Source organism: Macaca nemestrina, unplaced genomic scaffold (assembly GCF_043159975.1).
Source record: "Macaca nemestrina isolate mMacNem1 unplaced genomic scaffold, mMacNem.hap1 Scaffold_51, whole genome shotgun sequence".
Taxonomy (NCBI): domain Eukaryota; kingdom Metazoa; phylum Chordata; class Mammalia; order Primates; family Cercopithecidae; genus Macaca; species Macaca nemestrina.
The window spans coordinates 341,462-413,550 of NW_027257691.1; the positions used below are offsets into that span (position 1 = coordinate 341,462).

At 49.7% G+C, this 72,089-nt stretch overlaps 1 long non-coding RNA gene across 1 annotated transcript; it reads left to right on the plus strand.

Annotated features, from left to right (window-relative positions):
• The first annotated feature begins 35,322 nt into the window (after nt 1-35,322).
• Nucleotides 35,323-44,066, plus strand: LOC139361466 (uncharacterized). Its single transcript, XR_011619024.1, has 3 exons — nt 35,323-35,544; nt 38,245-38,440; nt 43,966-44,066. It is a non-coding gene; the product is annotated as an uncharacterized lncRNA (long non-coding RNA).
• Nucleotides 44,067-72,089: the final 28,023 nt, after the last annotated feature.

Sequence of the window (72,089 nt, forward strand, 5' to 3'; positions counted from 1 at the left end):
TCTCTACTAAAAAATATAAAAAACTAGCCGGGCGAGGCGGCGGTCGCCTGTAGTCCCAGCTACTCGGGAGGCTGAGGCAGGAGAATGGCGTGAACCCGGGAGGCGGAGCTTGCAGTGAGCTGAGATCCCACTGCACTCCAGCCTGGGCGACAGACCTAGACTCCATCTCAAAAAAAAAACAAAACAAACAAACAAAAAAACGTATAAACTCTCTTACAATTTCCCCATTTTACCTGTCCGAAAACCAGACAAGTCTTACAGATTAGTTCAAGATCTGCACCTTATCAACCAAATTGTCTTGCCTATCCACCCCGTGGTGCCAAACCCATATACTCTCCTATCCTCAATACCTCCCTCCACAACCCATTATTCTGTTCTGGATCTCAAACATACTTTTCCTTTACACCCTTCATCCCAGCTTCTCTTCGCTTTCACTTGGACTGACCCTGACACCCATCAGGCTCAGCAAATTACCTAGTCTGTACTGCTGCAAGGCCTCACGGACAGCCCCCATTACTTCAGTGAAGCCCAAATTTCTTCCTCATCTGTTACCTATCTCGACATAATTATCATAAATACACACTTACTCTCCCTGCTGATCGTGTCCGGCTAATCTTCCAAATCCCCCTTCTACAAAATAACAACTCCTTTCCTTCCTAGGCATGGTTAGTGCAGACAGAATTCTTACCCAAGAGCCGGGACCGCATCCTGTAGCCTTTCTGTCCAAACGACCTTACTGTTTTAGCCTAGCCTTCATGTCTGCATGCAGCGGCTGCCACCGCTTTAATACTGTTAGAGGCCCCAAAAATCACAAACTATGTTCAACTCTCTACAGTTCCCATAACTTCCAAAATCTATTTTCCTCCCCCAACCTTTGCTCAAGACAATGCTTATGCTGATAAGGTAGCTAAAAAAGCAGCCATCAAAAAGCATCAGATCCCATCGCTCAGGACAATGCTTATGCTGATAAGTTAGATTAAAAAGGAGCTAGCTTCCAACTTCTATCCCTCAGGGCAGTTTTCCTCCTTCACATCGGCCACTCCCACCTACTCCCCCTCTGAAACTTCCACCTATCAATCTCTTCACACACAAGGCAAATGGTTCTTAGACCAAGGAAAATTATCTCCTTCCAGCCTCACAGGCCCATTCTATTCTGTCATCATTTCATAACCTCTTCCATGTAGGTTACAACCCGCTAGCCTGTCTCTTAGAACCTCTCATTTCCTTTCCATCATGGAAATCTATCCTCAAGGAGATCACGTCTCAGTGTTCCATCTGCTATTCTACTACCCCTCAGGGATTGTTCAGGCCCCCTCCCTTTCCTACACATCAAGCTCGGGGATTTGTCCCTGGCCAGGACTGGCAAATTAACTTTACTCACATGTCAGAAAACTAAAATATCTCTTAGTCTGGGTAGACACTTTCACTGGATGGGTAGAGGCCTTTCCCACAGGGTCTGAGAAGGCCACCACAGTCATTTCCTCCCTTCTATCAGACATAATTCCTTGGTTTGGCCTTCCTATATCTCTACAGTCTGATAACGGACCAGCTTTTAATAGTCAAATCACCCAAGCAGTTTCTCAGGCTCCTGGTATTCAGTGAAACCTTTATATCCTTTACCGTCCTCAATCTTCAGAAAAGGTAGAACAGACTAATAGTCTTTTAAAAACACACCTCACCAAGCTCAGTCACCAACTTAAAAAGGACTAGACAATACTTTTACCACTTTTCCTTTCTCAGAATTCAGGCCTGTCCTCGGAATGCTACAGGTTACAGCCCATTTGAGCTCCTGTGTGGACACTCCTTTTTATTAGGTCCCAGTCTCATTCCAGACACCAGACCAACTTGGACTGCACCCCAAAAATCTTTCATCCCTTCTGTCTTCTGTCTAGGCATACTCCTATTCACCATTCTCAACTACTCATAAATGCCCTGCTTGTGTTTACACTGCCAGTTTACACCCTTTCTCCAAGCCATCACAGCTGATATCTCCTAGTGCTGTCCCAAACCACCACTCTAAACTCCCTCTTAAAGTAAATAAATAGTCTTTGCTGGCAAGGCTATGCTGAGCCGCCTTAAGCACTCTCTAATTAGATGTTCTAGGTCCTCCCAATTCTTAGTCCTTCAGTACCTGTTTTTTCTCCTTCTCTTACCTTGTGTCTTCAGTTTAGTTTTTTAATTCATGCAAAACCGCATCCAGGCCATCACCAATCATTCAATACGACCAAAGTCTCTTCTAACGACCCCACAATATCACCCCTTACCACAAAATCTTCCTTCAGCTTAATCTCTCCCACTCTAGCTTCCCACGCTGCCCCTAATCCCGCTTGAAGCAGCCCTGAGAAACATCGCCCATTCTCTCTCCATACCACCCCCCAAAAATTTTCGCCGCCCCAACACTTCACACTATTTTATTTTATTTTTCTTATTAATATAAGAAGGCAGGAATGTCAGGCCTCTGAGCCCAAGCCAAGCCATCGCATCCCCTGTGACTTGCAGGTATATGCCCAGATGGCCTGAAGTAACTGAAGAATCACAAAAGAAGTGCAAATGTCCTGCCTCACCTTAACCGATGACATTCCACCACAAAGGAAGTGAAAATGGCCGGTCGTTGCCTTAAGCGATGATATTATCTTGTGAAATTCCTTTTCCTGGCTCATCCTGGCTCAAAAAGCTCCCCCACTGAGCACCTTGTAACCCCCACTCCTGCCCGCCAGAGAACAACCTCCCCTTTGACTGTAATTTTCCTTTACCTACCCAAATCCTATAAAACAGCCCCACCCTTATGTCCCTTCGCTAACTCTCTTTTCGGACTCAGCCCGCCTGCACCCAGGTGAAATAAACAGCCATGTTGCTCACACAAAGCCTGTTTGGTGGTCTCTTCACACGGACGTGCATGACAGCCATCTTCATCAATGATCTTAGCCAGATCTTCTGGATAACTTACTGCAGCTTCTACATCAGAACTTGCAGCTTCATCTTGCACTATTATATCATAGAGATGGCTTCCTTCCTTAAACCTCATGAACCAACTTATGCTGACTTCAGACTTTTCTTCTGCAGCTTCCTCGCCTCTCTTGGCCTTCATAAAATTGAAGAGAATTAAGGCCTTGCTAAGGGTTAGGCTTTGGCTTAAGGGAAAGTTGTGGTTGGCTTGATCTTCTATCCAGGCCACTTCAACTTTCTCCATACCAAGCAATAAGGCTTTGTTTTCCTTATTTAAATATTATAGAATTGGTTTGTTATAAAGGTGATTCAAGAATATCCAGTTAAAACCTTATCCCAATGCTACCCAATACAACCAAGAAGCAGTTAAGCACTTTCACATTAGGAACAAGTACATAAAACAAGAGACTACATCAAGCCTATGATTCAAACTTAAAAAGAGAAAGGACTCTTAGGTCTCCTACAGGTCAATATAGAGGTTATCACAAGATCAAAGCACTGTGCCAGGTGTCACAGTACTGTCACAACACTGAGGTATAACTGGGCAAATTACAGTTGAAGGGAAATGAAGATCTCCATATTCTTGTTTTGTGGGTGTACTTAAGTGTTTGAAATTTCAGGAACAGCTGCCTTTAATGACAGCAAGATGTAAGACAAGTGTTTATTAAAGAGAAAGAAGCTTATAAAGTTCTCTATCAAGATCCCCCTAAATCCTCACAGCCCCTCAATCTTCCCACCCTCCCCCTGGAAGCTAGAGCTACTCTGCCGGTATATAAGATGCCATCTTAATTTTTGGCTTACTGGAAAATTATAGGCACTCCTTCCAAGCAGCTTTGATCTTCTGCACATTAAAAAAAAAAAAAATCCCAGCTGTGGGAGATGGCTAATACCTCCCAGCACTTTGTGAGGCTGAAGCAGGAGGGTCACCTGAGGTCAGGAGTTCGAGACCAGCCTGGCCAACATGGAAAACCCTGTCTCTACTAAAAATAGAAAAATTAGCTAGGCATAGTGCCTCAGGCCTGTAATCCCAGCTACTTGAGGATTCTTCTGAGGCAGGAGAATCACTTGAACCCAGGAGGTGGAGGTTGCAGTGAGATGAGATCATGCCACTGCACTCCAGCCTAGACGACAGCGTGAGACTGTGTCGCAAAATGAAAAAATCCCAACAACACGCTATATAATTCATTTACACAGTTTTGCATTCCAGGTAGAATTTCATTATTACTCTAAAACTCCATCTGCACAGTAGCCATTTCCCCAATAAGACTTAATTCAAGATGTAATCTTTCTGCTGTTTTCTGAATAAAAGCCTTAGAGTCAATTATTATGAGTGATCAATCTATGAACTATTTTATATAACATAGTGACTGCATTGTTTTAGCACTGAAAGTACTTAAAATAAAACTTCTTACTTCCAACTTTTGCACTCCTCCAAAATAAAAGGCCAAAATGTGTAGATTTTATAATTCAGGGAAAAATTTAACTTCCCAAGTTGAGGCTTGTCAGAGTAGCTTTTGCCAGGAAAAGAGATTTTATGTCTATAAAAAACCGTTGAAAACAAGGGCTTTTTCTGGAAACATTGGAAGACCCTTAAAACATAAAGGTGCTAGATGGTACCATTTAGACTCACAACCAAATGTTACTTTAGAGCTTATATTTAAGAGGTAATGCATGCTTACATTTTTTTCCTTTAAAAAAATACTCTTTGGAAACCATTATTACTCCTGTAGACACATACTCTAGTTACATCATCTCTTCTTGTAAAAATAAAGGTATAATCATGATTATCTCTATTTCTTTGTGAAATTCAACTACCAATATATATTTATTAATCTGATCACTTTTCCACTAACTCACGATCTTATAGTATTCTCTCCAGAGTCAATTTTCTTTCCTTCTTTATTTATTTTTTCTTTTTTGAGATGGAGTCTCCCTCCATCACCTGGGCTGGAGCACAGTGGCACGATCTTGGCTCACTGCAACTCCGCCCTCCAGTTCATGCAATTCTCTGCCCCAGCCTATGGAGTACCTTGGACTACAGGCAGCTGCCAACACACCCGGCTAATTTTTGCCTTTGTAGTAGAGATGGGGTTTCACCATCTTGGCCAGGCTGGTCTTGAACTCCTGACCTCATGATCCAGCCGCCTTGGCATCCTAAAGTACTGGGATTACAGGTGTGAGCCACCGCACCTGGCCTCCAGGGTCAATTTTCAGCATATAGAAGTAGGAGTAAGTCTTATAGGTAAGAACAATCTTGAAGGCAATTTTTAAATCTAGTCTTTAACGTGTTCAATGCAAATGAGAACTTGAGAACTACAAACTAAGATTTACTTCCAACACTAAGGCAAAAGTAAACTTCCAGAGCTAAACGAAGATAAACTACTATAAGACTGATTTCTGTCATGCACATTATGAATGTACTCAGTGATTTCCAACCAAGACTTAAAAATTAGTCCAAAGGAGTCCAAGGGGGAGAATAAAGATGCTTCTGGTTTGCTCTTTTCCAATTCATTAGATAATATCTATTGTATGCCCAGAGGGCATGGAGTACTCCCCTAGGCACTAGCCATAGTGATTAGCGATTTGTTTTCTTATCATGTATGTTTTCACTGGAGTAACATTTCTAATTTCCTTCGAGAACTTTTTTTTGCATTTACAACTTGGTTCACTCTGACACAAGAAATATAGTTTTCGGCCTGTCTCAGATTTCAACATGGCCTATTAAACCTGATCATTTCTTGGTTTGGACTGAAAGTGAAAGACATGTATCTTCCTTTTATTTGAACCCTGAGAGGCCATTGGAGGATTATTCATTGGCATAATTTTAATATTGTTGAGTCTCAAGAAATAGGGAGGGCCAAGGAGAGAGAGAGATGGAGAAACAGCTGGTCAGGGGAGCAGTCAGAACACACACAATGTTTATCAATTAATTTTGCCATCATATAAGGGCCTGGCTCGGTTCAACATACTTACAACAGTTACATCAAAGATCACCTATCACAGATCATTGTAACAGAGATAATAGTAACGGAAAAGTTTAATGTATTGTAAGAATTACCAAAATGTGACAGAGTCACAAAGTGAGCACATAATGATAGAAACGTGGCACAGATAGACACTCCACGCATGGTTGCCAAACCTTCAATTTGTGAAAAACACAATATCAGCAGGTGTAATAACATGAGTTATGCCTGCACTCAAAAGAATAAAGGGACAAATCTGGGAAATGGAAGGGCCAGTCCATCCCCAGTACAGCAACATCATCAGCACAATCCTGCTGGAGTCCTTCATCAACAAAGGCAAAAAGTATCCTCCACACATTTATATTATAACCCAAACTCCTGTTAAAGAGTTTTAGGATATTTTAAGGGGCTGGCCCCTTTGTTCTTTCCTCTATTTTAATTTTTAAATTCCTTCTTTTTTTTTTTTTTTTTTTTGAGATGGAGTTTTGCTCTTGTTGCCCAGGCATGATCTCGGCTCACTGCAACCTCCACCTCCCAAGTTCAAGTGATTCTGCTGCCTCAGCCTCCTGAGTAGCGGGACTACAGGTGCCTCCTACCATGCCCGGCTAATTTGTATTTTTAGTAGAGACAGGGTTTCACCATGTTTCTCAGGCTGGTCTTTAACTCCTGATTTCAGGTGATCTGCCCACCTCGGCCTCCTGAAGTGCTGGGAATACAGACGTCAGCCACCGTGCCTGACCTCTAAATTCATGTTATGGAGACTCATCTTCATGGCTAAAATATCCTGAATTGACTGTGGCCTGTTGGGAGGCAGGAGGGAGGAAGCTACTTGTGGAAAATGAAGAAAGGGAACCACACCAGAAGCAAGAAAGTGTCATCAATTTTTACATCAAAGGCTCCATGAAAAAGGACAGTACAAATAGCCTGTTTTTGTAGCTGACCATTGGACTGTGGATGGCACCTGCATCTACCAGGTTCTTCTGGATAGTACCAATTTTAAATTTTTGACCTGATCAATTCATGAACACAGTGCTACCGGTTAGATCTTTGTCCAGGTGTTTTTTTGTTTGTTTGCTTTCTTGTTTGTTTTTTTTAGACAGATTATCACTCTGCTGCCCAAGCTGGTGTGCAATAACACAATCTCGGCTCACTGCAAGCTCCGCCTCCTGGGTTCACACCATTCTACTGACTCAGCCTCCTGAAATGCTGGGACTACAGGTGCCTGCCACCATGCCCGGCTAATTTTTTGTATTTTTAGTAGAGACGGGGTTTCACAAAGTTAGCCAGGATGGTTTTGATCTCCTGACTTCATGATCCACCCACCTTGGCCTCCCAAAGTGCTGGGATTACAGGCATGAGCCACCGTGCCTGGCCACCCTTGTCTAGGTTTAAGCTTTAGAAAATAAGGTCTTCTTGCAGTGGGAGGCCTGATTAGGGTTATGATTCTGCCCTGGGGCATCTGCCACTTCTGACCTGGATGTAAACTTGGCATTTACTATTTACCTCCACACTTGAACAGCTAAGGATGGGCTGAGCACAGAGGCTCACATCTGTAACTCCAGCACTTTGGGAGGCCAAGGCACGAGGATCGCTTGAGGCCAGGAGTTCAAGACCACCCTGGTCAACATAGTGAGACCTTGTCTCTGTAGAAGCACACAAACAAAACCGAGGATGGGTGGGTGGCAGGTAGCAGATCAAACTGGAAAACCATTAATCTGAGAGCTGAAAGGACCCTTAGACCTGCCCCCAGTTATCAGATGAGACTCTGCCTTGAGATCATAGCCTAAGATAATGTATTGAGCTTTTCTAGAGATTTGAAAATAATCAATCCTAAAACCCCCAAGCATACTGCTACTGTTTGCTACTTCATAATGTTTTCTAGTCTGGGTGTGGTGGCTCATGCCTGTAATCCCAGCGCTTTGGGAGGTTGAGGCAACTAGATCACGTGAGGTCAGGAGTTCAAGACCAGCCTGGCCAACATGGTGAAACCCTGTCTCTACTGAAAATACACACAATTAGCCAGCCATTGTAGTATGTGCCGGTAATCCCAGCTTCTTGGGAGGCTGAGGCAGGAGAATCGTTTGAACCCATGAGGCAGAGGTTACAGTGAGCCGAGATTGTGCCATTGCACTCCAGCTTGGGCCACAAGAGTCAAATTCTGTCTCAAAAATAATAATGATAATAATAATGTTTTCTACAAGCAAGGGGTTACTTTGTACTGCAAACTGGTGTGAAGGAATCCACCATGTATCAACTTTTGGAATGATGACACTTATTTCTAGTTTTTGGAGGTGGGAATGCTTGTGGATCATCTTCTTTGTTCTTTGTTATATTGATTGATTTTTTTTAAAACTAGCATTTTTATAACAATAAAGTCATAAAAATAAGTAACTAAAATAAAGTAAAATAATCTAAAAAGGCCAGGCACGGTGGCTCACATCTGTAATCCCAGCACGTTGGGAGGCCGAGATGGGTGGATTACCTGAGGTCAGGAGTTTGAGACCAGCCTGGCAAACATGGCGAAACCCCATCTCTACTAAAAATACAAACATCAGCCGGGCGTGGTGGCAGGCTCCTGTAATCCCAGCTACTTGGGAGGTTGAGGCAGGAGAATCACTTGAACCCAGGACAAGGTGCTTGCAGTGAGCTGAAATCATGCCATTGTACTCCAGCCTGGGTAACAACAGCTAAACTCGGTCTCAAAACAAAACAAAACAAAATTTAATATAATTGAGTTGAATATTTAAACTTTTTACTGACATTTCAAATTAGATTATAATTCAATTTAAAAGAGACTCTCATAGAAGCAGATGTACTCAATTATGTTACCTCTATGGTTTCATTTAAGCAATTTGTTTTGTGAAGAGACACAAATCCAACCAGATTTTAACAGTGTATAAATATGTATTTATTAATTTAATTACAATGACAATACTCACAACTCCCCATTTGAATAAAGGAGAACATCTCATCTCTGTTCTGGGGCACTGTGCACTATAGGTGTGTGGAAATACCGATGCCCTCAGCTGTGTGGCAGGCTCAGTGGGACCTGGAGTGCTGGAAACCCTCGGCAATTCACCTGTAGCCACAAAAGTCTTTGTCCATTTATTCCCACTGCTATAGAAATATTATATTCAGTGGTTGTTATGATGCAAAAGAAAAGAAGGGAAATTTATTAAACCTTTACATATAAGTTATGTTAGTAAATAAAGTCAACTTTCTTCTGGCTTAACTAAAAAACTATACTATACATATTTATGCCTTCTGGAAATTTTAAATATTTTGAAGCAAAGCAACTCATTATTGGTAAGACAACCAATTAAAACTGCAGAGTTGTAGAGGTTATGGGTTACATGTATAAGAAAATTTCATAGCAATAATCTTTTAAGACTATGTGAAGAGACTCTACAGTGAAGCGGAAATCAGAAGAGGCTCCTAGACAGAAGAGACTTGCCTTGTCTCAGATGAGACTTTGGACAGCGGACATTTGGGTTAATGCTGAAATGAGTTAAGACTTTGGGGGACTGTTGGGAAGGCATGATAGGTTTTGAAATGTGAGGACACGAGATTTGAAGGGGCCAGGAGCAGAATAATATGGTTTGGCTATGTCCGTACCCACATCTCAACTTGAATTGTATAGCTCAGAATTCCCACGTGTTAGGGGAGGGATCCAGGGAGAGGTAGTTGAATCCCTAGGGTCTCTGAAATTAGAATAGAATTAAGAATACGGTGTATGCTCTCAGTTCACCAATTTATCAAAAGTAGCTTTATGATTCAGGAGGGTGTCTGTTCTGCAATTAGAAGAAAAGAAAGAATATTTTATATTTTGACTGTTTGAATTTTCTTCACTAACAGTATTTCCAAGGCTAGGTAAGGGAGTTGCAAGTAGCACCAAGAGAAAAAAGCAGGCTTGAGCAGCTTTTTAAAAATGGTCTTAAAATATGCAAAATGGAGCCAGGTGTGGTGGCTCACTCTTGTGATCCCAGCAATTTGGGAGCCTGAGGTGGGAGGGTTGTTTGAGGTCAAAAGTTTTGAGACCAGCTTGGGCAGCATAGCAAGATCCCCATCATTACAAAAAAATAATATATGTTTTTAAAATTAGCTGGATGTAGCGGTGCATGCCTTAGAGTCCTAGTTTCTTGGGAGACTGAGGTAGGAGGAGCTCTTGAGGCCAGGAGTTCAAGTCTGCAGTGAGCTACGATTGCACCACTGTCCTCAAGCCTGGGCAACAAAGTGAGACCCTGTCTCTCTCCATATATATATAAGTATATAAATAAATATATATAAATATATATATTTATAAATAAATATATAAATAAATATATATTTATAAATATGTAAGTAAATATACATTTATAAATAAATATATAAGTAAATATATATTTATAAATAAATACACATAAATATTTACTGATAAATACATATAAATATATATTTATTAATTTTATTATAAATTTATTAATTTTATAATATTTACTGATAAATACATATAAATATATATTTATTAATATTTATTAAACATATATTTATAAATAAATAAACATATATTTATAAACAAATATATATTTATAAATAAACAAACATATATTTATAAACAAATATATATTTATAAATAAACATATATTTATAAACAAATATATATTTATAAATAAACATATATTTATAAACAAATATATATTTATAAATAAACATATATTTATAAACAAATATATATTTATAAATAAACATATTTATAAACAAATATATGTTTATAAATAAATAAACATATTTATAAATAAATATATAGATAAAGAAATATATATTTATAAATAAATATTTATTATATATATATAAATAAATATATATTTATTTATAAATATATATTTCTTAATAAATTTATAAATATATATTACATAAATATATAAAATACACATATATATACCATGGAAAAGGGAAGGGGCCAAATTATCAAAGACATTATTGAAGAAAAAGAAATATTTGTCCTGCCAAATATCAGAACTTTTATAAAGCTACAGCAATTAAGACAATGTGGTCTTCACTGATTAACTGACTAATGAAAGAGAATAGAGCGCTCCCAAATAAATCTCCACAAATTTTATCTTTGATATGTGATGTAGATCACATGGCAGATCAGCAAGAAAAGAAAGGACTTTTCAATAAATAGAATAGAAAAATAAGGTTATTGATATAGGAAACAAAATGAAATTATATTTCTACTTTGCTCTATATACAAATATTAAATTCCAGATGGACCAGACTTACAAGTCAGAAACAAAACTTTAAAACTTCTAGTAGAAAATGTAAGTGAATGAGACACAAAAAGCCACTTAACCATTAAAAAAGAATAGACATTTTGACTATCACAAAATTAAGAACTTTTCACATCAAAAAGTGGAAAGATGGGCTGGACATGGTATCTCAAGCCTGTAATCCCAAACACTTGAGGTCAGGAGTTTGAGACCAGGCTGGCCAACATGGTGAAACCCAGTCTCTACTAAAAATACAAGAAATTAGCGGGACATTGGTGGCAGACACCTGTAATCCCAGCTACTTGGGAAGCTGAGGCATGAGAATCATCCGAATCTGGGAGGTCTAGGTTGCAGTGAGCCACTGCACTCCAGCCTGAATGATAGAACGAGACTGTCTCAAAAAAAATTAAAAAATTAAAGTTAAAAATTGAAAAGATAAACTATAAACTAGAGAAAGATATTTGCAGTACCTAAAACCTATGAAAGATAAATATCATATTGATGAAGTATAAGGAACTCCTATGAATTAATTTTGAAAATAGCAACACAACAGAAAATTGAGAAAAGACATTAATAGGGATTTCACAAAAGAGAAAGTCCCCAAAACATAAAAATTTTCTCACCCTCATTAGTAATCAGGAAAATGCACAAGATACTACATATCTATTGTCTCCAACAATATTAAGAAGTTTGAAAATACCAAATGTACTAGTCCCCATTCACACTGCTGATAAAGACATACCTGAGATGGGGAAGAAAAAGAGGCTTAATTGGATTACGGGTTCCATGTGGCTGAGGAGGTCTCAGAGTTATGGTGGTGGATGAACAGCACTTCTTACATGGCAGTGGCAAGAGAATATGAGAAAGAAGCAAAAGAAGCAAAAGACAGAACCCTTGAAAAACCCATCAGACCTTGTGAGACTTATTCACTATCACAAGAATAGCATGGGAATCTCTGGCCCCAGGGATTCAACTACCTTACCCTGGGTCCCTCCTCCAACACGTGGGAATTCTGAGTGATACAACTCAAGTTGAGATGTGGGTAGGGACATGGGCAAACTATATTATTCTGCTCCTGGCCCCTCCAAATCTCATGTCCTCATATTTCAAAACCTATCATGCCTTCCCAACAGTGCCCCAAAGTCTTAATTCATTTCAGCATTAACCCAAATGTCTGCTGTCCAAAGTCTCATCTGAGACAAGGCAATCTCTTCTGCCTGTGAGCCTGTAAAATCCAAAGCAAGCTAGTTACTTCCTGGATACAATGAGGGTACAGGTAATTGAGTACATACAGCTGTTCCAAATGGGAGTAATTGGCCAAAACAAAGGGGTTACAAGCCCCATGCAAGTCAGAAATCCAGCAAGGTAGTCAAATTTTAAAGATCCAAAATGATCTCCTTTCACTCTATGTTTCACATCAAGGTCATGCTGATGAAAGAGGTGGGCTCCCACGGTCTTGGGTTGTTCTGCCCCTGTGGCTTGGCAGGGTATATCCCACCTCCTGGCTGTTTTTATGGGCTGATGGTGAGTGTCTGCAGCTTCTCCAGTCTCACGGTGCAAGCTGTCAGTGAATCTACCATTCCGGGGTCTGAAGGACAGTGGCCCTCTTCTGAGAGCTCCACTAGGAAGTGCCCCAGTAGGGACTCTGTGTAGGGGCTCCGACCCCACATTTCCCTTCTGCACAGCCCTAGTAGAGGTTCTCCATCACAGCCGCACCCCTGCAGCAAACTTCACCTTGGACATCCAGGAGTTTTCATACATCCTCTGAAATCTAGGTGGCAGTTTCCAAACATCAATTCTTGACTTCTGTGCACATGCAGGCTCAACACCATGTGGAAGCTGCCAAGACTTGGTGCTTGTACTCTCAAAGCCATGGCCTGAGTTCTATGTTGGCCCCTTTCAGCCAGGCCTGGAGAGGCTGAAATGCACCGCACTAAGGCCCTAGGCTACATACAGCAGAATCAACTTGGGCCCAGCCCAGATAACAATTTTTTCCTCCTAGGCCTCCAGACTCATGATGGGCGGGACTGCTATGACGACCTGTGAAATGTCCTATAGACATTTTCCCCATTGTCTTGGGGATTAACATTCAGTTTCTCGTTACTCATGCAAATTTCTGCAGACAGCTTGAATTTATCCTCAGAAATGGGATTTTCTTCTCTATCACATTGTCAGGCTGCAAATTTCCAAACCTGTATGCTCTGCTTCTTTTATAAAACTGAAGGCCTTTAACATCACCCTAGTCACCTCTTGAATGCTTTACTGCTTAGAAATTTCTTCCAGCAGATACTGTAAACCATCTCTCTTAAGTTCAAAGTTTCACAAATCTCTAGGGCAGGGGCAAAGTGCTGCCACTCTCTTTGCTAAAACATAACAAGAGTCACCTTTGCTCCAGTTCCCAAGAAGTTCCTCATCTCCATCTGAGACCACCTTAACCAGGACCTTATTGTTCATAACACTATCAGTAATTTTGTCAAAGCCATTCAACAAGTCTCTAGGAGATTCCAAATTTTCCCACATTTTCCAGTCTTCTTCTGAGCCCTCCAAACTGTTGCAACCTCTGCCTGTTACCAAGTTTCAAAGTCGCTTCCACATTTTGGGGCAACTTTTCAGCAGCACTCCACTCCACTGGTACCAATTTACTGTATTAGTCTGCTTTCACACTGCTGATAAAGACGTACCTCAGTCTGAGAACAAAAAGAGGTGTTAAGAAAAATAACTGTAATTGGATTTACAGTCCTGCATGGTGGGGGAGGCCTCGGTCATGGCAGGATGTGAAAGGCACTTCTTACATGGCAGCAGCAAGAGAAAATGAGGAGGAAGCCAAAGTAGAAACCCCTGATAAACCCATCAGACCTCATAAGACTTACTCACTATCACAAGAATACTACAGGAAAGACTGGCCTCCGTGATTCAATTACCTCACCCTGGGTCCCTCCCACAACATGTGGGAATTCTGGGAGATAGAATTCAAGCTGAGATTTGGGTGGGGACACAGCCAAACCATATCACCAAATATGGAGACACTGTGGATCAACAAGATCGTCTCGAACTTATACAGAAGGTGAGAGTTTAAATTAGAACAACCACCTTGGAAAACAATTTAGATTATCTTATAAAGATGAGCACACTCATATGTTATGGCAAAGTAATTCTTCTACCATAGGCCCTGGAGAAACTCTCCTGCACATGTAACAGAAGTAGTAAAAAAAAAAGAAAAGAAAAGAAAAGAAAAGAAATGCTCATGTAATACCATCCATAATAGCAACAATCTGGAAATAAGCCAAATGCTCATTAATAAGAAAATGGATAAATTAATGGGAGAATGAGTAAATAAATTATACTCTTAAAAAACTAAATAATATGTCATTTAGGGCAATCATATATATGCAATAAAACAATGGTTTTTTAAAGGAAGGGAATCTTAAACATAAATTCAGGGTTGTAGTTACCCTGGGGCTGAAGGGTGTAAATCAGGAAAAAGGACAGAGGAGGAACAGATGTTAGGATCAGGACCTTAGTTCTTGGTTGTGTTGTGAGTTCACAAGTGATTACCATATAATTCAAATATATTCAAATACATTTACATAGATGTCTAGGCACAGACAAGGATTAAATAGGAGCCAAGCTATGCTATGAGCCAAGGATTGTGATTAATCAAATTTTATGCACTTTAAGCCATTTGAAAAACAGAAAAGCAAAACAGCAAAATAATTTTTAAGAAATTGAATATAGGGTGCTATGTTCTGAATGTGTCCCCCTAAAATTAATCACCAATGTCACAGGATTAGGAATAGGGCCTTTAGGTAGTGATTCAGGCATGAAGGAAGAGTCTCCATAAATGGGTTTAGGGTCCTTACACAAGGACTGGAGGAAGTGGGCTTCCTCTGTTTTGCCCTTCTGCCTTCTGCCATGTGAGGGCACATTGCATCCCCTCCTGAAGATACAGTGCACAAGGTGCCATCTTGGATGTAGAGACCAGGCCCTCACCAGATACCAATCCTACTGGTACCTTGATGTTGGACTTCCAGCCTATGGAACTGTGAGAAATACATTTTTGTTCTTCAGAAATTACCCAGCCTTTTGTATTTTCTTATATAATAACACAAACTCATTAAGGCATAATGCCTCTTGTCATTTTCTTCTACAGTTTTCTTTGTTGTCTCTTTACACTGGGTCACTTTATATTTGATGCTTCATAATATCTCTTTTGGTTTTTCACATTTCTGTTCCAAGTGTATTCTTAGATACATGTTTTTCACTATTTGTTAGTATCCAGGTCAGAAAGTCCAGGATACATTATTTTAAGGGTTTAGTTTCTGCAACAACGTAAGTATTAATGCCTCCTGCAAACTAGGTATTTCCTATCCAATTGTAACTGCCATCCAGAAGCAAAGTGGAATTACAGTCTATGAGTGCAGGGTTGATTTTTAAGGTACCCAGGGTGTGGTTCAATGCTGGTTTTTAATCATGCAGATTCATTGATTGCTTGGCACACAAGTGTGTCGGTTGCCAGTTATATCTGTATTTATCCATACTGTTACAAGGGGAAGGTACAGACTGTGAAGTTGGACCAGGTATCACACCCAGGTTAATAGCTGGTTAATTAGCTGCTTAACTGTTACGTGTAGTAGCTCAGCTGAAAGGCACTTTTATTATGGGGACTTTCCCTTAGTGCTCTGTGGCGCACAAGAGCAGATCTATGTAGAAGCATTTAAGTATTTTGTGCATCAATAGGAAAATTAAAGGAACAAATTCTTATTGTGTCTTTTAGTCCCTGAATACAAAACCACAGTGACAATAACTAGGTCATGGCATTGTATTCAAAGAGGGTCAGCCTTGGCCTTTGAGAGTGAGTCCCCTTTACCCCACTGTCAAGACTCACTGAGCAGGCCAGGCGCTGTGGCTCATACCTGTAATCCCAGCACTTTGGGAGGCCAAGGCAGGCGGATCACGAGGTCAGGAGATCAAGACCATCCTGGGTAACAAGGTGAAACCCCGTCTCTACTAAAAATACAAAACATTAGCCGGGCATGGTGGCGGGTGCCTCTAGTCCCAGCTACTCAGGAGGCTGAGGCAGGAGAATGGCGTGAACCTGGGAGGCGGAGATTGCAGTGAGGTGAGATTGCACCACTGCACTCCATCCTGGGTGACAGAGTGAGACTCTGTCTCAAAAAAAATAAAAATAAAATAAACAATAAAAACTCACTGAGCAGTTGGGAAAGTTCAGGTGGAACAGGCAGGGAACAGCAAACACGGTGGGGGCGCTCACTGTCATGAGCGGCGATGCCAGATATAGTCAGTAGACCTGTCTTCTACTTGACAGCAGGCAGATTGATAAACATTTTCTTGGAGATTCTTCCCAGTTGTGGCAGGATGGACTGACTTTGAGGAGCTCAGGAAGGTTGTTAAAGGACACAGAAAAACAAGATGAATTGTACTCCTCAGCAGGCCTAGGTTACAGCAGCATGTCCTTGAAGCCTCAGCCTCTCCTGGGACACAGCATAATGCTCCTAATGATTTGAAATTTGGTGGAGACTGGGTTGCTAATCCCTGTGTCCAGGGAAAAAAAGGGACATCAATAGCAAAAGGTTATAAAATAAGTGGGCCTAACATCAGCTTATTGCAGGAGGTAGGGATTTAAGAGGTAAGAATTTACCTGCATGTGCAAGCTCACACCTATAATCTCAGCACTTGGGGAGGCCAATGTGAGAGGACGGCTTGAGCCCAGGAGTTTGACATGACCCAGGCAACATAGTAAGTCCCCATTCGCACAAAAATGTTTTTGAAGAAAAGTAGTTGAGAGTGGGGGCACATGCCTGTACTTCCAGGTACCTGGGAGGCTGAGGCAAGAAAATCGCTTAAGCCTGGGAGATTGAGGCTGCAGTGAGCTATGATCACAATGCACACCAGCCTGTGAGTCAGGAGACCCCAGCTGGTGCCCCGAAACTCCCCCTTCACTGGTAGATGTCGGCTCAAGTAGGTCCTGAGAACAAGAGTCCCGGGGGTCTGCTCCTGGAGGCCCCGAAGCCCCCACTCTCACAACAACCCCTACTATATCCGCGCTCCAGCCGCCAACAGGACTGCCACAGAAGCCCTTGCCCAGGTGTCAATGAACCTGTTTAAAGGGGCCGCAGCGGGAACTGGAAGAGCAAAGGAGTCGGCCTGGGCAATGCGCATGCGCGTGGCGCTACCCTGTTCTCCTGTCACAGTGACTCCAGCGGTTGCCTGAGGACAACTCCGTGAGCCTTAACAAAGCAGGACCCCTCCGAGGCAGTGCCTCAGTGTCGAGGCACCAGCCTGACCAATCCAGGGGGTCGAAAAAACAGTTTCAGGACACCACGCTACACCGAGGGCTGACCAGGATGCCGAAACAGCAGGCAGAGTACAGGGAAAGCAGAGCGGAATCCCAGCCTCAGGCCTCCCGGACGGTGTTCAGGTGAGCCCCCCAAAAGCCGTGCCCCTGTGATCTCGAGACAGGTCTGCCTGTGTGCCCGTGGGCTGCTCTCTCACCTAAGGGTCGTGCTCCCCAAGAGCAGAACCCTCAGCCTCAGGGATTGTCTGGGGGTGAGTGTTTCTCTGCCACTGCTGTATGTCTGTGTGCGTGTGTCTCCTCTCCTCTCTGCCTCTCACTGTCTGTTTCTCTCGCTTTCTTTGTCTCTGTGTGTGTGTGCCTGTGTGCCTGTGTGTTGGGATGAATGTGTGCAGTGCGCTACAAAGCAAGTTCTTGCAGGAAGGCCGGTCTTTGGTGAGCCTCTTTCTGTGTCCCGGACTGGGTCATGTGCCGGTTGTCAATCATTTCCGTGGCAGTTCCACTCTGGCTTTGTGAAGGCCTCGATAATGTGAACAGATGCGTCCGTCTCAGAGAAATTGAAATTTCATCCCGATCCTGAGCAGCCTCTTTTCCATGATGAAGATGACCACACACCAGCCAAAAAAAGAAAAGCCTCAAAGAGCACGTTGTCCTGCAGGAGGGGAGCAGACCGAGGTGAAAGGAGATGGTTCTATCCCCTCGCGTCTCTTCTCAGAGAAATGAAGACACACCATGAAATAATCTTGAAGAAAAAGCTGAGAACGGGAATCGAAACAGTGCCTGTCAAAGGCACACAAGCCTCTCAGGACAAGTCACCTGATTTGCACCCCTCCACTTATGCCTGAGGCAATGTTTCCAGGAGTTCTTCAATGGTTTCCATCTGCTCCAGGGGAAGCCAGTGTCACATGTGGTCACATTGGCGCCACTTCGGAATCGCCCCTGGACCTATTTACACATCTGTGGAAAGCTGGAAGAGATTACAGGAGCCCCAGGCCCTCTATAATCGCGGCAGCCCACTGCTCTTTCAAAGGACGGAGCCAGAGGGCTCACAGGTCAGTGAACTTTCAGCTGACATCACCCCTTGGAACTCATGAGATTATTCTAGGCTGCAACAAGGCCATGACTGCCTCAGTAGATGTGCTCAGCCCATCCATTCTCACTCGGAGGGTTCCAGAATCGGATCTGATGGGGTGTCATGAGATGACCACAGCAGACGCCTTGAAACTACAGCTCCCACGGTGGAAATCGGCTCAAGGACATCCTGAAGACAGGACCCCTAAGGGTTTGATCCTCGGAGGCCGCTCGCAGCCAACTCTCCACGCGGCCCCCTACTGAACCCCGGATGCAGCCGCTGGCAAGGTGGCAGCAGGAGAGACCCTGGCGTCCAGAGCTCAAGGTCGTTTACAGGAGTTGCAGCCAGACTGCCTGCAGCAGAGCGAGGGGGGGCGGGGGGGGACAGACAATGGGCATGCGCGAGTGGAGAGCACGTGCCCGCGTCACAGTGGTTCCCACGGTTGTCAGAGAAACCGCTCCCGGAGGCCTGGCAAACAGGAGCCTTCTGTGGCAGTGCTTGGCTAGCGGGTCTCCGAGGCTTCAGCCTGACCTCACCACGGGGTGGACAGGAAGTTCTCCGGATGCCAGGAGTCGTGGCAAATAGCTGACCAGGACGTTGAAAGCACAGGCGGGGTCCGGGGGAAGCAGCGCCGCATCCCAGCCTCAGGTCTGCCCGGACGCTGTTCGGGTGAGTCTCTACAGAAGTCGTGCCCCGTGATCTCGAGGACGGGTGGGCCTGCAGGCCCGTGGGCTGCTCTCTCAACCGAAGGTCGTTCTGGTCGAGAGCCGAACCCCCTAGCGTCAGCGGCTGCCTGGGGGTGTTTGTTTCCGCGCCACGGCTGTAGGACTCTCTCTGTGTGTGTATGTGTTTGTGTGTCTCCCATTTTCGCTTCTCTGCCTGTCTCTCACGCTCTGTGAGTTCCTTGCCCTCTCTCTGTCGGCTGGTGTGTGTCTGTGTGTGTGTGTGTGTGTGTGGGTGTGTGTGTGTGAGATTGTGTGTTTGGAGGAAAGTGCCCTGTGCGCCCAAAAGCGATTTCTTGGCTGTCGCCTGTCTTTGGTGAGGCTCCCTCCCGGTCTGTGCCTGGGTCATGAGTCCCCTCGTCAAGCGTTTTCGCGGCGGTTCCACTTTGGGTTTGTGAAGGCCTGGACCACGTGAGGAGATGCGTGACTCCCGGAGCAGTTGAAATCTCATCCCCATCCGGTGCGGCCTCTTTTCATTGATCAAGACAAACACACTGCAGCCTCGGACAAAAGCCGCAGGGAGCTCATCCTCCTGCAGGAGAGCAGGAGGCCCCCATCACAGAAGAGGCTTGTATCTTTTCAGGGCTCCTCTGTGAGAAAAGAAGCCACACCACCACACAGGCTGAAAGAGGAAGCCAGGAATGGGAGATGGCCACAATCCCAGTCACTGGAACGCTGGCCTCACTGGACAAGCCACCCGTTTGGCACCCCTCTCCTTCAGCCCGTGGCAGTGGCACGGTGCTGTACCCGGCCTGGGCTCTGGCCTCTGGCCTCTGCTCCGTCCTCCCTCTGGCTGTGTATCCCCTGTTTCTCCGGGGCTTACGTGCTTCCTGGTCTGGCTGGATGTCTTCCAGAAGGATCACTTCCCAGTCCATCGGGGAGACACGTCCTGGAGATCCCTGTCATGATTGTTTCTCTCTGCAAACCTGCTTGGGTTTGCCCAGATTTCCAGCGGGGGAGGGGGAGCTTCAGGGCCCCTGCTGGGGACTCAGGACTCCGCTTGGGATCCGATAATGGACTCTCCGGGTGAGAAAGCATGGGCTGAGCACATCTCCTGAGGCAGGCAGGGTCTCGCTGCAGCCCACAATCATCCCACAGGCCTGAAGGCCTGCTGTCCACTGAAAGTTCACGGCCGCATCTGAGCCCTCTGCCTCCCTCCTCCTTTGAAAGACAGGTCCTTGTCTTCTGGGACAGGTGCTGTCGCATTTCCTCTGCACACCCAGTCTCATTCCTGAGAAGGAGACTCCCCTCTGCTCCTGGGTGGACTGGCCCCCTGAAACTTTTGGCCCGCTGCTAGATCCCAGGCGTTCTTTGATTTTCCCTGGCATTCATGGAAAGGTCACCTGTGCCCCCCTTCCACCGGGCACATGCCTGGACACCATTGTTTCCTTCGCCATCGCCCCGTGGGCCCTCAGTGACACACGTTCACACCATCTGCTCTAGGCTACGCCAGTGCCACTCGTTGGCTCCCCCTGGGATTGGCCCCTGGACCTGTTGACACGTGTCCTGGGAAGCGGGATCAGCCTGAAGGAGCCCCAGGCCCTTGAGAATCACGGCAGGTCACCGCTCTTTGAAAGGAGGGAGGCAGAGGGCTCACGGGTCAGTGACCTTTCAGCTGACTCCACGCCTTGAGGCCCATGGGATGATTGTGGGCTGCAGCCAGGCCCTGCCTGCCTCAGTCCATGTGCTCAGCCCATCCATTCTCACTCGGAGGGGTCCAGAATGGGATCTGATGGGGGGTCGAGAGATGACCCCAGCAGGCGCCCTGAAGCTGCCGCTCCCCCGGTGGAAATCGGCTCAAGGAGGTCCTGAAGACGGGACCCCTGGGGGTTTGATCCTGGGAGGCCGCCCGCGGCCGCCTCTCCCACGCGGCCCCCTACTGAACCCCGGATGCAGCCGCTGGCAAGGCGGCAGCAGGAGAGCCCCTGGAGCCCAGCGGTCACCGTCCTTTAAAGGGGACGCAGCCTGACTGCCGGCAGCGGAGCGCGGGGCGGCCCAGCCAATGCGCATGCGCGAGTGGCGAGCGGGTGGGTGCCCGCGTCACAGTGGTTCCCACGGTTGTCAGAGAAACGGCTCCCTGAGGCCTGGCAAACAGGAGCCCTCCGTGGCAGTGCTTGGCTGGCGGGGCTCCGGGGCTCCAGCCTGACCTCCCCACGGGGTGGACAGGACGTTCTCCGGATGCCAGGAGTCGTGGCAAAGGGCTGACCAGGACGTTGAAAGCACAGGCGGGGTCCGGGGGAAGCAGCGCCGCATCCCAGCCTCAGGCCCACCCGGACGCTGTTCGGGTGAGTCTCCCCAGAAGTCGTGCCCCCGTGATCTCGAGGACGGGTGGGCCTGCAGGCCCGTGGGCTGCTCTCTCAACCGAAGGTCGTTCTGGTCGAGAGCCGAACCCCCTAGCGTCAGCGGCTGCCTGGGGGTGTTTGTTTCCGCGCCACGGCTGTAGGACTCTCTCTGTGTGTGTATGTGTTTGTGTGTCACCCATTTTCGCTTCTCTGCCTGTCTCTCACGCTCTGTGAGTTCCTTGCCCTCTCTCTGTCGGCTGGTGTGTGTGTGTGTGTGTGTGTGTGGGTGTGTGTGTGTGTGAGATTGTGTGTTTGGAGGAAAGTGCCCTGTGCGCCCAAAAGCGATTTCTTGCCTGTCGCCTGTCTTTGGTGAGCCTCCCTCCGCGTCTGTGCCTGGGTCATGTGTCCGCTCGTCAAGCGTTTTCGCGGCGGTTCCACTTTGGGTTTCTGAAGGCCTGGACCACGTGAGGAGATGCGTGACTCCCGGAGCAGTTGAAATCTCATCCCCATCCGGTGCGGCCTCTTTTCATTGATCAAGACAAACACACTGCAGTCGCGGACAAAAGCCGCAGGGAGCTCATCCTCCTGCAGGAGAGCAGGAGGCCCCCATCACAGAAGAGGCTTGTATCTTTTCAGGGCTCCTCTGTGAGAAAAGAAGCCACACCACCACACAGGCTGAATGAGGAAGCCAGGAATGGGAGATGGCCACAATCCCAGTAACTGGAACGCTGGCCTCACTGGACAAGCCACCCGTTTGGCACCCCTCTCCTTCAGCCCGTGGCAGTGGCACGGTGCTGTACCCGGCCTGGGCTCTGGCCTCTGGCCTCTGCTCCGTCCTCCCTCTGGCTGTGTATCCCCTGTTTCTCCGGGGCTTACGTGCTTCCTGGTCTGGCTGGATGTCTTCCAGAAGGATCACTTCTCAGTCCATCGGGGAGACACGTCCTGGAGATCCCTGTCATGATTGTTTCTCTCTGCAAACCTGTTTGGGTTTGCCCCGATTTCCAGCGGGGGAGGGGGAGCTTCAGGGCCCCTGCTGGGGACTCAGGACTCCGCTTGGGATCCGATAATGGACACTCCGGGTGAGAAAGCATAGGCTGAGCACATCTCCTGAGGCAGGCAGGGTCTCGCTGCAGCCCACAATCATCCCACAGGCCTCAAGGCCTGCTGTCCACTGAAAGTTCACGGCCGCATCTGAGCCCTCTGCCTCCCTCCTCCTTTGAAAGACAGGTCCTTGTCTTCTGGGACAGGTGCTGTCGCATTTCCTCTGCACACCCAGTCTCATTCCTGAGAAGGAGACTCCCTTCTGCTCCTGGGTGGACTGGCCCCCTGAAACTTTTGGCCCGCTGCTAGATCCCAGGCGTTCTTTGATTTTCCCTGGCATTCATGGAAAGGTCACCTGTGCCCCCCTTCCACCGGGCACATGCCTGGACACCATTGTTTCCTTCGCCATCGCCCCGTGGGCCCTCAGTGACACACGTTCACACCATCTGCTCCAGGCTACGCCAGTGCCACGCGTTGGCTCCACCTGGGATTGGCCCCTGGACCTGTTGACACGTGTCCTGGGAAGCGGGATCAGCCTGAAGGAGCCCCAGGCCCTTGAGAATCACGGCAGGTCACCGCTCTTTGAAAGGAGGGAGGCAGAGGGCTCACGGGTCAGTGACCTTTCAGCTGACTCCACGCCTTGAGGCCCATGGGATGATTGTGGGTTGCAGCCAGGCCCTGCCTGCCTCAGTCGATGTGCTCAGCCCATCCATTCTCACTCGGAGGGGTCCAGAATGGGATCTGATGGGGGGTCGAGAGATGACCCCAGCAGGCGCCCTGAAGCTGCCGCTCCCCCGGTGGAAATCGGCTCAAGGAGGTCCTGAAGACGGGACCCCTGGGGGTTTGATCCTGGGAGGCCGCCCGCGGCCGCCTCTCCCACGCGGCCCCCTACTGAACCCCGGATGCAGCCGCTGGCAAGGCGGCAGCAGGAGAGCCCCTGGAGCCCAGCGGTCACCGTCCTTTAAAGGGGACGCAGCCTGACTGCCGGCAGCGGAGCGCGGGGCGGCCCAGCCAATGCGCATGCGCGAGTGGCGAGCGGGTGCCCGCGTCACAGTGGTTCCCACGGTTGTCAGAGAAACGGCTCCCTGAGGCCTGGCAAACAGGAGCCCTCCGTGGCAGTGCTTGGCTGGCGGGGCTCCGGGGCTCCAGCCTGACCTCCCCACGGGGTGGACAGGACGTTCTCCGGATGCCAGGAGTCGTGGCAAAGGGCTGACCAGGACGTTGAAAGCACAGGCGGGGTCCGGGGGAAGCAGCGCCGCATCCCAGCCTCAGGCCCGCTCGGACGCTGTTCGGGTGAGTCTCCCCAGAAGTCGTGCCCCCGTGATCTCGAGGACGGGTGGGCCTGCAGGCCCGTGGGCTGCTCTCTCAACCGAAGGTCGTTCTGGTCGAGAGCCGAACCCCCTAGCGTCAGCGGCTGCCTGGGGGTGTTTGTTTCCGCGCCACGGCTGTAGGACTCTCTCTGTGTGTGTATGTGTTTGTGTGTCTCCCATTTTCGCTTCTCTGCCTGTCTCTCATGCTCTGTGAGTTCCTTGCCCTCTCTCTGTCGGCTGGTGTGTGTGTGTGTGTGTGTGTGTGTGTGTGTGTTTGTGTGTGAGATTGTGTGTTTGGAGTAAAGTGCCCTGTGCGCCCAAAAGCGATTTCTTGCCTGTCGCCTGTCTTTGGTGAGCCTCCCTCCGCGTCTGAGCCTGGGTCATGTGTCCGCTCCTCAAGCGTTTTCGCGGCGGTTCCACTTTGGGTTTGTGAAGGCCTGGACCACGTGAGGAGATGCGTGACTCCCGGAGCAGTTGAAATCTCATCCCCATCCGGTGCGGCCTCTTTTCATTGATCAAGACAAACACACTGCAGCCGCGGACAAAAGCCGCAGGGAGCTCATCCTCCTGCAGGAGAGCAGGAGGCCCCCATCACAGAAGAGGCTTGTATCTTTCAGGGCTCCTCTGTGAGAAAAGAAGCCACACCACCACACAGGCTGAAAGAGGAAGCCAGGAATGGGAGATGGCCACAATCCCAGTCACTGGAACGCTGGCCTCACTGGACAAGCCACCCGTTTGGCACCCCTCTCCTTCAGCCCGTGGCAGTGGCACGGTGCTGTACCCGGCCTGGGCTCTGGCCTCTGGCCTCTGCTCCGTCCTCCCTCTGGCTGTGTATCCCCTGTTTCTCCGGGGCTTACGTGCTTCCTGGTCTGGCTGGATGTCTTCCAGAAGGATCACTTCCCAGTCCATCGGGGAGGCACGTCCTGGAGATCCCTGTCATGATTGTTTCTCTCTGCAAACCTGCTTGGGTTTGCCCCGATTTCCAGCGAGGGAGGGGGAGCTTCAGGACCCCTGCTGGGGACTCAGGACTCCGCTTGGGATCCGATAATGGACTCTCCGGGTGAGAAAGCATGGGCTGAGCACATCTGCTGAGGCAGGCAGGGTCTCGCTGCAGCCCACAATCATCCCACAGGCCTCAAGGCCTGCTGTCCACTGAAAGTTCACGGCCGCATCTGAGCCCTCTGCCTCCCTCCTCCTTTGAAAGACAGGTCCTTGTCTTCTGGGACAGGTGCTGTCGCATTTCCTCTGCACACCCAGTCTCATTCCTGAGAAGGAGACTCCCCTCTGCTCCTGGGTGGACTGGCCCCCTGAAACTTTTGGCCCGCTGCTAGATCCCAGGCGTTCTTTGATTTTCCCTGGCATTCATGGAAAGGTCACCTGTGCCCCCCTTCCACCGGGCACATGCCTGGACACCATTGTTTCCTTCGCCATCGCCCCGTGGGCCCTCAGTGACACACGTTCACACCATCTGCTCTAGGCAACGCCAGTGCCACGCTTTGGCTCCCCCTGGGATTGGCCCCTGGACCTGTTGACACGTGTCCTGGGAAGTGGGATCAGCCTGAAGGATCCCCAGGCCCTTGAGAATCACGGCAGGTCACCGCTCTTTGAAAGGAGGGAGGCAGAGGGCTCACGGGTCAGTGACCTTTCAGCTGACTCCACGCCTTGAGGCCCATGGGATGATTGTGGGCTGCAGCCAGGCCCTGCCTGCCTCAGTCGATGTGCTCAGCCCATCCATTCTCACTCGGAGGGGTCCAGAATGGGATCTGATGGGGGGTCGAGAGATGACCCCAGCAGGCGCCCTGAAGCTGCCGCTCCCCCGGTGGAAATCGGCTCAAGGAGGTCCTGAAGACGGGACCCCTGGGGGTTTGATCCTGGGAGGCCGCCCGCGGCCGCCTCTCCCACGCGGCCCCCTACTGAACCCCGGATGCAGCCGCTGGCAAGGCGGCAGCAGGAGAGCCCCTGGAGCCCAGCGGTCACCGTCCTTTAAAGGGGACGCAGCCTGACTGCCGGCAGCGGAGCGCGGGGCGGCCCAGCCAATGCGCATGCGCGAGTGGCGAGCGGGTGCCCGCGTCACAGTGGTTCCCACGGTTGTCAGAGAAACGGCTCCCTGAGGCCTGGCAAACAGGAGCCCTCCGTGGCAGTGCTTGGCTGGCGGGGCTCCGGGGCTCCAGCCTGACCTCCCCACGGGGTGGACAGGACGTTCTCCGGATGCCAGGAGTCGTGGCAAAGGGCTGACCAGGACGTTGAAAGCACAGGCGGGGTCCGGGGGAAGCAGCGCCGCATCCCAGCCTCAGGCCCGCCCGGACGCTGTTCGGGTGAGTCTCCCCAGAAGTCGTGCCCCCGTGATCTCGAGGACGGGTGGGCCTGCAGGCCCGTGGGCTGCTCTCTCAACCGAAGGTCGTTCTGGTCGAGAGCCGAACCCCCTAGCGTCAGCGGCTGCCTGGGGGTGTTTGTTTCCGCGCCACGGCTGTAGGACTCTCTCTGTGTGTGTATGTGTTTGTGTGTCTCCCATTTTCGCTTCTCTGCCTGTCTCTCACGCTCTGTGAGTTCCTTGCCCTCTCTCTGTCGGCTGTGTGTGTCTGTGTGTGTGTGTGTGTGTGGGTGTGTGTGTGTGTGTGAGATTGTGTGTTTGGAAGAAAGTGCCCTGTGCGCCCAAAAGCGATTTCTTGGCTGTCGCCTGTCTTTGGTGAGGCTCCCTCCCGGTCTGTGCCTGGGTCATGAGTCCCCTCGTCAAGCGTTTTCGCGGCGGTTCCACTTTGGGTTTGTGAAGGCCTGGACCACGTGAGGAGATGCGTGACTCCCGGAGCAGTTGAAATCTCATCCCCATCCGGTGCGGCCTCTTTTCATTGATCAAGACAAACACACTGCAGCCTCGGACAAAAGCCGCAGGGAGCTCATCCTCCTGCAGGAGAGCAGGAGGCCCCCATCACAGAAGAGGCTTGTATCTTTTCAGGGCTCCTCTGTGAGAAAAGAAGCCACACCACCACACAGGCTGAAAGAGGAAGCCAGGAATGGGAGATGGCCACAATCCCAGTCACTGGAACGCTGGCCTCACTGGACAAGCCACCCGTTTGGCACCCCTCTCCTTCAGCCCGTGGCAGTGGCACGGTGCTGTACCCGGCCTGGGCTCTGGCCTCTGGCCTCTGCTCCGTCCTCCCTCTGGCTGTGTATCCCCTGTTTCTCCGGGGCTTACGTGCTTCCTGGTCTGGCTGGATGTCTTCCAGAAGGATCACTTCCCAGTCCATCGGGGAGACACGTCCTGGAGATCCCTGTCATGATTGTTTCTCTCTGCAAACCTGCTTGGGTTTGCCCAGATTTCCAGCGGGGGAGGGGGAGCTTCAGGGCCCCTGCTGGGGACTCAGGACTCCGCTTGGGATCCGATAATGGACTCTCCGGGTGAGAAAGCATGGGCTGAGCACATCTCCTGAGGCAGGCAGGGTCTCGCTGCAGCCCACAATCATCCCACAGGCCTGAAGGCCTGCTGTCCACTGAAAGTTCACGGCCGCATCTGAGCCCTCTGCCTCCCTCCTCCTTTGAAAGACAGGTCCTTGTCTTCTGGGACAGGTGCTGTCGCATTTCCTCTGCACACCCAGTCTCATTCCTGAGAAGGAGACTCCCCTCTGCTCCTGGGTGGACTGGCCCCCTGAAACTTTTGGCCCGCTGCTAGATCCCAGGCGTTCTTTGATTTTCCCTGGCATTCATGGAAAGGTCACCTGTGCCCCCCTTCCACCGGGCACATGCCTGGACACCATTGTTTCCTTCGCCATCGCCCCGTGGGCCCTCAGTGACACACGTTCACACCATCTGCTCTAGGCTACGCCAGTGCCACTCGTTGGCTCCCCCTGGGATTGGCCCCTGGACCTGTTGACACGTGTCCTGGGAAGCAGGATCAGCCTGAAGGAGCCCCAGGCCCTTGAGAATCACGGCAGGTCACCGCTCTTTGAAAGGAGGGAGGCAGAGGGCTCACGGGTCAGTGACCTTTCAGCTGACTCCACGCCTTGAGGCCCATGGGATGATTGTGGGCTGCAGCCAGGCCCTGCCTGCCTCAGTCCATGTGCTCAGCCCATCCATTCTCACTCGGAGGGGTCCAGAATGGGATCTGATGGGGGGTCGAGAGATGACCCCAGCAGGCGCCCTGAAGCTGCCGCTCCCCCGGTGGAAATCGGCTCAAGGAGGTCCTGAAGACGGGACCCCTGGGGGTTTGATCCTGGGAGGCCGCCCGCGGCCGCCTCTCCCACGCGGCCCCCTACTGAACCCCGGATGCAGCCGCTGGCAAGGCGGCAGCAGGAGAGCCCCTGGAGCCCAGCGGTCACCGTCCTTTAAAGGGGACGCAGCCTGACTGCCGGCAGCGGAGCGCGGGGCGGCCCAGCCAATGCGCATGCGCGAGTGGCGAGCGGGTGCCCGCGTCACAGTGGTTCCCACGGTTGTCAGAGAAACGGCTCCCTGAGGCCTGGCAACCAGGAGCCCTCCGTGGCAGTGCTTGGCTGGCGGGGCTCCGGGGCTCCAGCCTGACCTCCCCACGGGGTGGACAGGACGTTCTCCGGATGCCAGGAGTCGTGGCAAAGGGCTGACCAGGACGTTGAAAGCACAGGCGGGGTCCGGGGGAAGCAGCGCCGCATCCCAGCCTCAGGCCCGCCCGGACGCTGTTCGGGTGGGTCTCCCCAGAAGTCGTGCCCCCGTGATCTCGAGGACGGGTGGGCCTGCAGGCCCGTGGGCTGCTCTCTCAACCGAAGGTCGTTCTGGTCGAGAGCCGAACCCCCTAGCGTCAGCGGCTGCCTGGGGGTGTTTGTTTCCGCGCCACGGCTGTAGGACTCTCTCTGTGTGTGTATGTGTTTGTGTGTCTCCCATTTTCGCTTCTCTGCCTGTCTCTCACGCTCTGTGAGTTCCTTGCCCTCTCTCTGTCGGCTGTGTGTGTCTGTGTGTGGGTGTGTGTGTGTGTGTGAGATTGTGTGTTTGGAAGAAAGTGCCCTGTGCGCCCAAAAGCGATTTCTTGGCTGTCGCCTGTCTTTGGTGAGGCTCCCTCCCGGTCTGTGCCTGGGTCATGAGTCCCCTCGTCAAGCGTTTTCGCGGCGGTTCCACTTTGGGTTTGTGAAGGCCTGGACCACGTGAGGAGATGCGTGACTCCCGGAGCAGTTGAAATCTCATCCCCATCCGGTGCGGCCTCTTTTCATTGATCAAGACAAACACACTGCAGCCTCGGACAAAAGCCGCAGGGAGCTCATCCTCCTGCAGGAGAGCAGGAGGCCCCCATCACAGAAGAGGCTTGTATCTTTTCAGGGCTCCTCTGTGAGAAAAGAAGCCACACCACCACACAGGCTGAAAGAGGAAGCCAGGAATGGGAGATGGCCACAATCCCAGTCACTGGAACGCTGGCCTCACTGGACAAGCCACCCGTTTGGCACCCCTCTCCTTCAGCCCGTGGCAGTGGCACGGTGCTGTACCCGGCCTGGGCTCTGGCCTCTGGCCTCTGCTCCGTCCTCCCTCTGGCTGTGTATCCCCTGTTTCTCCGGGGCTTACGTGCTTCCTGGTCTGGCTGGATGTCTTCCAGAAGGATCACTTCCCAGTCCATCGGGGAGACACGTCCTGGAGATCCCTGTCATGATTGTTTCTCTCTGCAAACCTGCTTGGGTTTGCCCAGATTTCCAGCGGGGGAGGGGGAGCTTCAGGGCCCCTGCTGGGGACTCAGGACTCCGCTTGGGATCCGATAATGGACTCTCCGGGTGAGAAAGCATGGGCTGAGCACATCTCCTGAGGCAGGCAGGGTCTCGCTGCAGCCCACAATCATCCCACAGGCCTGAAGGCCTGCTGTCCACTGAAAGTTCACGGCCGCATCTGAGCCCTCTGCCTCCCTCCTCCTTTGAAAGACAGGTCCTTGTCTTCTGGGACAGGTGCTGTCGCATTTCCTCTGCACACCCAGTCTCATTCCTGAGAAGGAGACTCCCCTCTGCTCCTGGGTGGACTGGCCCCCTGAAACTTTTGGCCCGCTGCTAGATCCCAGGCGTTCTTTGATTTTCCCTGGCATTCATGGAAAGGTCACCTGTGCCCCCCTTCCACCGGGCACATGCCTGGACACCATTGTTTCCTTCGCCATCGCCCCGTGGGCCCTCAGTGACACACGTTCACACCATCTGCTCTAGGCTACGCCAGTGCCACTCGTTGGCTCCCCCTGGGATTGGCCCCTGGACCTGTTGACACGTGTCCTGGGAAGCGGGATCAGCCTGAAGGAGCCCCAGGCCCTTGAGAATCACGGCAGGTCACCGCTCTTTGAAAGGAGGGAGGCAGAGGGCTCACGGGTCAGTGACCTTTCAGCTGACTCCACGCCTTGAGGCCCATGGGATGATTGTGGGCTGCAGCCAGGCCCTGCCTGCCTCAGTCCATGTGCTCAGCCCATCCATTCTCACTCGGAGGGGTCCAGAATGGGATCTGATGGGGGGTCGAGAGATGACCCCAGCAGGCGCCCTGAAGCTGCCGCTCCCCCGGTGGAAATCGGCTCAAGGAGGTCCTGAAGACGGGACCCCTGGGGGTTTGATCCTGGGAGGCCGCCCGCGGCCGCCTCTCCCACGCGGCCCCCTACTGAACCCCGGATGCAGCCGCTGGCAAGGCGGCAGCAGGAGAGCCCCTGGAGCCCAGCGGTCACCGTCCTTTAAAGGGGACGCAGCCTGACTGCCGGCAGCGGAGCGCGGGGCGGCCCAGCCAATGCGCATGCGCGAGTGGCGAGCGGGTGGGTGCCCGCGTCACAGTGGTTCCCACGGTTGTCAGAGAAACGGCTCCCTGAGGCCTGGCAAACAGGAGCCCTCCGTGGCAGTGCTTGGCTGGCGGGGCTCCGGGGCTCCAGCCTGACCTCCCCACGGGGTGGACAGGACGTTCTCCGGATGCCAGGAGTCGTGGCAAAGGGCTGACCAGGACGTTGAAAGCACAGGCGGGGTCCGGGGGAAGCAGCGCCGCATCCCAGCCTCAGGCCCACCCGGACGCTGTTCGGGTGAGTCTCCCCAGAAGTCGTGCCCCCGTGATCTCGAGGACGGGTGGGCCTGCAGGCCCGTGGGCTGCTCTCTCAACCGAAGGTCGTTCTGGTCGAGAGCCGAACCCCCTAGCGTCAGCGGCTGCCTGGGGGTGTTTGTTTCCGCGCCACGGCTGTAGGACTCTCTCTGTGTGTGTATGTGTTTGTGTGTCACCCATTTTCGCTTCTCTGCCTGTCTCTCACGCTCTGTGAGTTCCTTGCCCTCTCTCTGTCGGCTGGTGTGTGTGTGTGTGTGTGTGTGTGGGTGTGTGTGTGTGTGAGATTGTGTGTTTGGAGGAAAGTGCCCTGTGCGCCCAAAAGCGATTTCTTGCCTGTCGCCTGTCTTTGGTGAGCCTCCCTCCGCGTCTGTGCCTGGGTCATGTGTCCGCTCGTCAAGCGTTTTCGCGGCGGTTCCACTTTGGGTTTCTGAAGGCCTGGACCACGTGAGGAGATGCGTGACTCCCGGAGCAGTTGAAATCTCATCCCCATCCGGTGCGGCCTCTTTTCATTGATCAAGACAAACACACTGCAGTCGCGGACAAAAGCCGCAGGGAGCTCATCCTCCTGCAGGAGAGCAGGAGGCCCCCATCACAGAAGAGGCTTGTATCTTTTCAGGGCTCCTCTGTGAGAAAAGAAGCCACACCACCACACAGGCTGAATGAGGAAGCCAGGAATGGGAGATGGCCACAATCCCAGTCACTGGAACGCTGGCCTCACTGGACAAGCCACCCGTTTGGCACCCCTCTCCTTCAGCCCGTGGCAGTGGCACGGTGCTGTACCCGGCCTGGGCTCTGGCCTCTGGCCTCTGCTCCGTCCTCCCTCTGGCTGTGTATCCCCTGTTTCTCCGGGGCTTACGTGCTTCCTGGTCTGGCTGGATGTCTTCCAGAAGGATCACTTCTCAGTCCATCGGGGAGACACGTCCTGGAGATCCCTGTCATGATTGTTTCTCTCTGCAAACCTGTTTGGGTTTGCCCCGATTTCCAGCGGGGGAGGGGGAGCTTCAGGGCCCCTGCTGGGGACTCAGGACTCCGCTTGGGATCCGATAATGGACACTCCGGGTGAGAAAGCATAGGCTGAGCACATCTCCTGAGGCAGGCAGGGTCTCGCTGCAGCCCACAATCATCCCACAGGCCTCAAGGCCTGCTGTCCACTGAAAGTTCACGGCCGCATCTGAGCCCTCTGCCTCCCTCCTCCTTTGAAAGACAGGTCCTTGTCTTCTGGGACAGGTGCTGTCGCATTTCCTCTGCACACCCAGTCTCATTCCTGAGAAGGAGACTCCCTTCTGCTCCTGGGGGGACTGGCCCCCTGAAACTTTTGGCCCGCTGCTAGATCCCAGGCGTTCTTTGATTTTCCCTGGCATTCATGGAAAGGTCACCTGTGCCCCCCTTCCACCGGGCACATGCCTGGACACCATTGTTTCCTTCGCCATCGCCCCGTGGGCCCTCAGTGACACACATTCCCACCATCTGCTCCAGGCTACGCCAGTGCCACGCGTTGGCTCCACCTGGGATTGGCCCCTGGACCTGTTGACACGTGTCCTGGGAAGCGGGATCAGCCTGAAGGATCCCCAGGCCCTTGAGAATCACGGCAGGTCACCGCTCTTTGAAAGGAGGGAGGCAGAGGGCTCACGGGTCAGTGACCTTTCAGCTGACTCCACGCCTTGAGGCCCATGGGATGATTGTGGGCTGCAGCCAGGCCCTGCCTGCCTCAGTCGATGTGCTCAGCCCATCCATTCTCACTCGGAGGGGTCCAGAATGGGATCTGATGGGGGGTCGAGAGATGACCCCAGCAGGCGCCCTGAAGCTGCCGCTCCCCCGGTGGAAATCGGCTCAAGGAGGTCCTGAAGACGGGACCCCTGGGGGTTTGATCCTGGGAGGCCGCCCGCGGCCGCCTCTCCCACGCGGCCCCCTACTGAACCCCGGATGCAGCCGCTGGCAAGGCGGCAGCAGGAGAGCCCCTGGAGCCCAGCGGTCACCGTCCTTTAAAGGGGACGCAGCCTGACTGCCGGCAGCGGAGCGCGGGGCGGCCCAGCCAATGCGCATGCGCGAGTGGCGAGCGGGTGCCCGCGTCACAGTGGTTCCCACGGTTGTCAGAGAAACGGCTCCCTGAGGCCTGGCAAACAGGAGCCCTCCGTGGCAGTGCTTGGCTGGCGGGGCTCCGGGGCTCCAGCCTGACCTCCCCACGGGGTGGACAGGACGTTCTCCGGATGCCAGGAGTCGTGGCAAAGGGCTGACCAGGACGTTGAAAGCACAGGCGGGGTCCGGGGGAAGCAGCGCCGCATCCCAGCCTCAGGCCCGCCCGGACGCTGTTCGGGTGGGTCTCCCCAGAAGTCGTGCCCCCGTGATCTCGAGGACGGGTGGGCCTGCAGGCCCGTGGGCTGCTCTCTCAACCGAAGGTCGTTCTGGTCGAGAGCCGAACCCCCTAGCGTCAGCGGCTGCCTGGGGGTGTTTGTTTCCGCGCCACGGCTGTAGGACTCTCTCTGTGTGTGTATGTGTTTGTGTGTCTCCCATTTTCGCTTCTCTGCCTGTCTCTCACGCTCTGTGAGTTCCTTGCCCTCTCTCTGTCGGCTGTGTGTGTCTGTGTGTGTGTGTGTGTGTGGGTGGGTGTGTGTGTGTGAGATTGTGTGTTTGGAAGAAAGTGCCCTGTGCGCCCAAAAGCGATTTCTTGACTGTCGCCTGTCTTTGGTGAGGCTCCCTCCCGGTCTGTGCCTGGGTCATGAGTCCCCTCGTCAAGCGTTTTCGCGGCGGTTCCACTTTGGGTTTGTGAAGGCCTGGACCACGTGAGGAGATGCGTGACTCCCGGAGCAGTTGAAATCTCATCCCCATCCGGTGCGGCCTCTTTTCATTGATCAAGACAAACACACTGCAGCCTCGGACAAAAGCCGCAGGGAGCTCATCCTCCTGCAGGAGAGCAGGAGGCCCCCATCACAGAAGAGGCTTGTATCTTTTCAGGGCTCCTCTGTGAGAAAAGAAGCCACACCACCACACAGGCTGAAAGAGGAAGCCAGGAATGGGAGATGGCCACAATCCCAGTCACTGGAACGCTGGCCTCACTGGACAAGCCACCCGTTTGGCACCCCTCTCCTTCAGCCCGTGGCAGTGGCACGGTGCTGTACCCGGCCTGGGCTCTGGCCTCTGGCCTCTGCTCCGTCCTCCCTCTGGCTGTGTATCCCCTGTTTCTCCGGGGCTTACGTGCTTCCTGGTCTGGCTGGATGTCTTCCAGAAGGATCACTTCCCAGTCCATCGGGGAGACACGTCCTGGAGATCCCTGTCATGATTGTTTCTCTCTGCAAACCTGCTTGGGTTTGCCCAGATTTCCAGCGGGGGAGGGGGAGCTTCAGGGCCCCTGCTGGGGACTCAGGACTCCGCTTGGGATCCGATAATGGACTCTCCGGGTGAGAAAGCATGGGCTGAGCACATCTCCTGAGGCAGGCAGGGTCTCGCTGCAGCCCACAATCATCCCACAGGCCTGAAGGCCTGCTGTCCACTGAAAGTTCACGGCCGCATCTGAGCCCTCTGCCTCCCTCCTCCTTTGAAAGACAGATCCTTGTCTTCTGGGACAGGTGCTGTCGCATTTCCTCTGCACACCCAGTCTCATTCCTGAGAAGGAGACTCCCCTCTGCTCCTGGGTGGACTGGCCCCCTGAAACTTTTGGCCCGCTGCTAGATCCCAGGCGTTCTTTGATTTTCCCTGGCATTCATGGAAAGGTCACCTGTGCCCCCCTTCCACCGGGCACATGCCTGGACACCATTGTTTCCTTCGCCATCGCCCCGTGGGCCCTCAGTGACACACGTTCACACCATCTGCTCTAGGCTACGCCAGTGCCACTCGTTGGCTCCCCCTGGGATTGGCCCCTGGACCTGTTGACACGTGTCCTGGGAAGCGGGATCAGCCTGAAGGAGCCCCAGGCCCTTGAGAATCACGGCAGGTCACCGCTCTTTGAAAGGAGGGAGGCAGAGGGCTCACGGGTCAGTGACCTTTCAGCTGACTCCACGCCTTGAGGCCCATGGGATGATTGTGGGCTGCAGCCAGGCCTTGCCTGCCTCAGTCCATGTGCTCAGCCCATCCATTCTCACTCGGAGGGGTCCAGAATGGGATCTGATGGGGGGTCGAGAGATGACCCCAGCAGGCGCCCTGAAGCTGCCGTTCCCCCGGTGGAAATCGGCTCAAGGAGGTCCTGAAGACGGGACCCCTGGGGGTTTGATCCTGGGAGGCCGCCCGCGGCCGCCTCTCCCACGCGGCCCCCTACTGAACCCCGGATGCAGCCGCTGGCAAGGCGGCAGCAGGAGAGCCCCTGGAGCCCAGCGGTCACCGTCCTTTAAAGGGGACGCAGCCTGACTGCCGGCAGCGGAGCGCGGGGCGGCCCAGCCAATGCGCATGCGCGAGTGGCGAGCGGGTGCCCGCGTCACAGTGGTTCCCACGGTTGTCAGAGAAACGGCTCCCTGAGGCCTGGCAACCAGGAGCCCTCCGTGGCAGTGCTTGGCTGGCGGGGCTCCGGGGCTCCAGCCTGACCTCCCCACGGGGTGGACAGGACGTTCTCCGGATGCCAGGAGTCGTGGCAAAGGGCTGACCAGGACGTTGAAAGCACAGGCGGGGTCCGGGGGAAGCAGCGCCGCATCCCAGCCTCAGGCCCGCCCGGACGCTGTTCGGGTGAGTCTCCCCAGAAGTCGTGACCCCGTGATCTCGAGGACGGGTGGGCCTGCAGGCCCGTGGGCTGCTCTCTCAACCGAAGGTCGTTCTGGTCGAGAGCCGAACCCCCTAGCGTCAGCGGCTGCCTGGGGGTGTTTGTTTCCGCGCCACGGCTGTAGGACTCTCTCTGTGTGTGTATGTGTTTGTGTGTCTCCCATTTTCGCTTCTCTGCCTGTCTCTCACGCTCTGTGAGTTCCTTGCCTGTGCGGAGCTGCACGCCCCGGCCATAGCGAATAATAATTAAAGATTAAACGCCTGAGCTATATTCATTTCCACCCCACACCTTCTCCCTAGATTTACCTTCTTCCCTGTATTAATATCGCCATTAAAAGATGGCGCTCTTCCTGCTTCTTCTTCATTCATTTTTCCCGCGCCCGCGAAAATTACTACCTGACAGCGCAGGCGCAACATGACGTCCGACCAGAGAAACCAAAACCTATCTGGCCACGGCCTCCGCAATGAGGTCATTTCCGCCTTAGCCCAACCCCTTCCCCTCCAAATGTATATAAGGCATTGCATTACCGCCATTAAACGAGAGTTGATCAGGATACTGTCTTGTTTCCATTTCTCGTGTCTCTTGCTCCCCAAATTCCCACCCCCTCTTTCAGGGCCTACTTTGACGATCCCGGGGGCCGGGACACTTGCCCTCTCTCTGTCGGCTGGTGTGTGTCTGTGTGTGTGTGTGTGTGTTAGTGTGATTGTGTGTTTGGAGGAAAGTGCCCTGTGCGCCCAAAAGCGATTTCTTGCCTGTCGCCTGTCTTTGGTGAGCCTCCCTCCGCGTCTGTGCCTGGGTCATGTGTCCGCTCGTCAAGCGTTTTCGCGGCGGTTCCACTTTGGGTTTGTGAAGGCCTGGACCACGTGAGGAGATGCGTGACTCCCGGAGCAGTTGAAATCTCATCCCCATCCGGTGCGGCCTCTTTTCATTGATCAAGACAAACACACTGCAGCCGCGGACAAAAGCCGCAGGGAGCTCATCCTCCTGCAGGAGAGCAGGAGGCCCCCATCACAGAAGAGGCTTGTATCTTTTCAGGGTTCCTCTGTGAGAAAAGAAGCCACACCACCACACAGGCTGAAAGAGGAAGCCAGGAATGGGAGATGGCCACAATCCCAGTCACTGGAACGCTGGCCTCACTGGACAAGCCACCCGTTTGGCACCCCTCTCCTTCAGCCCGTGGCAGTGGCACGGTGCTGTACCCGGCCTGGGCTCTGGCCTCTGCTCCGTCCTCCCTCTGGCTGTGTATCCCCTGTTTCTCCGGGGCTTACGTGCTTCCTGGTCTGGCTGGATATCTTCCAGAAGGATCACTTCCCAGTCCATCAGGGAGACACGTCCTGGAGATCCCTGTCATGATTGTTTCTCTCTGCAAATCTTCTTGGGTTTGCCCCGATTTCCAGCGGGGGAGGGGGAGCTTCAGGGCCCCTGCTGGGGACTCAGGACTCTGCTTGGGATCCGATAATGGACACTCCGTGTGAGAAAGCATGGGCTGAGCACATCTCCTGAGGCAGGCAGGGTCTCGCTGCAGCCCACAATCATCCCACAGGCCTCAAGGCCTGCTGTCCACTGAAAGTTCACGGCCACATCTGAGCCCTCTGCCTCCCTCCTCCTTTGCAAGACAGGTCCTTGTCTTCTGGGACAGGTGCTGTCGCATTTCCTCTGCACACCCAGTGTCATTCCTGAGAAGGAGACTCCCCTCTGCTCCTGGGTGGACTGGCCCCCTGAAACTTTTGGCCCGCTGCTAGATCCCAGGCGTTCTTTGATTTTCCCTGGCATTCATGGAAAGGTCACCTGTGCCCCCCTTCCACCGGGCACATGCCTGGACACCATTGTTTCCTTCGCCATCGCCCCGTGGGCCCTCAGTGACACACGTTCACACCATCTGCTCTAGGCTACGCCAGTGCCACGCGTTGGCTCCCCCTGGGATTGGCCCCTGGACCTGTTGACACGTGTCCTGGGAAGCGGGATCAGCCTGAAGGAGCCCCAGGCCCTTGAGAATCACGGCAGGTCACCGCTCTTTGAAAGGAGGGAGGCAGAGGGCTCACGGGTCAGTGACCTTTCAGCTGACTCCACGCCTTGAGGCCCATGGGATGATTGTGGGCTGCAGCCAGGCCCTGCCTGCGTCAGTCCATGTGCTCAGCCCATCCATTCTCACTCGGAGGGGTCCAGAATGGGATCTGATGGTGGGTCATGAGATGACCCCAGCAGGCGCCCTGAAGCTGTCCCTCCCCTAGTGGAAATCGGCTCAAGGAGGTCCTGAAGATGGGACTCCTGATTATTCGCATCTAATTATTCTGAGGAGACATTAACACAGCAATTTTGTAAATTTCCCATTAATTGTTAATCCATGGAAAAAAATTGGACAATGTTTTAAAATTTGAAATGCTTCATATAGTACAAATATCTTCCCACATGTGATTCAGTTTGTATTCATTAAAGCCAGAGAAGTTAATCATTACAAATTGCCAGTGGAAAAAAAAAATAAATCATTTATCATTGAAGTAGCATAGAATGTTTAAAGAGACAAGAATTTGTTATTTGCTTTGGGACAGTTTATGATTTCCAAAGGTTTTTTTTTGTTTTGTTTTGTTTTGTTTTGTTTTTTGCTCATGGCTTTCTTTCTCTCTCTTTTTTTCTCATTTCAGTTTCTTTTTATTTCTCCTGCTTAGAAATGTTGAGAGAACTTTGGATGCGGAACGTGGAGGTGGAGGAATATGATGTGGAGGCTTCTCTTGGTCAACACTGCAGGTGCCCAGCAAAGACACTGCTAGTCCACATCCCGGAGGTGTCTCTGAGCCCTAGTGGGCATTGCAGCTGATGATGAAACTTTTGGTGTGGCAGAAGAGTCTCCACAAACTTTGGAAGGTATCCGCTGCTTCCTCCATAGCCGTGTATCCCTGCTGAGGGTGGACTTCTGGGCGGGGGAAGTCCCCCTCATGGGCCAGGGCTGGCTGGCTGGTGACTCTTCCACAGCGCAGCCCCGGCGGTGGTGCAGGCTGCGTGGTCCCCTGGGTTGGGTGAGCCACAGTTGTCTGGATTTACCCAACTCCCTGGGAACACCCAGGTTAATTCCAGGCCCAAGATGGACGTCAGGCCCCACCTGGACACAAGTCCCTAGGTAGATGCATAGGCTCTGGGGAACATCAAGCCTTAGGTGAAGTTCTAGGCTACAGGTAGACATCTTGCTCCAGTTGGACATCTGGTCCCAGGTGGACATCAGTCTCCAGGTGGAAACAAAGTCTCAAGTTGGACATCAGGCACCAGGAGGATTTCAGCCCTCCAGCGAACACCAGCTCCCAGGCTGACATCAGGCTACAAATGAACACTGGGCATCTGATGTACATCAGGCCCCAAGTTGACACCAAGGGCCCAGATGGACATGTGGCCCCATATGAACACTAGTCCCCAGTCAGCTAGGGCCTGGGTCTACCTGGAGCCTGATGTTTAGCTAGAGACTGGATATCCACCTGAGGCCTAGGTATCTACCCAGGGACTGAAGTCAAACTGGGGCCTGATATCCACCTGGGGACTAGGTATCCACCGGGGGTTGATGTCCACCTCGGGCCAGACGACCTTCTGGGGTCTGATGTTCACCTCAGGTCTGGGTGTCCATCTGGGGCCTGGTGCTGATTTGGATTCCAGCGTCTACCTGGAACCTGGGGCCAGGTTGTTCACTTGGAGCCTGGAGTTTTCCTCTGGGGCCTGGTAGCCACCTGGGCCCTGAGTGTCCACATAGGTTCTGATTTCCACTTTTGGCCTGAGTGTTCTTCTAGGGCCTGAGTGCCACCTGGGTCCTGATGTTCACCAGGAACCTAGGTATCCACTTGGGGCCTGATGTTCACCTGGGGCCTGATGTCCATGTGAGACCTGATATTCACTAAGAGCCTGGGCATCCACCTGTGGCCTGATGTTCAGATAGTGACTAGGAATTCCCCTAAGGCTTGATGTCCACTTGGGGCATAGATAACCACCTGTAGCCTAGTGTCCACCTGGAGCCTAGGTATCAACCTGGGGCATAATGGGCATAATGTCCTTTTGGGGGCCCACTGTCCACCTGAAGACTGGTGTCTGCCTAGGACCTGGCATCCACCTGGGGTCTGGTGTCTGCCTGGGGCCTAGTGTTCACCTGAAGACTGAGTATGAACCTTGGACCTGATGTATGCCTGGGGACTATTTATCCACCTGGGGACTAGCATTCATCTGGGGCCTCGTGTCCACCTAAGCCCTGGGTGTCAATCTGGTGCCTAATGGCCACCAGGGATCTATATACTCACTTGGGGCCTGGTGCTCCCATAGGGCCTAGGTGTACACCTGGGGAATGATGTCCAGGTGGAGGTGGATGTCTTCCTTGGTGTTGGTGTTCACCTGGGGACAAAGGTGTCCCTGGGGACCCGTGTTCACCTGGAGCCTCATGTGCACTTTGGACCTGCTGTCTACCTAGGGCCAGATGTCCATGTTAAGGCTGGTTGTCCACTTGGGGCCTAATGTCCACCTAAGACCCAGTGTTCACCTAGGGCCTGGGTGTCCACCTGGAGCCTGATGTTGAGCTGGAGGCTATGCATCCACCTGAGACCTAGGTATCCACCCAGGGTGTAGTGTCAAACTGGGCCTTTATTTCCACCTGAGGACTATCAACCTGAGGCTTGATGTCCACCTGGAGCCCCACCCGGGGCCTGGTGTTCATCTGGGGCCCAGTGCCCACCTGGAACCTGGGTATCAACTTGGGTCTTGGGTGTCCACTTGGAGAGTGATGTGCACCTGGGGCCTGAGTTTCCACCTAGGGCCTGATGATCGCCTGAGGCCCAGGTGTCCACCTGGGGTCTGATGTCCACCTGAAGCCTAGGTAACCACCTAGGGCATGGTGTTACCTGTGCCTTGGTTTCCACCTGAGCCCGGTGTACAGCTGAGGCCTGGATGTCCACCCGGGGCCTGATGTACACCTCAAGCCCAGTGTCTACTTGTGGCCTGATGTCAACTTGGAAGCTGATATCCACCTGGGGACGGATGTGCTCCTGGGGCCTCATATCCAACTGGGACCAGATGTTCACCTAAGACCTGGAGTTAATCTGGGACCTGATGGTCACCAGGGTCCCAGGTGTCTACCTAGGGCCTAGTGTCCAACTAGGGCCTGATGTCCACCTCGAGTCTAGTATCCACCTTGGCCCTGATGCTACCTGAGGCTTGGGTGTCTACCTAGAACCTGAATGCCCAATTGGGCCCTGATGCCCACCTGGGGCCTGGTGTCCTGTTAGGGCTTGATAGCTACCTAACGCCTGGGTATCCTCCCGGAGCCTGATGCTCACCTGTAGGCTGGTGTCCTTATGGGGCCTGGGTGTCCACCTGTGAGCCTGATGTACACCTTATGTACCAGAAAAATGGTATATACCTGGGGCCTGATATACACCTGGAACCTGTGTGTCCACTTGACCCCTGATGTCCACCTGGGGCCTGGTGTTTACCTGGCGCCTATATCCACCTGGGGTCTGAGTATCCCCATAGGCCTGGGTATTCTCCTGGAAACTGGTGGCAACCTGGGGCTTAGCTATACACCTGAGACCTGTTATCTGTCAGGGACCTATGTCCACCTTGGGCCTGGTTTTCATCTGAAGCCTCGTGTTCACCTGGGCCGTGGGTGTCAACCTGGGGGTTGATGTTCACCAGGGTCCTTTTTATCCACCTGAGATTTAATGTCTACTTGGGGCCTGATTTCCACCTGGGGTCTGGGAGACCACCTGGGAACTGATGTTCAGCTGGGCCTGGAGTTCACTTGGGGCCTGTTGTCCACCTGGGGCGTGGGTGTCAACCTAGAGCCTGATGTCCACCTCAGGCCTGATGTCTACTTGTGGCCTAAGTGTGCATCTGGGGCCTGTTGTTTGCATGTGTCCAGGATATTCTTCTGGGGCTTGGGTGACTACTTGGTCTCTGATGTCTCCCTGAGGCCTGGGGTGTCCACCTAGAGCTAGATATCCACCTGGCACCTGCATATCCTCCAGTGACCTGATGTCCACCTACTACCTGGTGTCGATCTGGGGCCTGAAGATCAACCTGGGTCCTGATGTACACCTTGAGTCCAGTGTCCACCTGAGGCCTGATGTTTCCAAGGTGTCTGAAATTCACCTGGGACATGATACAAACCTGGCTCCTGGATTTTTATGTGGGGCCTCATTACATCAAGGGCTTTGGTGCTCCCCTGAGCCTGTGTGTCTCTCAGGGACCTGATGTTTCTTGTGGGTCTAGATTTCCACTTGGGCCTTCTGTCCACATGGGACCTGATGTGCTCCTGAGGTTTGATATTCAGCTGGGGACCAAGTATTCACCTGGAGACTGGTGTTCAGCTGAGGACTGATGTCCAGCTGAGGACTGATGTCCAGCTGGGACCTTATGTTTACTTGGGATTTGGTGTCCACCTGAGGCTTAGGTGTCCCTCTGGGGCCTGAAGTAAATTTGGGGCCTGGTATCTACCTGGGGCCGGATGTTCATCTGTGGACTATCTATCTGGGGATGGATGTCTCCCTGTGGCTTATTGTTCATGCTGGGCATGAGGTCCATTTGAGGCAATGGTATTGACTTGGGGCCTGATGTGGATCTGGGGCTTCAATCTAAGATCAACTTGATTTTTTTTTTGTAAGTGACTTGGTCTTTACACTTGAAGATTCAAACATCACATAATTTTTAAGGTTTAATTTTTGTTACAATATATTTTTGAATTTTGTCTCTGGGCCAAAACATTCAGATGTATGATAGGTGCCTCTCAATATGTAAATTCAAATTTTGTTTTATTTCAAGAAAGTGTGTGTGTGTGTGTGCCTGTATGTTAGTACGTGTGTGCCTGTGTGTGTTTATGAGACTGTTATAGTCTTAAAATTAATTCTATTTCAACATTTCATATTTCCTCAAAGAAAAAAAATGAAAGAAATAAGTTACTCCAATTACACCTCTGCCAGATTCTCCTTGCATATCTTATCTTCCACAGCTATTCCTAATTCTTTTGATAACATTCTTAATTCTGTTTTATTCTCTTAGCTTTGTTTCTATCCCCTATTTCGAACACTATATTTTCAATTAATTCATGCCCTGTCTGAGGAACACTGTAATTTAATCTTAATTTCTGATACACAATTTTTCCCAATTTTTCTCTGAGGCTGATGAGTGTCCACTTTGCATTTTATTTTCCTTTTGTCTAGAACTATCATGAAATTTTGGATTTCTGCTTCAAAATATTCTTCTATCTGCCTTTACATGAACAATCACTGTATTTTAAACATTAGTTGTTTTATGTTGTTTCCTATGCTCCATAGCTGTTTTGATTGTTGTGTGTGTGTGTGAGTGTGTGTGTGTGTGTGTGAGAAAACTTCTTAAAATTTTTGAGACTCACTTTCTGTTATTTTTTTATGTCATTGTTGCTGATCTACAACACTTTTTTCTCTTGCTGTTGTATAGTTAAATTTCCAAATAAATTGACACATTGACTTATGTCTGTCTTCTGGATCTTAGCACCTTGTCTCAGTTGCTTTATTATTTCCCTTCAACACCACTTAAAGGGAAAATCACAGGATATCAAAAATGACTTTACAAAGAACGGTTGTAAAATACAATTGATAAGAAGCTATGTAAATCTTTAACATAAATAAATGTATAACTTTGAAATTTTAAATTAAATGCATAGTATAGGGGAAATAGGTAGAAAACACATTTTAACTAGTCCATTAGTAAGCTGGTTAGTAATGTTGAAAGGACAAAACTAAAAAAGCTAAAAAGGTATAAATAACTTGATCCATAAGCTTTATCTAAAACTATACAAATGTATATCGAACAAATAAAGAATATACATTTTGTTATGTTTTCAAAAGTAGCTCATGAATTAGACAAAGAGAATAATCAATACATTCTAAATAATCAATATCATATTGTGTTTTTCAACCTCAAAGCCAACAACAACAAAAATTTTCATATATTTGGAAATCACTAAGCCCATCATTAAGTATTTCTGAGATTAAAGAGAAAACAATAGGTAAATTAATAAATTTAGACACGTAAAGTTTCCAAGAATAAATTTAAAAGAGGAATTGGTGGTGTATCTAATTTCAAATAAATTTTTAGAAAAAAACAAAAATATAAAAAAGCACTAAATCTTCTACCTGAAAATCTAGAAAGAACATATAAGTAAAATAAAAAGCATAACATATTTAAGAATTTAAACCACTTTAAGAAACAATAGATCATTAAAGATTAAAATTTAAAAATGATTTTTCATATTAGAAATTCTAACTAAGAAGAAAATGAATGCAAATGAAACTGAACTTTGAAAAAGAGATAAGTAGAGATGTGATATAGATTTAAAAATTTGGTCTTAAATTAGAAAAAAATAAGCTTATTTGTTTTACTTTCAGAAATTTCTCCAAACTATCAAAGATAAACAGAAAACAACAAATAACAACAAACAAACAGGAAACAGAAAAGCACAACAACAAGGCCTGTTTATTTCATCCTCTCCTAATAGTCTTCTGTTCATGATTTTGCTTTTTCTGTATATGGGACTGCAGAGAGAAAACACACCAGCCATAACAGTCCAAGTAACAAATTTTCATATGTGCATTATCTTTTCCATTGTAAAGTTCCAAAAGAACACCTCATTATGACTGTACATTATGTTCAAAAATTCGAACACTAAAGAAATTGCACTTGATAGTTGGACCCATTCCTTCCATTCATTCAGCAAATGTTTACCAAGTGCCTACCACTATTCTTTCAGGCACCACATATTCAGTGATTAAAAACTCAGTTGAGGTTTCTATTCCCATAAAGTTTTAATTCCAGCATTAGGAGTCAGCTAATAAAAAGGTACATGTAAGCATTGCAAGTGAGAAAAGGGAATGGAATAAGGATGGTTGTGTACAGAGATGGGAATGTTAACTTATGGGAAGTCTTGAGACAAAAATGAGAAAGAATGAATTGAACCACCAGAAAGATGGAGACAATAGAGTCCAAGAACTGGATGGAGACCAGAAGACGCAGGCCCTGATAGGCCACGTGGATAATTTGCAATTAAATTTGGGAAACTCCATCTTCAACACAGTGAGATCAATAGAAGGAGGTTCATTCTATCAGGTAATGGGAAGTCCGAGGTGGAGGTAGATAGTTTTAATGGCTGAAAAGTCTCAGTGATGTATTCTTTTGGAGCCTCTTAGACTTTACATCACCACTGCAAAATAGTTATGGTTGCTCTGGCCATCACAATTGTACCCCAGATAGGAAACATGAAAGAAAGGGCAACCAGTGTGTGGTAAAACTTGCATCAGGAAAGTCAAAATTCTCGAAGAACTTTCTAGTAGGATTCCATTTCATTACCCAGAATCACAAAGCTGATGACTTCTGGTTGTAAGAAAGATTAGAAATTATGTTGCTGAATGCAGCGGGTTTGGCCTAAGTCAAGTTGCTCACCACACTGAAAGCCAATCATTAAGACAAGGAGTGTTTCCAGAGAAGAAAGGCTTTAATGCAGATGCCATCAGCCAGGACATAGGAGATCAGCTTTAAGTCAGTCTCCCACCCCAACTAAAATTAGAGGTGTATCTAGTGGGACATGAATATAACTACATACAGGAAAATAGGAATCAGGAAGGGGTGAGTAAGAGGAGTTGGTCAACAAGCAGCAGGTGCATCTCATTATCCAATGCACTGTTGGAAAGTTTCAGTTCCTTGATACTATCTGTGAGTCCTGGTGGTTGGTTTTCTAGGAAAGGAATTCAGATAAAACAAATGTAATTTTCTTCAACTTCAGTTGTATGGGAAAGCTGAGCCAGTTTAAATTAGGGTTTTATGTTAACCGCAATTTCTTTTGCACCAACCTGTTAACTAAGCATTACATATTCATGATTCCAGCCCTGAAGGTGTTCTGATAAGAAGGCACAACAGAACGATGGATACTGGATGGGCAGCACTATTAGTCTTTGCCATCTGAGAGTCAGAAGTTCTGATTATATCACATGTGTGTTGGAAGGCCTTTAGTTGGTTTTCATCAGCAAGTAGCATACTTAGATGTAAATGTTACATTGACATTTTGCCTGCTGCATGGAGAGTAAGTTGTAGGCAGGTGGCAGTAGGAGCCAGGACAACTGAGGATGTCACTATAGACATCCAGGTGAGAATCAGTGGTGGCCTGGAACATCATGAAATTAATGGACACAGAGAGAAGTGGAAAGAATAAAAACTATGTTCTGGAGAGATGCAGGACTTATTCATGAAATGAAAATGCAGAGCGAGGGAACAATAGCCCCCAGGGATGAATGAAACCTAAAATTTTGACTTGAGCAGCTCGAAGACCATGGTGCTTGAGATGGGGGGACTTTGGTAGGAATAGGATTGAGGGTGGTGGACATAAGAGTTCTGTAACAATTTGCTATGTAGGAGATGCTCTTAGACATCCAGATGGAGTTACCAGTCAGTAGCCTATCACCCCTGACTCTGGAGGTCTGAGAACAGGACAGGTGGGAGAACATGGCAAGAACTCTGTGAGGAATTAGAGATATAGGAGGTTACACCTTTGACCAAAGTATAACCAGCAAGTCCTGTTCAATCTGCTGAGTTTTAGAGTCAGGCTCGGAAAAGGGCCCAGAGCGTGGGCAGGAGGATCCATAAGCTTCCCAAGGTTCTTCCTGGGCCAGGGCCCCCTGCCCAGCACAGCCTTGGAAGGTTGAGATTAGGGTCCTGCAGTCCACCTCTATGGGTACCTGGAATCGGATGGTCCCACCTGTCATAGTGTAGGTACAGGGGAGTAAGCCCCTACTTTCTCCTTTTTATGATGTGATTTATTTGGAGCATGGAACCACAGGTTTCCATGTACTCAGAAGAATCTGTTGGCCTTGGTTCTTTATGAATGACTGAGTGTGTGCTGAGACACTTGGAAAATGCTTTTTACTCCTGGGGGGTCCTTCAGAGCAGAGAGAGGCTTGGGGGCTTGGGTGATGATTTCAGATAAGACAGAATGTTTCCAGGTACTGGACTCTGTGTCAAAATTCCTGAGACAAGAGCAGGCCACATTGGGTCCGTGAGGTCCTCATTTGGAAGTTAGTGGAAATCGCTGCCCTGGCCAAGGTAAGGATGCATTGAGAATGAGCTGCATACCTCAGGAGCTGGAGGAAAAAAGGGGACAAGAGAGCTTCCAAGGTCCCTCTTAGTGCCCATAGAGCCTGCAGTTTCTGCTCCTTTGCCTCCTGGGACCCTGGAGAGCCACTAAGTTGATGACCCCCTAATGCAGGTGACTGTTGTGTTCTGTGATGCTCCTCCTGGTGACATGGGTAGTGGGAGAGCAGCCTCCTGGGTCCCTGGTGCCCACTGGAGCCAGGAGAAAGTCATGCTGAGGTCATGCACCTCCAGTTCTTATTAATGATCTCCACATTGTGAGGTAGCCAGAAGCAAGAAGGGACGTGTGACACCTTTTTATTGATTCACTCAGCAATTCTGCCCTTAGCACTAGTCCTGTGCCAGGTACCCTGGTGTGCCCAGCATGTGATACTGAAAATGACCAAGTGGTCTCTCAGCTCCAGGTACCCACAGTCTGAGGACAAGTGGACATCAGGCCCCAAGTAAATACCTAGGACCTGGTGAACATCAGGCCCCAGATGGACACCCAGGTCTAAGTGGACATCAGTTCCCAGATGAAAATCTGGCCCCAGATGTACATCAGGACTTGAGTGGAAACCCAGTACCAGGTGGACATCAGACCCTAGGTTGACACCAGTCCCTGGGTGGATACCCAATGCCCAGATGGACTTCAGGCCCTAGGTGAACACCAAGGCCCAAGATGGACATTAGGCCACAGGTGGAGGCCCAGGTTTTAGGAGAACACAGGGTCCTACAGGGACATCAAGCCCCAGAAGAATACTTAGGTCCCTGGTGAACATCAATTCCTGAGTGGGCACCCAGGTTCCAGATGAACATCAAGGCCCACAATGGACACCCAGGCCTCAAATGGATACCTGGTCCCAAGTATACGCCATTTTCCTAGTAAGCATCAGTGCCCAGGTGGACAGTAGCCTCCAGGTGTATATCAGGTCTCTAGGTGGACATCCAGGCCCCAGATGTCCAGAGGTGGACATTGGACCACAGGAGGATACCCAGGCCCCAAATAGACATCAGGCCCTAGGTATATAGCAGCCCTAAGTATATAGCAGACCCCAGATGAACACCAGGATCCAGGTGGACATCTGGCTTCAGCTGTACAGCAGTCCCCAGGTAGATACCTAGGTCACTTGTGGATTTAAGGCTCCAAATGTACACTAGGCCGCAGGTCAACAATGGGCCCAAGTGAATATCTAGGCCTCAGGTGGACATCAGGCACCAAGTTGACACCCAGGACCCAGGTGGATATGAGGCCCCAGATGAACACCAGGCCCAAGGTGGGTATAGACCCCAGGTGGATTCCTAAGCCCCAGATGGACATCAGGCCCATGCTGGCCATAGTTAGTGGTGTGGCGCACCTGCTCTTGGTCCACGGAGTTGGAGAAGTTGGACCCATCAAATAGTTCCTCATTGATCTCCTGTGTGGAACTCTGCAGAGAGAGTGCCCAACACCCATTTTTTTTGACATTATTGGTGAAATTTAGTTATCCTGTTTATTTCAACTGTCTTTATATTACTATTTTGTGTTTGCGTCATCCAAAAGTGGTGGGGTTTTTTTTTTTTTTTTTTTTTTTTTTTTTTTTTTTTGTCATAGGAAGAAGAATCAGATGGTAGAAATTAGTCATAGCTCTATGAGACTATTGTTGGAGCCAGTCCAACCCTGGAGAGTGTGTGGTCCTCAATGGAGAGGCATCCATTTTGACATATTTTGCTGTGGGTCACCAGAAAACCTGGACTAGATTCTCCTTTCTCCTTCCTTCATAGTTTTGCGCATTTCCCTGTGTGATGGGGTTTGGAGGTAGAGCCTTGGGAAGTGATTAGGTCATGCAGGCAGAGACCTCGTGTATGGGGTTCATGCTCCTATCAAAGGGACCACAGAGAGATCCCTCATCCCATCCCTTCTGTCATGTGAGGACACAGTAGAAACATGGCTGTCTATGAAACAGAAAGCCCGCCCTCACCAGACACGGAATCTGCTGACCACTTGACCTGAGATTTTACCATCTCCAGAACTGTGAGAAGTCAATTTGTTGTTTATTAGTCACCTAGTCTATGGCATTCTGTTTTAACCCCAGATTAGCAAAAATACCAACATATCAACTTGCACACATAACTTTTGGAAAGAAACTGTGATACTAAATCTTTGATGGTAAAAGGTGATCTATCTGCCTGAGAAATGAACCTACATGATCCCTCTTTCCACAATAAACCTGAGGGAGTCAAAACAGGTAAAAGCACAAAAGCACACAACTGTTAGAGGTTTCCAGGATGCCTCAAAAATATCATCTGCAACATTAGGGAGTGAAAGAAGACATTCAAGTTTCAAAAAGTCAAAGTTTATTTAAATGTCATTGTATAAACTTTTAATTCTAACACTATGAATAAAAGTGTTATTTTTTTCATAAATAAATAAATTTCATAAATGGAGGCATGGAGACCCTGATGTGCAGCTGCTGAGTTTGGAAGCTTCCTTTGGAGACACCCCCTGACTCCCTCACCCTTTGCCTGCCTGTCAAGAAGAGCCCATCCCAGGCAGCAAACAGCACAGGTGCCCAGCAGAGGGCAAACCTCCATGCCTGGAGGAGGCCACCTCTGGGACAGGAGGAGCTGCTGGAACCCCTCCTTGCAGGCTTCTTTTCCTGCTCTCTAGCAACTCCTTCAAGCAGACAAACACACCCAGCAGCAGCAGCAGGCTCTTCGGCAGCAGGGCTGTGGCTCTGCCAAATGAGAGAAGCCCCTCTCTAGCAATGCACAGGATCCCAGACTGCACACCCTGTTCTCTGCCTCCATGGCTCCCACTGTGTCCCGGACTGAGAGTAGCATGGGAGCTGCTGGCTGGGGCAGTGCTGGCCCAACCCTTCTTGCCAGCTGTAGCTTCAGCCATGCTAAAAGCTGAGCGTGGCTAGAGCAAGTGACATGGCTGAGGCCAGTGGCTAGAGCAAGTGACATGAAGTCAGGCAGCTCCTCACTGGGCTAGACTTTGGCAGTCCCAAGGCAGGGACAGGAGGTCTCTGGAGCTGCCTCTAGCTCCACCACTGTCCCTGGAGGGGGTCTTCCCCTGGTGCTGGCACTAACTCAACAGCTGGTGCTGGAAATAACTGTATTTCTGCACATGGAGCAGGAGCTGAGAAAAGAGAATGGTTACCAATGTCACTCACTTTCCACTGGAATTTCCAAACACAAAAACAACCTCACTGAATTTACAGGAATTTTAGCCCCAAAACAGCACTCCCAGATAGTCTTCCAGACTGGAGGTCACCTCATCATGTGCCTGTACATCAGTGGGCTTCAGAGGCTCCAGCTTGTCAAGGACAATGTGCAGATGCAGCCCCATTCATATCAGTGGTGACCCTCAGCCTGGAAGGGCCTGCCCTGGGCTGTCCTGTGATACCTGGGCCTTCTGCCAAATATGCAGAGGCATCTGGGGTGAGGGATGAGCCTTTGTCAGCATCGTCAGAAATGGCTCTCACTCTGGGCCTTCCTGAAGCAGGAGCCTTGAGATGTGGGGATGTAGCATGAGAATATCTTACTCTCTTGATCATCTCCCAGTCAGTGAGCTGGCTACAGGGCTGACTCTAGGATATGGCACCTGGTTACCAGAATCCTAAGTTCTGTTAGGGTCTGTCATCAAGGAAGTGAGGTCACTTCTTTAAGGTTCCATCCCCTCAACCGCTTCCTTCCATAAGACCTACTCAGGACCCCACTGGGCTGCTGACTGCTCACCCTCCCCGCAGGTCAACTCCTTACCTTTACATAGTTATGTCCACCCAGGGCCTGCTTGTAGATCTGTGCCTGGCGTTCACCAGGGACCTAGGAATCCACCTGGGGCCTGGGATTCAACAGGGGCCTAATGTTACACTGGGGATTGGATAGTCACCTGAGGACTAGGTATCAACCTGGGGCCTGATGTCCACCTGGGGACTGAGTATTCACCTGGGACCTGATGTGCACCTGGGGCCAAATGTCCTCCTCAGGCCTGAATTCCACCTTGGGCCTCCATGTCCACCTGAGGCTGGTGATCACTGGGGCCTGGGTGTCATTTAGGGTCTGATGTGTGCCTGGAACCTGATGTCTACCTAGGGCCTGATGACCACCTGGGGACTGGGTGTCCATCTAACGTCTACCTAGAGCCTAGGTATCTATCTTAGGTATGGCGTCTGCCTGCAGCCTGAGGTCCACATGAGTCTGGTGTTCAGCTGGGGCCTGTGGTCCACTGGGGCCTTGGTGTCCATTTTGGGCCTGGTTGTCAACTTGGGGCCTGATATACAGCCTGAGTCCAGTGTTCACCTGTGGCCTGATGTCTACCTGGTGACTGGTGTCCTCCTGGAAATGGTTTATCCATGCAGGCCCTGATGTCCACTTGGGGCTGAAAGTCCCTCTGGGGCTAGACATCCGCTTGTGGCCTGATGTCCATCTAGGGCCTGGTGTCTACCTGGAGTGTGATGTTCACCTGGGGCTAGGTGTCCACATGGGGCCTGATGTCCATATGAAGACTGGGTGTCCACTAGGACCTGATGTTCACCATGGGCCTAGATATCCATCTGGGGCCTGATATCTACCTGGTGACCTGTGTCCATCTGAGGGCTGGTGTCCACCTGGGCCTGATAGCCACCTAAGATTTGGTGTTTATCTGAGGCCTGGGTGACCACCTGATATCTCATGTTGAGCTGGGGCCCAGAGTTCAACTGGGGACTGTGTGTCAACCTGGTGCACATCTGAGGACTAGGTACCCACCTGGGTGCTGGTGTTCACTGGAGCCTGATGTCCACCTGGGGCCTTGTATTTACCTAGGGCCTAAGCAACCACGTGGGGCCTGAGTGTCTTTATGGGCTCTAGAGTTCTCCTGGAGCTTGGTGCCTGCCTGGAGCTTCGGTGTACATCTGTGACCTGATATCCACCTTGGGATGGATGTGCACCTGGGCACAGATGTCCATGTGGGACTGAGTGTTCGCCTGGTTCCTGATGTCCACCTGGGGCCTGGTGTTCACCTGAAGCTTGATACCCACCTGGGGCATGGACATTTGCCAAAAATCTGACGTTCAGCTGTGGCCTGAAGTTTACATATGCCTGATGTCCACCTAGGGTTCAGAGTTCATCTGGGGCTTGATGCCCACCTGGGGCCTGGGTTTCCACATAGAGCCTGGCATTGACTTGGGATCAAGGTATTTACCTAGGGCCTGGGTGTCCACTTGGGGCCTGACTTCCACTTGGTTCTTGGTGTCAGGCAGAGGCCTGACTGTTCACTTGGGTCCTAGATAAGATCCATATGACTGATGTCCATGTGGGGCCTGAGAACCACTTGAGGCCTGCCATTAACCTAGGGCATATTGTCCACCTGGGGTCTGGGAGTCAAACTGGAATGTGATGTCCACCTGGGGTGTGGAGGTCACCCTGGGTCCTGATTCACTTTTCCAGTCCAGTGTCCAACAGAAGCCTGGTATAAACCTGGAACCTGATGTCCACCTGTGGCCAGATGACCACCTTGAGTGGGATGTTCATCAAGAGACTAGGTATCCACGTGGGACCTGGGGTCCACCTGGGGCCTGATGTCTACCTTAGGCCTGGCATTACCTGGGGTCTGTGTGTACATCTGGGGCCTGATGTTCAGCTGGGCCCTGGTTTCCACCTACAGTTCACCATCTAACTCAGGCCTGATGTCCACTCTGGACCTAGGTATCCATCTGAGGCCTGGTCTTTACCTGGGGCGTGGGAGTCCACCTGGGGCCTCTGTGTCCTTTTGGATTCTGATGTCCACCTGGGGCCTGATGATTACCTGAGGCTTCATGTTCACCTGGGGCCTGGGTGTCCACCTGGAGGCAAATATGCACATAAGGCCTGGCATCCTCCTAGGGCCTTATATTCACCTGTGTCCTGGTGTCCGTCTGGGGCCTGGGTGTCAAACAGGGGTTAATATACACCTGGAGCGCAGTATCCACCTGGGGCCTGATATCCACCTGAGGCCTTGGCGTGCATTTGGCACCTGGTGTCCATCTGCAGCACAGGTGTCCATCTGGTGCTTGGGTGTTCACCCCATGTTCATCAGGGGCCTAGGTATCCATTTGGGGCCTGGTGTCCACCTGGGGCCTGAAGTTCATCTGGAACCTGGTATTCACCTAGGGCATGGGTATCCACCTGGATCCTGATGTTCAGATAGGGACTGGGTATAGACCTGGGACCTGATATCCACCTTGGGTATAGGCATCCACGTGGAGCCTGATATCCGCCTAGTGCCTGTGTGTCAGCCTAGAGCCTGATGCCCACCTGGGAACTAGGTACACAGCTGGCTTTTTTGTTCACTTGAGGCCTGGTGTCCACTTGGGAACTGATGTCGAACTGGGGATTAGGTATCCACCTGAAGACTGGTGTCCAGCTGGGGCTTTATAAATCCCTGGGGCATGTTGTTCACCTGGGCTTGATATATACCTAAGACCTGGGAATCCAACTGAGGCTGATGTCCAGTTAGAGCCTAGGTGTCTACTTAGGGTCTCATATCCATCTGGAGCCTAATGTCCACCTGGGGACTTGTAGCTACCCAGGGTCTTGGGTGTCCACTTGGGGCTTGAGTGTACTCCTGGGGTCTGGGGTTCTCCTGGAACCTGCTGTCTGCTTAAGGCTTGGGAATATAACTGTGGCCTGATATAAACCTATAAATGGATATTCACCTGGGGACAGATGTCCACTTGGGGCCTGAGTGTCCACATGGTGCCTGATGTCTACCTGGGGTCTGGTGTTCACCTGAGGCCTGATATCCACCAGGAGCCTACGTATCCACCTGAGTCCTGGTTTCTATCTGGGACCTGATGTCCACCTAGGTCTGGTATTCACCTAAGGTGTACTACCCACCTGGTCCTGGATGTTAACTTGCGGACTGATGTAGACCTCAAGTTCAGGGTCCACCTGGGACCTTATGGCAACCTTGAGCCTGACGTTCACCTGGGGACTGATGTTCACCTTTGACCTAATGTCCACCTGATGACTGGATATTCACCCACAGCCAAATGTCCACCTGAGGCCAGATGGCCAACTGTGGCCAGATGTACAACTGAGGTCTGGGTATTCCCTTGGGACTTGATGTTCAGCTGGGGCCTAAGGTTAACCCAGGCCATGATGTCCACCTGAAGCTTGATGTCCACCTGGGGCCTGGGTGGCCAGATGTGCAACTGGGGCCTGGGTATCCACCTGGGGCCTAAGTGTCCTTCTCATGCCACCTGATATCCACCAGTTGGCCTGATGTTCATCTGGAGATGTGGGGTCAACCGGCAGCCTGATGTGGACATAGATTCCAATGTCCTCTCGGGGCCTGATGTACACCTGGGGCCTAGTATCCACTTGGGGCCTGGATTTTACTGTTGGCCTGATGTTCACCGAGGTCCTAGGAATCTTTCCTGACTGGTGTCCACCTGGGTCCTGATGTTCAGCTTGGGACTTGAGTGCTTAGCTGGGACCTGATGCCCACTTGGGGCATAGGTATTCACCTAGGGCCTGGTGTTCACTTGGGGCCTGGTGTACACCTGGGGCCTGATATCAACCTTGAATCTAGGTGTTCACTTGGGGACTGCTGTCTACCTGGTGCATGGTTATCAACCTAGGACCTGATGCCCACCTGGAGTTCAATGTCCACCTTGGGCCTGTTGTGTACCTGTGTGCCCACTGGCTAATTACTTAAAACTGAGGTTTACCTAGGGCTAGATGTGCACCTGAGACCTGATGTCCACCTGTGGTCTTATGTTCACCTGGGGACTGATGTACATCTGGAGCACAAGTATATCCATGGGGCCTTTTGTCCACCTGGACTGTGTGTGTCAACCTCAGGGCCAATGTCCACCTGGAATCCAGTGTCTAATAGAGCCTAATGTACACATGGGGCTCTGGCAGTCACCTGGGACCTGATATACAGACATGGTCTTGAGTTTACCTGGGGCCTGGTATCTACAGGGCCTTGGTGTATACCTGGAACCAGATACCCCAGGGGGGTACGTGGGTCCCAGATGGTCATTAGGTCCTAGCTGGAAACTCAGGCTCCAGATGCACATCAGGCTGCAAGTGGATACACAGGTCACAGGGTGATACCCAGGTTCCAGGTGGACACTGGGCTCAAGAGGAACACAATGGCCCAGGTGGACATCCAGGCCTGAGGTGGACATCATGCCCCAGATAGACATCTGGCCCCAGCTGGATACCTAGGCCCCAGTCATTGGCCCTAGGTAGACGCAGCCATATGTGACTAAGGTCATCCAGAATCTAATGTCCACCTGGACCCTGGGTGTCCACATAGGGCCATGTATCTGTATGGGGCCTCAGCATCCACCAGGGCCTGATGTTCCCCAAAGGCCTAGATATCCACCTGAGGCCTGATGTCCACCTGGGGCCTGATGTCCACCTAATACTTGGTGTTTAGCTGGGGCCTGGGTGACATCCTGGGATCTGATGTTCAGCTGAGGGCCAGATTTCAGCTGGCACCTGTGTGTCAACCCAATGCCTGATGCACACCTGCAGATGAGGTATACACCTAGGGTCTGCTGTTCACTGGGGACAGGTGTCCAGCTGTGGCCTGGTGACCACATGGGTCCTAGTGTTCATCAAGTGCCTGGTGTCCACCTGGGACTGGGTTTCCACCTGGGACCTGATGTTGATGGCAGGGGGGAGGCCTGTTGTGTACTTGAGATGTGGGGGGTCCACCTGGGACCTGATGTCCACCTTGGGCCTTGTATTTACGTATGGCCTGGGGAGTCACCCAGAGCTTAAGTGTACCCTTGGGGCTTGGGTATATATATGTGGCCTGATGTCCATTTTGGGACAGATGTCTACCTGGGGACATACGTTCATGTGGGGCCTGATATGGTTTGGCTGTGACCCTACCTAAATCTCATCTTGAATTGTAGCTCCCACAATTTCCATGTGTCATGGGAGGGACCAAATGGGAGGTAACTGAATCACGAGGGTGAGTCTTTCCTGTGCTGTGTTCGTGATAGTGAATAGGTCTCACGAGATCTGATGGTTTTGTAAAGGGCACTTCCCCTAAACAAGCTCTCTTGCCTGCCACCATATAAGATGTGACTTTGCTCCTCATTCAGCTTCAGCCATGGTTGTGAGGCCTCCCCAGCCATGTGGAACTGTGAGTGCATTAAATCTCTTACCTTTATAAATTTCCCATTCTCAGGTATGTCTTTATTAGCAGCATGAAAACAGACTAATACAGTAAATTGGTACCAAGAGTGAGGTGGTGCTGCAAAGATATCCAAAAATGTAAAAACGTCCTTGGAACTGGGTAACAGGCAGAGCTTGGAACAGTTTGGGGGGCTCACAAGAGGACAGGAAGAGGTGGGAATGTTTGGAACTTCCTAGAGACTTGCTGAATGGCAATGGCCTTGATCAAAATGCTGACAGGAACTTGTTGGGAACTGAAATAAAGGTGACTCTTGCTATGTTTTAGAAAAGAGGCTGGCAGCATTTTGACCCTGCCCTAGAGATTGGTGGAACTTTGGGCTTGAGAGAGTTGATTTAAGGCATCTAGTGGAAGAAATCTCTAAGTGGTAAAGTGTTCAAATGGTGTATTGGGTACTGTTAAAGGCACTCAGTTTTATGTATTCAAAAATATATGGTTTGTAATTGGAAATTACATTTAAAAGGGAAACAGAGCATAGAAGTTTGGAAAAAATTTCCAGCCTGATGATACGATAGAAAAGAAAAACCCATTTTTTGAGGAGAAATTCAAGCTGGAAGCAGAAATTTGCATAAATAACAAGGAGTCAAATGTGAATTACCAATATAATGGAGGAAAATGTCTCCAGGGCATGTCAGAGGTCTTCACAGCAGCCCCTCCCATCAAATGCCTGGAGACCTAGGAAGAACAAATGGTTCCATGGGCCTGGCCCAAGACCTTGCTGCTTTGCGCAGTCTCAAGACTTGGTGCCCCACATCCCAGGTATGGCTAAAAGAGGCCAATGTAGCATTCAAGCCATTGCTTCAGAGGGTGCAAGCCCCAAGCCTTGGTGGTTTACACGTGTTGTTGGGCCTGCAGGTGCACAGAAATCAAGAACTGAGATTTGGGAACCTCCTCCTAGATTTCAGAGGATGTATAGAAATGGCTGGATGTCCATGCAGAGGTGAGCTGCAGGAATGAAGCTCTCATGGAGAACCTCTGCCACGGTGGTATAGAAGGAAAATGTGAGATGCGAGCCCCCACACAGAGTCCCCACTGGGGCACTGCCTAGTGGAGCTGTGAGAAGATGGCCACCATCCTCCAAACCCCAGAATAGTACATCCACTGACAGCTTGCACTGTTTGCCTGAAAAAGCCAGACACTTGACACCAGCCCGCGAAATCAGCCAGGAGGGGTGGTTGTGCCCTGCAAAGCCACAGCGGCAGAGCTGCTTAAGGCCATGGGGACCCACTTCTTGCATGAGCATGTCCTGGATGTGAGACATGAAGTCAAAGAAAATCATTTTGCAGCTTTAAGACATGGGCAAGGACTTCATTTTTAAAACACCAAAAGCAACGGCTCCAGGGGTACACCAGATTCCTGGTAGGCATAAGGCCCCAGGAGGACACTAGAATCCAGGTGTACATAAAGCCACCTGTTGACACCAAGCCCTCAGATGAATACCAGGCCAACTGGTAGACATTAGGCACATGAGAATACTTGGGCACCAGGTGGGTATCAGGCCCCAGGTGAACATCAAACTTCAGGTGGACATCATTCTCCAAGTAAACTCTAGCCCCAGCTAAACATCAGGCTCCAGGTGGAAGCCCAGACTCCAGACTCCAGGTGCACTTCTGGCCACGGTTCAACATCTGTGCCCAGCTGAACATCAGACCATGGATGGATAGCTAGTCCCCAGGTGGACATCAGGTCAAAAGTGAATATAAGTCTCGAGGAATACATCTGGCCCCAGGTGGATACTGAACTAGAGGTTTACATCAGACCCTACGTTGACAGCAAGACCCAGGTAGACAGCAGGCCCCAGGTGAAGACCAGGCCCAGATGAATACTGAACTAGAGGTTTACATCAGACCCTAGATTGACATTCAGTACCCAGGTGGTCATGACACCTTAACTAGACACCAAGTCTTCAGGTTGATACCCAAGTCCCAGGTGGACACCAGGTCAAAGATGAACACAAGACCTAAGGTTGACATTCAAGCCCCAAGTGGACACCAGGCCCTAGGTGAATAATATGACCCAGGGAATCATTAGGACCCAGCTGCATACCAGTCCCCAGGTTTACACGAAGCTCCCAGTGGTTTCCTAAGCTCTAGTTGGACATGAGGTCTCTAGTAGACACCCAGGACTAAGGTGGACATCAAGCATCAGATGGACATCTGGCCACAGATTAACATCAAGCCTCACAGTATCTAAAGAAGCTCTTTAGTTTAATTAGATTCCATTTGTCAATTTTGGATTTTGTGTCCACCTGGTGTCTAATGTCTAACTGGGGCCTGGTGTTTCTCTGAGGCCTTATATCCATCTGGGGCCTGGGCATCCATTTGAGGCCTGATGTCTACCTAAGACTTGGTGTTTAATTGGGGCACAGATTTCTTCCTGGAGCCTGATGTTCATATGGAGCCTGAAGTTCACCTGTGCCTGTTGTCTACCTGAGGCCTATGTGTCAACCTGGGGCCTGATGACCACCTTGAGTTCAGTGTTCACCTGGGGCCTGACGTCTGCCTGGAGTCTGGGTGTCCACATAGGGCCTGATGTTGGCTTGGGACTGAAGTATTTACCTAGGGCCTGGGTGTCTACTTAGAGCCTGACTTCTACCTGGTTCAGTGTGTCAACCTGGGGCCTGATGTCCACTTAGGGCCTAGGTAAGCTCCTTATGACTAAAGTCCACATGGGGGCTGAAACCATGTCAGATCTTGTGTTAACCTAGGGAGGGCCTAGTGTCTACCTGGGGCCTGCCTGTGACCTGGTGACCCCCTGGGGTCAAGGTATCCACCTTGGGCCTGATGACCAATTGGGGCTTAAGGATCTACCTAGAGACTGGTGTCAATTTGGAGCCTGATGTCCACTTGGGGTCTGGTGTACACCTTGGGCCTGATGTCCACCTGGGCATGGGTGTACACTTTGGGCCCAGTGTGCCCCTGAAACCTGGGTGTCAACCTGGGTCTTGATGCACACCTTTAGTCAAGTGTTTAACTGGGGCCTGATGAAATAGTGGGGCCTGATTTACACCTGTAGACTGGGTATCCACCTGAGGCCTGATGTCCACCTGCAGCCAGATGTCCATCTGGCACCAGATATCTACCTGGAGTCTGGTCTTTGCCTTGAACATGACGTATTCCAAGAGACTAGGCATGCACATTGGGCCTGGGGTCCTGATGTCTACCTGAGGCTGGTATTGAACTGGGGCCTGTGTGTTCACTTGGAGTCTGATGTTCATTTGGAACCTGGTGTTCACTTAGGACATGGGTATCCACCTGGATCCTGATTTTCAACTGGGAAGTGGATATAGACCTGGGACCTGATGGCCACCTATGGTATATGTAACCTAACCACCTGGGGCCTGGTGTTCATCTGAGGCCTGATATCCACCTGGTACCTGTGTGTCAATCTAGTGCCTGGTGTCTGCTTGAAAACTAGGTAGACACCTGGGCCTTGGTGTTCACCTGGGGCATGGTGTTCATCTTGCACCAAGTGTCCACCTGGATCCTGTGAATCAACCTGTGGCCTACGTGGCCACTTGGAGCTTTATGTGCACCTGCGGCCTGAAAGTTTTCTAGGATCTGATGACCACTGGGGCCCAGGTATCCACGTGGGGCATCAGGCTCCAGGTGTACACCCAGGCTCCATGTGGACACCAGGCCAGGAGAACTCCAGCCCTTATCTGAACATCAGGTCCTAGGTAGATGGCCAGGCCCCATGTGTACAGCAGGCCCCAGGTATGCACTGGACTCCAGGTGGACACCAGCACTCAGTTGGATACACACACTCAAGGTGGAAACCAGGCCCCAGGTGAAGTGCTACACTCCAGGTGAACATCACGTCTCAGGTGGACACCTGGACCCCACGTGGGTACTAGGCTCTAAATTAATACCAGGCCTCAGGTGGTCCTCAGGAACCATGTGGACCTTAGTCATCAGGAGGTAACCTAGGCCCAAAGTGTATATCAGGTTCCATGTTGACACAAGAACTACTCGGAAGTCAGGCCCCGGGTAGACACCCAGGCCCTAGGTCCCAAGTTGACACCAGGCCTTATGTGAATACTTATAAGTCAGGTCATCATCACACCTCAGGTGGACATCTGAGTTCATCTGGAACCTGGTGTTACAGGCCCCATGTAAACGCCAAGCCATAGGTGGATACCCAATCCCTAGGTGGACATCAGAGCTCAGATTAACACAAAGACCCCAGTAGACATGATGTACCCCTGAATATCCAGGCCCCAGCTAAATACCCAGGCCCCAAATTGACACCAGGGTCTATGAGGACACACGGGACTCAGATAGAAAACAGGCCCAAGGTGGACAATGGGCTGTAAATCAGGTCCTAGGTTGACAACTATGCTTCAAGTTGACACCAGGCCCCAAGTGAACATCTGGCCCCAGCTGGACACTAGTCCCCTGGTGAATACCTAGGCTCAAGGTTGACATCAGGCCCCATATGAACACTAGACCCCAAATACACACTTGATGCCCTAAGTGGACATCAAGCCTCAGGTGTTTACCCAGTCCCAAGGTGAATATCAGGACACAGATGGGCACCAGTTATCAAGTGGATTCCTAGTCTCCAGGTGAATATCAGGCCCTAGGTGGATACCAGGATCCTGGTAGACATCAGGCCCCAAGAGGACACTAGAACCCAGGAGTACATTAGGCCACAGGTCAACACCAAGGCACCAGATGAATACCAGGCCAACTTGTGGACATTAGGCCCGAGAAGGGTCCTCAGGCCTCAGGTGGATATCAGGCCCCAGGTGAACATCCAGCACCCAGATGAACATCAAGCTTCAGGTAGACATCATGCCTCAGTTGAACTCCAGGCTCCAGCTGAACATCAGGCTCCAGGTGGATGCCCAGCTTCCAGGTGCACATCTGGCCACAGTTGGACATTCAACCCCAAGTGACCCTCAGGCCATGGGTGAATACACAGTTTCCAGGTGAACATGAGATCAAAGGTGAACATCAGTCCCCCAGTGGACATCAGGCCCAAGGTGGATACCCAGACTCCCAGTGAATTTCAGACACCAGGTTGACATTCAGACCCCCAGTGGTCATCTGGCCTCATGCGAACACTCAGACCTCAGGTGCACCTGATGTCTCAACTGGACACCAACTCCTGGTTTGATACCCAAGTCCCAGGTGGACACCAGGTCCAAGGCTGGCACTCAAGCCCTAAGTGAACACCACACTCTAGGTGAATAATTCAACCCAGGTGGTCATTAGGACCTAGCTGGATACCAGGCCCCAGGTTAACACAAGGCCCCCGGTGGGTATCTAGGCACCAGCGGGACATCAGGCCCTAAGTAAACACCCCAGTCCCAGGTGAACACCATGCCCCAGGTGGGCATTAGGCCCTAGGTGAACATGGGGCCACAGGTGGACATCTAGCCCCTGGGCGACATCCAGCCCCAGGTGGACATAACCGTTTCCATGCATAAACCATTCCCAGGTGGACATCAGGCCTCAAGAGGATGACAGTTACCAGGTAGACATCAGGTCTCAGTTGGACACCAAGGTCCCAGATGTACAGCAGGCCCCAGCTGAAACCCAGACTCATGTGGACATCAGGCCACAGGTAGACACCATGCCTTAGGTAGATACCCAACTTCAGGTGGACATCAGACCCAAGGTGGACATCCAGTCCCCAGATGGACATTCAGGCCCTAGGCACACATCAGGCCTTAAGTGGACACCCAGGCCCCAGGTTGATATCCAGCTCCCAGGTGATCACCAGGCCCCAGGTGGGCACCAGACCTTAGGTGAACAACAGGATGCAGTAGGTCATCAGGACACGGCTGGATACAAGTCCCCGGTGAATGCAAGGCCCTAGTGGGACATAGATCTAAGGCAGACATCAGGTCCCAGGTGGACATACAGGCCCGAGGTGGAATTCATCCTGAGGGGGACATTCGGCCCCAGGTGCACATAGGGCCCCAGGTGAATACCCAGTCCCCAGGTGGACATCAGCCCACAGGTCAACCACAGTCCCCAGGTTGATACCTGGTCCCCAGGAGGCTACCCAATCTGCAGGGTAACATTAGGCCCCTGTAGGATTCCAGGCCCCAAGTGGATTCCTAGGCCCATGGTGAACATCAGGTGCAGGTGTCCAAGAGGCCCTGGGTGGACATAACTGTGTACAGGTAAGGAGTTGACCTGTGGGGAGGGTGAGCAGTCAGCAGCCCAGTGGGGTCCTAAGTAGGTCTTCTGGAAGGAGGAGACTGAGGGGATGGAAACTTAAAGAAGTAACCTCACTTCCTTGGCGACAGACCTAAGGGAACTTAGAATTTTGGTAAACAGGCCAAGTGGCTCACACCCGCAATCCCAGCACTTTGGGAGGCTGAGGTGGGCAGATCATGAGGTCAGGAGTTCGAGACCAGCCTGATCAAAATGGTAAAACCCCCATCTCTACTAAAAATACAAAAAAATTAAAAATTAGAAAAAAATCTAGCTGAGTGTGGTGGTGCACGCCTGGTGCCTGTAATCTCAGCTACTCAGGAGACTGAGGCAGGAGAATTGATTGAACCCAGGAGGTGGAGGTTGCAGTGAGCTGAGATCGTGCCACTGCACTCCAGCCTGGGCAACAGAATGAGACTATCTCAAAAAAAAAAAAAAAATGAATTCTGGTAACCAGGAACCCACATCCTAGAGTCAGCCCCGTAGCCTGTTCACTTGGTGGGAGATACTCAAGAGAGCAAGATGTAATCGTGCTGCATCCCCACATCTCGAGGCTCCTGCTTCAGGAATGGTGGGAGTGAGCGCCTTTCTTTTCCAGCGATGCCCATGTATGCTCATCCCTCACTCCAGATGCCTCTGGCCATTTGGCAGAAGCCCCCCAGGCCCCAGGTAGCACAGGACAGGAGTCACCAGGTAGACATCAGGCTCGCAGGTGCAATCATGGTGTGCGATAGCCTTGAACTGCTAGACTCAAGTCATCCTCCTGCCTCAGCCTCCCAAGTAGCTGGGAGTACAGGTGCATGCCACCATGCCTAACTACAAATCCAGATTCTTATAGTGACAGTTGGTTGGATGGTTCTCTTCTAGAAATAGAAGCTCAAAGATTGCACGTGCATCTCCTGGAAACATTTCTTTTGTCTTTTTTTTTTTTTTTTTTTTGAGATGGAATCTCACTCTGTTGCCCATGTTGGAGTGCAATGGCACAATCTTGGCTCACTCCAACCTCGACCTCCCAGGTTCATGTGATTTTTCTGCCTCAGCCTCCTGAGTAGCTGGGACTACAGGCGCTTGCCACCACACCTGGCTAATTTTTGTATTTTTAGTAGAGACAGTATTTCACCATGTTGGTTAGGCTGGTCTCGAACTCCTGGCCACATGATCCACCCACCTCGGCCTCCCACAGTGCTGGGATCACAGGTGAGAACCATGGTGCCTGGCTAGTTCCCGGCCTCTTGCCAAGTTGTCTGCTGAATGTGGGGCCCAGGCTTCAATCCTGCCTCCTCGGTGGTTAGAGCCTTAACAGTGCAAAATCTTCTCTACTTTAGGGGGCTGGACTGTGTCTTCATGGCTCTGCCACTGGCTGAGGTGCAATTCAAGTGGATAAACCTCCCTGGAACTAAGATGATGATCTGTGTGATTTGTAGTAATAGTGATACTGGGTGGACCACCATCTCCTCAGCACCTACCAGATTAGACCTTTGGATAGTAAAATTAGACTGTATGCAGGTCTCTGGACTATTAGTCACCCCTGGGGAGGAGGGCAGCACAGTTAAGATAATTCCCTTTATCATCAGTCCCACTAATTATCAACATACTCTACAATTCCTTCATTCCTTTCCCTTGTAACTCCAATATGCCTCAAGGGAAGGCTATACATCGTTCTGGTAAGTTACCATCCCAGAAGGACTTGTGGGAAAATAGGACTCCCTTCTTTGGTACATAGTAAAGGTATTTATGAAAATGAGAGACTAGAAATAGCTTTGACAGAATTTTTGCCTGAGAAACTAAAGCACATGGAAATTTCTGGTTGTGCCATGACATTCAGCTGATATGCAGTTTCAAAAAATCATACCTACTTTAATAAATATTTCTCATCCCCCCTCCCAAAAAATATTTCCCATCCTGCATATTCCTAAAGAAGGTAAACTTAAATGACACATTTGGCTGGGCTCATGGCTCATGCCTGTAATTCTAGCACTTTGGGTGGCACAGGCGGTCAATCACTTGAGCTCAGGAGTTCAAGACCAGCCTGGGCAACAGGGTGAAATCCCATCTCTACCAAGAGTGCTGGGATTACAGACTTGAGCTACTGCACCAGGCCTAAAATCTTTTTTTTTTAATGACCAGATCTTGCCTGTAATCCCAGCACTTTGGGAGGTCAAAGAGGGAGGACAACTTGAGGTCTAGAGTTCGAGGCCAGCCTAGCTAACATGGTGAAACCCTGTCTCTACTAAAAATACAAAAATTAGCCAGGCATTGTGGCAGGTGCCTGTAATCCCAGCTACTCGGGAGGCTGAGGCAAGAGAATCACTTGAACCCAGGAGGCAGAGGTTGCAGTGAGCCAAGATCGTGCCATCGCACTACAGCTTAGGCAACAAGAGTGAAACTCCATCTCAAAAAATAAAAATTGAAAAAAAATTTAAGTGACTATCCTGCAGGTATAGACTTGTATTCGTTCATTTAATAAGTGTTAATTATGGTTTATCCAATGTAGTATTTCTTTTTGAGACAAGGTCTTTGTTGCCCAGACTGGAGTATGGTGGCATGATCATGGCTCACCACAGCCTCAGCTGCCCAGGCTCAAGCGATCTTGCCAGCTCAGCTTCCTGAGTAGCTGGGACTATATGCACTTGCCACCATGTTTGGATAATTTTTGCATTTTTTGTAAAGACGGGGTTTCACCATGCTGCCCAGGCTGGGCTTGAACTTCTGGACTCAAGCATTCTGCTCCTTGGCCTCCCAAAGTGCTGGGATCAGAGGTGTGAGCCACCATGCCCAGCCCAATGCCGGATTATATATCCCTGAAGAAAAAGCCCTAATGGTTCATTTGGTGTCTCCAAAGCAACTTACTCTTCTCTATTTAAAAAATCACGTTATTAATTAGTGAAAACTGCTCTAATTTTTCCTTAATTAGAACATCTTAATTAGGAGGTTCTCCAAGTGTGTTCCCTTAGACCAGCAATAACAGCAGCAACACTGGGAACTTGTTAGAAATGCAAATTCTTAGGCCCTAACCCAGACCTGGTGATTCAGACACATACTCACTTGAGAACCTGCATTAGATTAGGCATAATGATCACATTCAGACTCCACCATTAACGAGGAGCTGACTCAGTACTTAAGTAGCACCCCATCTTACTAGATGACATAATATGCCCTCTATACACACAAGAAAAACCAAGTGTATAATTTACATCAAAAGTACTCTGAGACTCTAAACTTATTCTTCATTCATGTGTAAGCCTGAGGCTTGTTTTTTAACTAGTGAACACCAAACGCAGGTCAATATTATCCACAAGATGAATGATAAATAGGCAGTAACTCTACGTTCCAGTTTGCCTCCTGGTTATATCTGGTATTATGACATAGTTATTCTTGGCACCTTTCTTTTCTCTCAAAAGGTTCCCAGTTTAGACAGTAAGTTATTGGCTACATGTTGGGAGGCAGAGGTGGGAGGATCACCAGATCCAGGTCAAGTCTGCCATGAGCCATGATGGTGCCACTGCACTCTGGCCTGGGCAACAGAGCAAGACCCTGACAGCTCACTGAAGCCTCCATCTCCTGGGATCCAGTGATCCTCCCGCCTCAACATCCAGACTAGTGCTTCAGCCACTGTGCCTGGCCCACCCATCCTATTAATAAAAGATAAAATAGGGGCTGGGTGCAATGGCTCACACCTGTAATCTCAGCACTTTGGGAGGCTGAGGCAGTCAGACTGCTTGAGCTTAGGAGTTCCAGACTAGCCTGGGCAATATGGGGAAATCCCGTCTCTACCCAAAATAGAAAAATTAGCCAGGCATGGGCCAGTTGTGGTGGCTCCTGCCTGTAATTCCAGCAGGTGGAGAGGCCATGGTGGGTGAGCTCAGAGAGTTTGAGACCAGCCTGGGCAACATAGTGAAGCCCTGTCTCTACTAAAATACAAAAACAATAAGCTAGGCATGGTGGCATGTGCCTGTAATCCCAGCTATGCAGGAGGCTGAGGTGGGAGGATCACTTGAGCCCAGGAGGTGGCAGTTGCAGTGAATTGAGATTGTGCCACTGCACTCCAGCCTGGTAACCTAGCCAGATACTGTCTCCCAAAAAAATGAATAATAATAATAATAATTAAATAAAACAAGAGTAAATCACTCACAAATTTGGAGCTTTTTTCTTTTATAAAAAGCAAAAACAAAAATATAAAATAGGGCAGTAAAATATATCAATATTGAATCCTGAAAAATTCTCACCATTTCACTAAGCTTCATTTAACAAAAATAATTTGTGTTCTTACACAATATTTTTAATTCCAAAATAATCTGAATATAAAATTAGTGGGAAGAGGTCGGGCACGGTGGCTCACACCTGTAATTCCTGCACTATGGGAGGCAGAAGTGAGGGATCACCTGAGGTGAGGAGTTCGAGACCAGCCTGGCCAACATGATGAAACCCCGTCTCTACTAAAAATACCAAAAATTAACTGTTCATGGTGGTGTGCACCTGTAATCCCAGCTACTCAGGAGGCTGAGGCAGGAGAATCGCTTGAAAAAGGGAGGCAGAGGTTGCAGTGAGCTGAGATCGCACCACTGCACTCCAGCCTGGGTGACAATAGCAAAACTCTGCCTCAAAAAAAAAAAAAAAATAGTGGGAAGAATTAAAGTGGGCAAAATTTCCTTCCATAACCCATAGCACAGCAGTTGCATTGCAGTCAAACAAGGAAATGTGCTGCAGCTTACAAGTCCTTTACAAAAGCCTTTTATGATGCCTCTAATTACTGTGTACATGTTTTGTTGCCCAGGCTGGAGTGCAGTGGCACAATCTCAGCTCACCGGAACCTCCACCTGCCAAGTTCAAGCAATTCTTCTGCCTCAGCCTCCTGAGTAGCAGGGACTACAGGCACGTACCACCATGCCTGACTAATTTTTGTATTATTAGTACAGATGGGGTTTCACCATATTGGCCAGGCTGGTCTGGAACTCCTGACCTCATGATCCACCCACCTCGGCCTCCCAAAATGCTGGGATTACAGGCATGAGCCACTGCACTTAGCCTACTGTGTACATTTCAATCCTCTGCCTAAAATCCCTACATGCTTCTGGTATGTGATGATGCCCTCTTTGATTCATAATCTATAGGATGTTACATCACTAGGAGCAAACTTACATAATTTCTGACAATGAAAACAACCTCAGATTATCTCAGACCCACAAAAAATTTCATAGTCACATCAGTGTTAACTTGTAGACTGCAAATGACTGATTAAAAATAAAGGGCATGCTGGGCTAGCAAGAGTCTTCATCAAAAGAAGTAGGGAAGGAGTGTCTGTTCTACTCTATGTATGTTAACGTCAGAGTGCTCTGGAAGCCCTTCAATATCACGTAAATCCCTAACAAAACATACAGTAACCATTGTAATATTTTTTTTGACAATTCTAGCCAGATCTATAGCTAAGACTCTCAAGGGTCATTTATCAACTGGATCAGAGAAACTCATGTGGCCTTGACCCAGCCAACCACTGCATGAATATACGATTATTTTCCTCTGGAATTGCCAACAATACCTATTTAGGTACCTTAAACAAACAAACAAACAAACAAACAAAAAAAGTAAATTTTCTTGCTCTGTCACCCAGACTGGAGTGCAATGGCTCCATCTTGGCTCAGTGCAACCTCTGCCTTCCGGCATCAAGCCATTCTCCTGCCTCAGACTCCCAGGTAGTTGGGACTACAGGCATGCACCACCACACCTGGCTAATTTGTGTGTGTGTGTGTGTGTGTGTGTATTTGTAGTAGAGATGGGGTTTCACCATGCTGGCCAGGCTGATCTCGAACTCCTGACCTCAAATGATCCACTTGCCTTGGCCTCCCAAAGTGCTGGGATTACAGATGTGAGCCACCATGCCTGGCCAGAAAAGGAAATCTTTACTACTTGCTATGTACAAATAGCATTATCTGATTTTACCAAATGCTTTTAATCCCTGGTAGCCATGAATATGCATGAATAGATTCCCTAATACATTTACAATAAATTTCATCCATATTCTAAAGCAAACTCATTCATCTTTAACATACTCTGTGGCCGGGCACGGTGGCTCACCCTTGTAATCCCAGCACTTTGGGAGGCCAAGGCGGGTAGATTACCTGAGGTCAGGAGTTTGAGACCAACCTGGCCCATATGGCAAAACTCTATCTCTACTAAAAATACAAAAAACTAGCCAGGTGTGGTGACAGGCACCTGTAATCCCAGCTACTTGGGAGGCTGAGGCAGGAGAATTGCTTGAACCTGGGAGATGGAGGTTGCAGTGAGCCGAGATCACACCATTGTACTCCAGTCTGGGAGACAGAGGGTGAGCAGAAAATTAGAAGTTTCCAAAATGTCTTTTTTTTTTTTTTTTTTTTTTTTTGCTTTCTATATAACTGATTTTCATTTATTCATTTATTTGAGATGGAGTTTCGTAGTGAGCCACCACGCCCAGTGCTAATACTAATTTTCTTACCAGAAAGAAGCAACCATTTATTAAGGCACAACACAATCACACTGTCACTGTGGCAGTAATCCCTGCTGCTCCTTCTTTCGATTTCAGCTAAGACTGTGTAGCCCACAAGGCACTTTTTGTCTCAACTGAAGTACAGAGAAGGTGTCTGACAGCTGAGTCTTTTGGGAGTGTCCATGGTCTTTAGACCCACGTCCAAGATCATGTGTTTTCACCGACGTTACAGATAGACATTAAGGTTTATTAATATTATTATTGTTAGTTTTGTTGCCCAGGCTGGAGTCCAATGGTGTGATCTCAGCTCACTGCAACCTCTGCCTCCTGGGTTCAAGTGATTCTCCTGCCTCGGCCTCTCGAGTAGCTGGGATTACAGGCATGCACCACCACGTACACCACCACGCCTGATTATTTTTATATTTTTAGTAGAGACAGGGTTTCTCCATGTTGGTCAGGCTGGTCTGGAACTCCGACCTCAGGTGATCTGCACGCCTTGGCCTCCCAAAGTGCTGGGATTACAGGCATGAGCCACTGTGCCCAGCCCCAAATATATATATATGAATATATATGAATATATATATATGAATATATATGAATATATATATGAATATATATGAATATATATATGAATATATATGAATATATATATGAATATATATGAATATATATATATGAATATATATGAATATATATATTCAAACATTCTTAAAGATACACATCTTGTAACATTCTTTGGATCATCTTCAAAACTTTTATTTAATGGTTTTGCATTGGTGAATATTTTCAGAGGATTAAGGCCTGATCTTTGCTTCTTCAAAACACAGCTTTATATAGCCTGGTACTAGATTTTGAAATTACATTTTATGAACAACAAAAACATGCTGTGATTATTTGTACCAAGGAGTTCAGTGTCCCTTGCGATGGTGGTTCATCATCGGATTAACTGAAAGAAATGGACGCATGAGTTCTCTCTTCCAGTTGGACTACATTCCTTTGCCACTTCAGGGTATGACTTTTGCGTTTTGTAGCAGGATTAAGATACTTCTTTTCTTCATCTATAAACCTATATTCAGTCAAACTATAAGACCTTATGATTAAGGTTTTAGAACTGTTAAAATCAAAGTAGATAGTGCAGAAGTTGGCGGGGCAGTGGCTCCCGCCTGTAATCCGAGCAGTTTGGGAGGCTGAGGCAGGCAGATGGCTTGAGCTCAGGAGTTCGAGACCAGCCTGGGCAACATGGTGAAACCTCGCTCATCTCAACAAAAACTATAAAAATTAACCAGGTATGGTGGGCCAATCCTGTAGTCCCAGCTACTTAGGAGGCTGAGGTGCGAGGATCACCTGAGCCTGGCAGACAAAGGTTACAGTGAGCTGAGATTGCACCACTGCACTCCGGCCTGGGGTATAGAGACTCTGTCTCAATAGTAGAATTCTATAGTCGCTATTTAATAAAGACTGCTTCCTAAGTTAATGAAAGTCATTTCTAATTCCAAGCAGTTACACAAGAGGCAGCGGTTAGGAATCATGCACATATTGATGTGTGTTGAATATTACGGAAAATTTTGAAGAGTGAAGAGTATAAATATGTAAAGCCTAAGTATCACTGTAGCCTCTTGTTAATTTAAGTTTTCAGTGTTCCTTTTTAGAAAAGAGTAATTTTCTAGGATTCCGGCTTCTTTCTTTCTTTTTTTTTTTTTTTTTGGCGGGGGTCGGGGGATGGAGTCACAGTCTGTCACCTAGTCTGGAGTGGCACGATCTTGGCTCACTGCAACCCGCACCTCCTGGATTCAAGTGATTCTCCTGCCTCAGCCTCCCAAGTAGCTGGGATTACAGGAACCCACCACCACACCCAACTACTTTTTGTATTTTTGGTAGGTAGGGTTTTGCCATGTTGGCCAGGCTGGTCTCAAACTCCTGACCTCAGCTGATTCACTCATCTTGGCCTCCCAAACCAAAGTGTAGGAATTACAGGCATGAGCCATCATGTCTTGGTAGATTCAGGCTTAGTTCTATAAGAAATACTATATTCTTATATTTCCTGCATTGGCCTACTACAGTGACTAAACCACAAATTGGAAATATAAAAATAGTCATCCAGAACATAAAAAGGGTAGGAAAATTAGATGTTATCACAGACCTAGTTTACGATGTGAAGAAATTTTTTGGTTTGGTCAATGTCGGGTGAAAGAATATAAAAAGAAACTGTTTTTTACTTCTGAATGAATACCCAAATTAGGAAAGGCAATAATAGGTTCTTCTTCCCTCATTTTCTCTAAAATCAATTTTTTTTTTTTTTTTTTTGAGATGGGGTTTCGCTCTTGTTGCCCAGGCTGGAGTGCTATGGCGTGATCTCGGCTCACTTCCACCTCTGCCTCCTGGGTTCAATCAATTCTCCTGCCTCAGTCACTCAAGTGGCTAGGATTACAGGTGCCTGCCACCATGCCTGGCTAATTTTTTTTTTGTATTTTTAGTAGAAGTGGTGTTTCACCATGTGGGCCAGGCTGGTCCCAAACTCCTGACCTCAGATGATCCACCCTCCTTGGCCTCCCAAAGTGCTGGGATTACAAGCGTGAGTCACTGTACCTGACCAAAATCAATTTTTCTGTGTGCAACTTGCTTTTTTCCATAGTCATCTCAATTTCTACTTCCAAAGATATTATTTTATAAGAAATTTACCCCTAAGTAACAATGTGATTGAAAGATTCAGTCTTTTTCTCTGTCATCCCAATTTTATTCTGATTTAAATTTATCTGAAGGAAAAAAAAGCCTCACAAATGTACTTTATATAATGTTTCTTATTAACAATATATTTCCAAGGAACTCTATCCTTACTGTCTTTTACTATCGTTACTGTCTTTTAGTTAAAAGTTTATCTTCAAGATCATCCCTTGAAAAAAAAACACTTTGTGGGCCAGGCACGGTGGCTCATGCCTGTAATCCCAACATTTTGGGAGGTTATGGTGGGTGGACCACTTGAGGCTAGTTCAAGACCAGCCTGGCCAACATGGCAAAACCCCATCTCCACTAAAAGTACAAAAAACTTAGCTGGGTGCGGTGGTGCATGCCTCTAATCCCAGCTACTCAGGAGGCTGAGGCACCAGAATTGTTTGAACTTGGGAGGTAAAAATTGTAGTGAGCCTAGATGGCACCACTGCACTCTAGCCTGGGGAACAGAGTGAGATTCTATCTCAAAAAAACAAAAAGAAAGAAAGAAGGAAAAAAAAATTTTTTTCAACAACTGTTTCATCTCACCTTAAAGATTAAGGAAATATTTATTTCATAATTATATAATAATTATAGATGACTCTCTGATCTGGTTTTGGAGAAGATCAACAAGCCATATGACCACAAACAGTAACTTAAGACAAAAATTGGTCTAAAAGAATTTGAGGTATTGTAATCCATTTTCTAGTAACAGCCATGTGAATTCTATTTAGCCTAGGTCACATATAAATGGCACTTTCCATTTTCATATTAATCTATTTGGAAACCCTAGCCATTATTCTAACAAAATAAAATAAAACAAAATGAAATAAACTCTAGGCTGGGCACAGTGGCTCATGCCTGTAATCCCAGCACTTTGGGAGACCA